The 69,657-nt window shown below is 43.5% G+C and overlaps 5 protein-coding genes across 14 annotated transcripts in view; 2 read left to right on the plus strand and 3 right to left on the minus strand.

The window, feature by feature from the left end:
* Positions 1–326: 326 nt before the first annotated feature.
* LOC148339411 (tubulin alpha chain-like) lies at positions 327–5,745 on the minus strand. The gene is made up of 4 exons (XM_088289295.1): positions 5,605–5,745; positions 3,655–3,877; positions 2,820–2,968; positions 327–1,488 (listed from the first exon to the last, which is right to left on the minus strand). The coding sequence occupies exons 1-4, from the start codon at positions 5,605–5,607 to the stop codon at positions 511–513; spliced, it is 1,353 nt and encodes a 450-aa protein (XP_088145421.1). The 5' UTR covers positions 5,608–5,745; the 3' UTR covers positions 327–510.
* A 5,137-nt stretch (positions 5,746–10,882) lies between these two features.
* Positions 10,883–15,412, minus strand: LOC148339412 (nuclear receptor subfamily 4 group A member 2-like). 2 transcript variants are annotated; one of them, XM_088289292.1, is made up of 7 exons: positions 15,217–15,412; positions 14,207–15,021; positions 12,729–12,858; positions 12,486–12,643; positions 12,216–12,406; positions 11,860–12,038; positions 10,883–11,398 (listed from the first exon to the last, which is right to left on the minus strand). In XM_088289292.1, exons 2-7 carry the CDS (start codon positions 15,014–15,016, stop codon positions 11,151–11,153), a joined length of 1,716 nt encoding a protein of 571 aa, XP_088145418.1. In that variant the 5' UTR covers positions 15,017–15,021; positions 15,217–15,412; the 3' UTR covers positions 10,883–11,150. The 2 variants fall into 2 exon arrangements, with proteins under 2 accessions (XP_088145418.1, XP_088145420.1); XM_088289294.1 differs by having other exon boundaries at positions 11,249–11,731.
* Positions 15,413–17,397: 1,985 nt separating this feature from the next.
* Positions 17,398–31,832, plus strand: gpd2 (glycerol-3-phosphate dehydrogenase 2 (mitochondrial)). 3 transcript variants are annotated; one of them, XM_088290994.1, is made up of 17 exons: positions 17,398–17,506; positions 19,072–19,178; positions 22,287–22,455; positions 22,527–22,651; positions 22,726–22,823; positions 23,824–23,987; positions 24,831–24,995; positions 25,065–25,209; positions 25,494–25,687; positions 25,762–25,896; positions 25,973–26,148; positions 26,758–26,889; positions 26,984–27,142; positions 27,360–27,472; positions 27,563–27,641; positions 27,710–27,808; positions 29,853–31,832. In XM_088290994.1, exons 2-17 carry the CDS (start codon positions 19,077–19,079, stop codon positions 29,976–29,978), a joined length of 2,181 nt encoding a protein of 726 aa, XP_088147120.1. In that variant the 5' UTR covers positions 17,398–17,506; positions 19,072–19,076; the 3' UTR covers positions 29,979–31,832. The 3 variants fall into 3 exon arrangements, with proteins under 3 accessions (XP_088147120.1, XP_088147119.1, XP_088147121.1); XM_088290993.1 differs by having other exon boundaries at positions 24,831–25,209; XM_088290995.1 differs by lacking the exons at positions 17,398–17,506; positions 19,072–19,178 and adding an exon at positions 19,202–21,364 and having other exon boundaries at positions 24,831–25,209.
* Positions 31,833–36,616: 4,784 nt separating this feature from the next.
* On the minus strand, positions 36,617–51,400 carry LOC148339414 (fibronectin type III domain-containing protein 4-like). 2 transcript variants are annotated; one of them, XR_015842517.1, is made up of 8 exons: positions 50,787–51,400; positions 43,523–43,638; positions 41,335–41,436; positions 40,165–40,267; positions 39,591–39,680; positions 39,343–39,509; positions 37,772–38,081; positions 36,617–37,619 (listed from the first exon to the last, which is right to left on the minus strand). XR_015842517.1 is itself a non-coding variant. In XM_088290379.1 (7 exons), exons 1-7 carry the CDS (start codon positions 50,863–50,865, stop codon positions 38,040–38,042), a joined length of 699 nt encoding a protein of 232 aa, XP_088146505.1. In that variant the 5' UTR covers positions 50,866–51,400; the 3' UTR covers positions 36,617–38,039. The 2 variants fall into 2 exon arrangements, 1 of the variants encoding a protein (XP_088146505.1); XM_088290379.1 differs by having other exon boundaries at positions 36,617–38,081.
* A 9,341-nt stretch (positions 51,401–60,741) lies between these two features.
* Positions 60,742–69,657, plus strand: part of LOC148339415 (poly(rC)-binding protein 3-like) — a 12,951-nt gene continuing 4,035 nt past the window's right edge. For 4 of the 6 annotated variants that reach the window (XM_088289914.1, XM_088289915.1, XM_088289916.1 and 1 more), the window contains exons 1-9: positions 60,742–60,971; positions 65,178–65,343; positions 65,418–65,441; positions 65,528–65,560; positions 65,804–65,920; positions 66,516–66,647; positions 66,716–66,844; positions 67,398–67,541; positions 68,723–68,764. In XM_088289914.1, the coding sequence (XP_088146040.1) occupies positions 65,269–65,343; positions 65,418–65,441; positions 65,528–65,560; positions 65,804–65,920; positions 66,516–66,647; positions 66,716–66,844; positions 67,398–67,541; positions 68,723–68,764 (696 nt within the window). In that variant the 5' untranslated portion in view covers positions 60,742–60,971; positions 65,178–65,268. The remainder of the gene's footprint in view (positions 60,972–65,177; positions 65,344–65,417; positions 65,442–65,527; positions 65,561–65,803; positions 65,921–66,515; positions 66,648–66,715; positions 66,845–67,397; positions 67,542–68,722; positions 68,765–69,657) is intronic. The other 2 variants (XM_088289918.1, XM_088289919.1) reach the window with 1 other exon arrangement.

The raw sequence follows: 69,657 nt of genomic DNA on the forward strand, positions 1-69,657 counted from the left end.
AGAAAAAGCGGCAACATTCCGAGCATCATGAACTGGAACGAGTTTCTCCTCTCTGCCTCTCCCAAAAGACAGACACCAAATTATTTATTTATTTATTTTTAATGTTGATGGTCACAGGTAAGCTGTAACCATTCCCGGTTGACTTTGGGAGAAATATGGAGAGAGTGTTGAAGTCACGAATAAGTACCTGTGCTGCTACATTTAGTTGCGATCATCGTTGAAAATGCATTCTCGTCCGAGGTTTTTATTCTCTATTCTGCGGTCCGTCCGTCTAAGCTCCGGTATCTATCAATCCATGAGAACAGACTTACGGAAAACCAACAGAAGCAAATGTAAGCGATTTTTATTCGGAAAAGAAGGCACAAACATGTTCTTTCCTTCAAAGGAGAGTCGCACTGAAGAAAAGCAAACATCTTTCATACATGAGACTTGCATCAACGTGTTTATTGCTTGACGACACCAGCCATCAAAATGCGAGAAACCACAAATGGAGCTCTTCTACTTCCTTTTCTAATACTCGTCCCCGTCTTCATCGTCTTGCTCCAACGAGTCGATTCCCACCTCCTCGTAGTCCTTCTCCAGGGCCGCCATGTCCTCTCTGGCCTCCGAGAACTCGCCCTCCTCCATCCCCTCGCCCACGTACCAGTGCACAAAGGCCCTCTTGGCGTACATCAGGTCAAACTTGTGGTCCAGTCGGGCCCAGGCTTCGGCGATGGCCGTGGTGTTGCTGAGCATGCATACGGCCCGTTGGACCTTGGCCAGGTCCCCTCCGGGAACCACGGTGGGCGGCTGGTAGTTGATGCCCACCTTGAAGCCGGTGGGACACCAGTCCACGAACTGGATGGAGCGCTTGGTTTTGATGTTGCCGATAGCCACGTTGACATCTTTGGGAACGACGTCGCCGCGGTAAAGCAGACAGCACGCCATGTACTTGCCGTGCCGCGGGTCGCATTTCACCATCTGATTGGCCGGATCGAAGCAGGAGTTGGTGATCTCGGCCACAGTCAGCTGCTCGTGGTACGCCTTCTCTGCGGAGATGACGGGGGCATAGGTCGCCAGAGGGAAGTGGATGCGCGGGTACGGCACCAGGTTGGTCTGAAACTCAGTCAGGTCTACGTTGAGGGCGCCGTCGAAGCGCAGCGAGGCGGTGATGGACGAGACGATTTGACTGATGAGTCGATTCAGGTTGGTGTACGACGGGCGCTCGATGTCCAGGTTCCTGCGGCAGATATCGTAGATGGCCTCGTTGTCCACCATGAAGGCGCAGTCCGAGTGCTCCAGGGTGGTGTGCGTTGTCAGAATGGAGTTATACGGCTCCACCACCGCAGTCGACACCTGCGGAGCCGGGTAGATGGCGAACTCCAGCTTGGACTTTTTGCCAAAGTCCACTGAGAGACGCTCCATCAGCAGAGAAGTGAAGCCGGAACCGGTTCCTCCTCCAAAGGAGTGGAAGACCAGGAAACCTTGGAGGCCAGTGCACTGATCGGACTGAAAGACAACGATACGTTTTTATAAGTGAGCTTTGTAATCTTGAAAGTGGATTTTTGAATAAATCATAAAACATCATTTGTGTCTCTGGAGTGTCTGTTCTCACATTAAGTGTGAAATAACATAAACAAGGTAATCCCTTGTGAGTTTCCGTTTTATGAATATGTGTTAAGTGTATTGCAATGACCGTATTTTCTGGACTGTATATAAGCCGCGGCAACTCGTTAAATAAACAAAAAAAAAACAATATACAAGCCACACCAAACTATAAGCCACAGTTTTCTATGTTGAAAAAAAATGAACGATTTTGTCCTGTGAATGCACATAAAGGTCCATAGACAGATTGTTAAAACAGGGTCTTTTAACAACTTTGCTCATTAAAACAGAACACACCAAATCAAGATTTATTTAGCGTATTTTATGAACCCTAGAGCGCCCCTAGTGGTGAAAGAAAAATCCACAGAAAATCTGCACCGTTGTATTAGCCGCATGGTTCAAAATCTAGGAAAAAAAGTAGCGGATTATAGTCCGGAAAATACGGTAATTTATAAAAAAAAAACACCCAGGCCCGGATTGGTAATTTGTTTTATGAAGCAAGTTCCCAGTGGGCCGACCTGTTTTAGGCTATGCACCGCTCGTTGCCGCTATTCCATCTTGGACATTAATTTCCTCCATCCATTCATTTTGAAATCACAAAATAGAGTCTGTTCCAGATATTGAAATCTATAACCTCCTTCTGGTACAACTATACAAATACACAGCTCAGCCGTCACAAGTGTAACTTGTAAAGACAAAAGTCTGCGGGGCGAGTCTGTTGCTGTGTGGCAATCGTCAACTTCGTCAACTGCGTCACAGTAAAATGCAGAGGAAGTGAGTTTCAAAAAAAGAGCGCTAACAAATGTCGCGCTAGCTACCTAAATGTTGCTGACTTTCGGTGACAGTGTTTGAGAAATGTTTGCGTTGTGTCGTTAAGTGAAAAGTGCTTCATCACGTTGTTGTGCATTTGCTGATTGGTCCCACTTTGGACATTTTAAGTCATTTTGGTCTCATACTTAAAAAAAATGAATACTGAACGCTGATCATGATCTTGTAAGCAAATTCAATTGTAATTTGGATTTTTGAATTCAACATAGGAAATGTTAGGAATGTTGAAAATGTATTCAGAATGTTGCTACAGGGGAAATGTGGCCCGAGGCTTTCACACTCCAAAAAAAATTAAAAAATTAAAAAAACGTCAACCCTCAAAACCAACGAGTTTGAAGAAAATTGGGTAGTGCTTGACCTTGAATTGAGAATGCTTTAAAACGCGTCAATGTTTTGCCTCATCTCACCAGCTTGCGGATCCGGGTCAGAACGGCGTCAATGTGCTCCTTTCCGACGGTGTAGTGACCACGAGCGTAGTTGTTGGCGGCGTCCTCCTTCCCCGAGATGAGCTGTTCAGGGTGGAAGAGCTGACGATATGTCCCTGTGCGTACCTCATCTGAAAGACGAGGCCCAAAAAAATCAAGTCAGACACGAGTAATTGCATTTTTAGGTTACAGTGTTGTAACAGTGTAATTACTCTGTTAGTGTATTCAACCAGAATTTTCACGATACTAAACTTTATTTTTATTTTTGGCGATGGTGGATGAGCTAAAGGCGGTGAATGTTACGCAGATCAGAGTCGAGATGCAGCTCCTCTGCATTGAAAGGAGTCAGATGAGGTGGCTTGGGAATCTAGTTCGGATGCCTCTCAGTGAGGTGTTACGGGCATGAAGGCCACGGGAGGAAGCCCCAGAACACTCTGGGGAGTCTACGTCTCCTGGCAGGCCCGGGAAAGTCTCGGGATTTCCCCCCCCAAAATAAATCGATGAAGTGGCTGGGGAGAGGGAAGTGTGGGCTTCCCTACTAAAGTGGATGGCCCCGCAACCCGACCCCGGATGAGCGGAAGAAAATCTATGTATGATAAAAGATACGCAAAATTCCAACGACTATTTTTTAATTCATTTACATTTTTTTAATACGTATGTGAGATCATTTAATATCCGAAAATGACTTTTGAGACCTAAATACAGAAAATGTCAGCGACTGCAAGACGTATTCCTCAACCTGGTCTGAACAACTCCTGAAGTTTTTTTCAGTTCAATACCTTCATGTACGTCATACACAACTGCCAGTCCGACTTACCAATGACGGTGGGCTCCAGGTCGACAAAGATGGCTCGGGGCACATACTTGCCCATGCCGGTCTCACTAAAAAAAGTGGTGAAGGAGTCATCGGCGCTTCCTGCGGGCCGATTTTCGCCCATGTGACCGTCGGGCTGGATGCCGTGCTCCAAACAATACAGCTCCCAGCAGGTGTTGCCCATCTGGACGCCAGCCTGACCAACATGGATGGAGATGCACTCGCGCTGCAGGAGGAGGAAGGACAGCGGACTGGTAAGTTTTTGTTTCTTCCGAACCACACAGAACAACTTCTTGGCAAGAAGGGGGCGCTATAGGGACTCGACCTACAAAAGCGAGCGGTGGTGCGATCGGGTAGTCCAACGTTTCCACACCCTGCTCAAGAATTTTGAAGTGCTTTTTGAAAGGGGAGGAGGAGCGAGGTGCACACACGGCGTGATAAAACAAGTCAAGTCTCATCATTTGGGAGTCGTTTGGCCTGAAGCAGTCAAATATAACAGCTCAGGATTCTTGATACGATCAAGAATGAAAAAATAAGTCAAATTTACCAACAACAAATTGTGAATGTTTTGCCTTGTGACTTCTAGGGGGGGGGCGGGCAAGACTCACGGGAATGTTTGTGCTCTTGTGAAATTCCTCTCTCTCTCTCTCTCTCTCTCTGTCTCTCTCTCTCTCTCTCTCTCTCTCCCTCTCTCTCTCCTCTGCAGATAGTCAAGCATAAAACATGTCCACAAAGAATCTCATTGTGTTTTTCCACTGACGCCACACGAGCAGCAACAGCGTCACTGGCTGCCTGGTGTGGATCCAAACTTTTCAAAACACAGCAGACGCCCTTTCAGACGATGTCGTTTTGTATTTCCTGAGCCTTGACCTTTAACCCTCTCCTGCCCTCCAAATAGGGCCTTGCTAAGTATGGCGGCAGCAGACAGCTCAGCTATTTTGAGGGACTCATGCTGCAGCTGCACGTCGTATGGATGCCATTATCAGCAACAACATTTACCCTTCGTCTAAAATGTCTCTCAAATGACCAAGTAGAATCATAACAAACGGAATCCTGAATGGAATGGAATAGCTTTATTGTCACTGTAACAACAACAAAATGAATAAGCCTTCAAATATGTTGAAGTCGCAGCGTCAGTCAGGCCGGACGTGTGTTTATCAAAGTTGGGTCAAAACTCAAAAAACCGCCAGTTGTCTCTTTGTTTCCACACCCGCCTGATGTTTACAATTCCAGCCCATGACGGGTGGCTATCTGCTTCCTGTATCTCAAACCGTCTGATGAAAAAAAAATAAAAATGTTTGAAGTCGTCGTCGTCACAACACGGAGGAGAAATGCTAACCTAAATCCGCAGTAATCGCCCGTCACGCCACAAACCGTTTCTCAACATGTTGAGTCCTGAACGGTTCAGCGGGAAGCAGAACCAAGTGGCGCCAATCATCCGTCTTTCTCAACAAGCAGTAAATGTTACAACACACACTGATCCCGCCTGAAGTTGAGGTCAGTGCCCCGCTCCACTTATAGCGAACAATCAGTTGAAGTCTCTTTCGGCCTTGAATGAATGCCGTTCCGCCACTTGACATTTACTCGCAAATTGAGTTTGTTTGTTTGCTGAAAATCATTTGCATGAATCCAGTAAACCGAGTTTATCAGGTTGGCGGCAACCAACACAAACCGAATTTCGGACGAGAAACCACATGAGCGTTCCCAGGCCCAATTTGAGCACGTAAGCCCTCCGGCCAGGCCTCAAGCCCGCATATGGAAAGTGTTAACCTTCACTGAAGCCGCAGTCACATGCCTGGCGGCGCCTTTCCACTGCTCGGCTTCCTGCGCTTTGTGCTTCACACACATACTTGCATTCTGCTGGTGAGCTGATGTGGCATTTTCGAGCCACTCGCAGGAAAACAAACTTGTGTCACGACGAGCAATGCTGACAGAAAGTCACAACAAACTCACCATTTTGTCGTTTTAGCGTCTCCTTTTTTTTTTTTGTTTCAAAAAAGTTCCAAGCGGATGATCCTCACAGTGTACCTATAATGAGATCTCTGTGAGTGAAGTCTCATCAGCGTGTGGCACACATATACTTTTATAACTGACACAGGGGGAGGAGGCAAAGGTGGAGCCAGCAGTTGCATTTCCACCCCGTTTGGCCTCCACTATGAGAGAACGCTTCCTGCATTTCCTTTTCAGACCAAAAGCAAACTGGCGACATGTGTTGATTCATTTGCTCACAGCTCCAATCGCTGAGACTACGTAAACTTGTTACGACACCTTAATTAAAAAGACAGATGTTTGCCGCACATGTTGTTTCAAGATTGGAGGGCAATATTTTCCAAAGACAGACCACCTCTTTTTTATTGTATTTGTTCCAATTTCCATAAAAGATGATCCAAAAAAAATTGCTGACACTTTCATTTTTCTCGATCGTTACAGGTGTCATCGAAACAGATGTGAGGCCATCGGCATTTGCCCGCTTAGGCTTTGACATTTTGTAGACATCCCTCCCCTCGCCCATGTCTCGTTGCAAAATGGCCGCCTGTCACCAAACGCACAATTTCTAGAGCAGATGTTCCCGCCAAAACAGGGACAGACGATCTGGAATGCTGCACTGGAACTGGAATATCAACAAAAAGCTTGAGTCACTTTGGAAAGTGAGACAGATTTGAGCTGACTCATTTCAGGCTATTCAAAGGCTTCAAGTGTAAGAATACGATACTCAGACCGAACACAAATATGAATGCAACATTTTTTCCCAAAAGGCCCATTTTTCTCTAATATTGTTCACAAATCTTCCTAAATCTGTTCACGTGCACTTGTACTTTGCCAGGATAGTCTAAGAACACTAAAATATACACTCTACGTAAATCCTTTCCAGTTAAATTATTGGCATACTTAGTGTTACTCTAAATTAGTGCTGTCAAGCGATTACATTTTCCAACTGATTAATTGCAAAAATATTTCCATAATTAATTGCGATTAATCACATTTTTTGTGAAGCTGGTGAATGTTATTTACTTGAATAAAAACTTGGAATTAATGTAAAATCCCTAAGTATGATGTATATTTTTATTCAAAGACTGTTCAAATAGCTTCCTTTAATCCTTGAATACGATCATTTCTCCAATTTCTCCAATTTCGCCCACAAGTACCGCACTCCAGCAGTGTTGGTTTGCAAGGCTTAGTTTTAATTTGGTGTTTTTTCGGAGATGATGGGCTAAAGATTTGCAGATAAAATTGTACAGGCTTTTCAAAGAAAGAAAATTATTTTTGAAGGATAAAAAACTGAGTTAACTGAATAAACAATTTTAAAATTAATCTCCAGAGTTAATGCTTTAATTTTGATAGCCCAACTTTGAATACACTTACAAATATTGAAAAAAACCCAAAACGTTTGCAAATCACTGCTAATGTTTGTCATTTTGCCCAAAACAGATGGGAGAAAAAAAGCAAATTCACCAACAAAGATTTCGGAACATTTCTGCTCAAGTCCACTTGAAGCTTCCTGTTCGTCACAAGTAACGTGAATCATCGTATCTCTTTTTGTTGCCGACTTCACACCTTCAACCCTTCGTGAGAAAGAATAAGCTGGACAAAGCTTGATGGATGGATGCTTTGTTTGCTCCACTTGTTGCAATATTATTTTGCGCCACTAGATGGCCTCCTTGTCACTTTTTGTTCCACTTTGAATTCCTCGCGCTCCATTTGGCAGAATTAGAAAAGCAATTTGCAACACTCAATTTTCACTCAGGATCCTCCAGAGATTTTTTTTTCCACACCATGAACTATTCTACATTAGAATAGGTAACGAACAACTAGATGGCGACTTGTACGCCCTTGTCCATCACTTGACGCAGAGTGAAACTTGTCTCGTGACCTTTGGCGGTCTGATGGAGCTGAAGCCATATCTCCAGTGGTGAATTGAAACACCCTCATAATCCTCAAACAAACTATTGTACACGCGCCAGACTCTATCCTCAGGATTCCACTTCAAACAACCCCCTGAGAAATTCTGGGAAGGAGGAGATGCTTTTTGTGATAAGCAATTTGTTTGTTCCTCCTCGTCTTTCAGATCCAGAGATTACCTTTGCTTTGTTAAGTATTTCTTTCTCATCTTGTACTTAGGCCACAAAGAAACAAATCCCTCCCACACTGGAATAATTATCACGCGTTGGTTTATTAGCTTCAGGTGTAATTGAGAGATTTCGGGAGTTTGAGTCACTCTGGACAGTCAGAGTATTCATGTGTGTGTGGGTGTGTGTGCGTGTGCGCGCAATAATCCCATCTATTGATTCAAGTGTTTGGACCCCTCCTGACACAATTTCATGTGCAATCGAGCGACTCATTGAAGGGTTATCCATTTAAAATTGAACTCTCCCCAATGTTTTTTTTTTTTTTTGCTCTCTGAAGTGGCCACTTCATTTTAAGCTACTTATCTATTCAACTGAAAATCCACTGAATATTTGGCCTAGACTAATGTCACTTCTTATGTTGCGGTACAAGAGTAGAAAGAAATGCAGCACAACATTTTTTTTAAACAATGTCTTTAAGAAAAGATGTTACATTAATCACAATTTAAAACAGTCCTTAAAGATTCAAGAAGCACATGCCAAATTTAACTTTGTCTGCAGTCTGGCTGTGAAATCATGCTTTACGTGGGTCAAGTGGAGTGAAGCCTCGGCTACCATGATCACCAAAAGTGATCATAGTTTTTGCATTGAAGCGAGTTGCTACTTTTTTACATGCCCATGAAGACATTGAAGTAAATGTGAAGTTTTGTCATGGAGGAAGACCAAATGCAGGGAAGCAAGGTGAACCGAAGAAAATAATTTCTTATCAAAAACACAAGCGGAGGTGCTGTCGAAAACTCAAAAATCAAAATAAAGTCAAAACTTGACGCACTTCTGAGACACAAACGCACCGACCACGACAACCAACTGAGTCAACGACCCAAAGGACACGGAACAAAAGCAGGGCAATATATACAAACAAACTGACGAGACAATGGCCAACACCTGGACGAGACACAAGTGGCTGAGGGAGCTGATTGGAAGACGCAAGGCGGATGACGAGCACAGATGGACTCGATGAACAAGTTCGGTACGCAAGGAAAACCTTCAACTAAATCCTAAACCAAAATCAACGAACAACAAACACGCCATGACAGTAAAGGCATCGATTGTACATTCACTTGCGGAGGCGCAACGTAGTCACCAAGTTAATTTGCCAAAATGTTTCTCCCTTAAAAGCAAAAAATTTTTATCATTCCCACAAAGCTTCAAGAAAATGCCTTGTATTTTTTGTGACAAAGTCCGAAATTATAAGCGCCCCGCTGTTTGCATGTCGAGCTAATCAGAGCAAGCCACCTGCTGCTGTGTAGATGCATCAATCTAATTTACCAAACCAAACTAAAAAATATGAACCTATTCGCTCATTTTCTCCTTCTGTAACTCACTCCCGTGCTGCCTCTTTCTTGCCTCCACCTCGGGTCAAATTCCAGCAGCGTCTTCGTCTAAGAGAGGGGTGGGCAAATGTTTTGATTGGCGGGCCACAACGGGTTCTAAAATTTGACAGAGGGGCCGGACCAGGAGCAGATGTGTTTTGGTCACCTCACCTCATCAGGGAAAAAAAAAACATTTATTTTTAAATGAAAGTGAACAAAAGCATTACAACAAAATATGTCTTTGGCACACCACACAGTATTTAAAAAATAAAACATTAACAAGGTTGATTCATTTATTTTTTTCAAGTTCGGCGGGCCGGATTAAAACGTTTAACGGGTTGCATGTGGCCCCCGGGCCGTAGTTTGCCCACGCCTGGTCTAAAAGATGACATCACATCACCCCAAATTTTGCATCAATTGCATGGCTTTACCGATTATTGATAAAGCAAGGTTGGGTGAGACTTTTCACCCCGCGTAAATCTGCGCACGCAATCCAATTTTTAGGTGATAACGTGCTTTATTTATTTATTTATTCATTTGCTTGTTTGTTTGTTTTTGTTGCTGGGTTCTTCAATAGATTGTACATGGTGACATTTAAGATTGTGTCTCATTTTGTTTCAAATTACCTTTGTCAAATCATTTTTTTTGGAAGCGTGTTTATCAAAGTTCTATGTCAGTAAAATGATCCTAATTATAATGTACAGCTTCCAAAATGGACTCGGATGACCTATCCTCCAGGCCGGACCCACCACATAAATTTGCCCGTCAACAAACAACCCTGGTGCAGCCCGCTCAACCATCTATGCACCTGATCAGTAATTGCTTCTAATCTGTGATGGATTACATGTTGACAGTCAGCGGGGGGGTCCGGGCCTTTTGACCCACCGGTGGTGGTCCGGTCCTCAGGGGGCCCTGTGCTGGCGCTGATAAGGCTTTAAGCTGTATTGATGCTGGATGGGTGCAGAGATGAAAGTGAGGACTGACAAACTGATGAAATATTATTTGATGTTGCCGCGTGGTCACACGCAGGCCTGAAGGCTGTGAGGTCTCCGGAATCCTCGAGGAAAAGGAAAACTTGTTTTTGACAGGTCAGCAAAGGTCACGAAGTGGTGAGCGCTTCAGTTGAATCGCAACTAGAAACAGTAGCCGTGCATTTGGTACCCGGGCTTTCGGTGGGGACTCACTCGACTTAATTCAACTCTTTAATCATTTTCTTTTAAGAAGTACGATCACACAGTACCTTTGTTGAGGATTTGACCTCTAAACTGGTTATTTGGATGTATTGGCCACTACAGGGGATCCGGTAAGAGAGCACAGAGTCTTCATATATATATATATATATATATATATATATATAAAAATATAAAATAAAGTATCTCGTCATTGACTACTGTACCGCGATGAGCTGAATGACGAACGAAAACGCGAAACAGGAAACGGAAATATGAAGCGACCCTTCAGAATAAGAGATACGCCTTTCAGAATAAGACAGTTAAACGTCACGCATCAAACGACTCGAAGAATTCTTAACAACCTTTGTGTGTATACTGTTAAATGATGCACCACATGCTTCTGCAATGAGTTAATTAATTAATTAATTATTAATTAATCCACCGATTGAGAAAAAAAAAGCAGCAAAGTTGTTTTATGAGATTGCAATATCGGACAATGCAACTGCTGAAGCAATAATACAAATTTTTGGGAGATTCCAACATGATATAAGACTAAATAAATGAGTCCAGCATCTCTCAAAGAGTTATTTATTCAATAAAACCTGACAAGACAATTACAAACACAAACAAATCCTCCTGAAGACACTTAAACAGGATGTGGACATTTTTGCTTTAGTCGTCAAATTTGAATTTGCAAATTCAGTTTTTGTATTAAAAAAAAAAGGGAAGACGTTGCATGAAGTCACAATCAAATCAAAATTCACATTTAACATTGACAGTAAGCAACATTCAAGAAGAATTGTTTCTTTTTGTGCTCAAATCTCAAATAAATCATCCATCTACACTGGATCAACTTCTGGCAATGTCCTTGAACGCATCATCTGGTGTCTTCAAAAGGGCAACGTGTCGAGGAATAACTTATCTATTATTGCGGGTGGCGGCACCAGATCCTCCAATTTTAAATAAAAAATCCTCTGCAGGCCTTGAATGCAAAGAGTGCGAAGTTCCGGAAGCTTTTCCACCAGTCTGTACAAATAGTTGGAATCTCTTTCTGCGTACATGCTGCCGTCCTTTAAACATTTGACAACGCTACTCTGCAACTCCTCCACCTTCCTCGCTTCCTTCAGTCCGTGTCGCTCTGGCCAAAAAAAAAAAAAGAAAATGACACGAGACATTAGATTTTATCAGAGCTTTGTTTATGTATCTGGCACAATAAAGCTTGTGGGACGGCATTTAATTCCAAAAAAAAGAGATAGACATACTAAAAAAAAAGAAAAAATGGTGTGTTGATTTTACTGTGTTTGATTTCACAACATTTGGTTGGCAGCACACAATAAAAGCATCTGGATGCAGAAATATTTATCAAGTAGATGTATCGTCAACTGTGATGCTTCTCATTCATTTTCTGTTATTCAAGTTTGAATCACTTCAACACACTTCCTTGATACCAATTGCCGCACTTTGGCAGCATCTGTGGGCAATACGGAAGAAATAGGGAAAATTGGAAATAGGCAGAGGCTCACGGAATTCTTGTCAAAAGCAAAAAATGAAAAAAATAAATAATAGTAAGTTGTATCACTTGAAAGTGTGGCGCCTCACCGGTGACAAGAGCAAGAGCACATATGCAGGAGAAGGTGGAGATGTCCAGATTCATCCTGTGTAGGTTGGCGGAGAACTCGACAATGCTGTCAATCCACTCGCCAAAGCCTCGCAGACATTGGAGGCGGTGCCACACGGAGCCGTCGCAGAATACCAACTTGCCTTCATCGGGGTGAGATCTGACACACGAAAAAAAATGAATACTTGCATTCTCATGATTGAGACATTCACGGTCACATTGGGCAAGTTCCAGCCGATGAAAAACGTTCTGCATCCATTCGGTGGTTTGAAGTGTCCGGAAAACTCTCGCTTGCCCCCTGAGACTCGCACTCACCTCCCACCTCCGCTGCGTTTACCTGTACGACAGCCGTAACACGAAGAGCTCCAAGAATGACGAGTAGAACAGGAGGTCTTGGTCGTGTTTGGTCAGAGAGACGAATCCCGGTATCTTCTGCGCCCACGTCCGGATCACTTCCATCGATCTGGTCAGGAGGTCGTAAAACTGACGCACGTGCTGAGCGTCGTCTCCCGGGGGGCTTTCTTTGAACTCCACAAAGCCGCAACAAGTGACAAAGTGAGCCTGGTGTGGAACGGAAGCTCCTTCCAAGGTTAAGAACGTTTCTTACTTTGCAGTAATCGAGCCGCGAGGGCGAAGGGTTGGACTCCACGTGCGCTCGGACGAGGGAGCTCAGCAGCGAGTTGACGGCGGCGGACGAGTCGGGAAGGACTTTCGCTTTGGAGGGTAGGCGACCCCTGCGACCTTTTAGACTGTCTGTCCGCACCACTGCAGCGCAGGAGGACAAACACCGAAAAGCGTCAAACGCAAAATCAGCTTACACGACGCTTGCCCGACGACATTCAAAGGTTACCTTCTTTGGCCATTCCGACCGCAAGGCATTTCTGGAAGCGACAGTATTGGCAGCGGTTCCTCCGCCGTTTGTCTACGGGGCAACTCTTGGCCGCCAAACACACATACTTGGCATTTTTCTGCACTGTGCGCTGGAGGAAGATTACAATATTTTGGCACAAAAGTTCATTTGACAAAGATGTGATGTGTGGTTGATGTTTTGAAGCAAAATATTTGGTGGTTCTTTTTGGTTTTGCAGTTGGATAAGCACTCAAACGAGAATCAGAAGCATCAATGACCCGCTGGGTATTGAGTGCTCAGATACTCGTTGGCGAAGAAGAAATTCCATCAAAAGGAACGCTAAAAGGCCTCTTTGAAAATGAGCTGCGGCCTTTTTTTTGGGGTTCCTGTGGGATCTGCGAGGCGTTGAACGGCATACGGTGTGGGGACTGGTCAGTCTGGGTAAATACAAGGTCATGGGCATTCATAATTGAGCCAATTGTCCGGGGAATCTTGATCAAAGAAGGCAGACGAGGGGTTCTTATTCACAGCACGTCAATGGTAAGTTGCAAATGGGACATTTGGCCCGCATTAACGTTTGGGGCAAGAGGTCAAAAAAAAAAAAAAAAAAAATCGGTCCATCTATTTTCTTTCGCTGATCTTGTTCGGGGGTCATGGACACATACGGGCCGACAACCAGTAACACTTATATTCAAACGGACAATATCATGTCTGCTGTTGAATTGGCGTGTTTTTGATGTGGTGCACGACGACAGAGTAACCGCAAAGAATGAAAGAAATGTTCAAACTTCACAAAGCAGAGATTCAAACCCAGAACTTTGAACATGGAGGCATTTGTGCTCTCCACATGTCCACCCAACCACCCAAACACTTCAGCGTGCAGAAAAAGTGATTGGTCCAATACACAGTAAATCAACATATATGACGATCAGTGAAGAAAGAAACAAAGAAAGAAAGAAGGAACAGATCAAAACATTATTGATATTAATATTGTGACATTCTAAATATACTTTCATTTTTGTATCCCAAAAAACTGTATGTCATCTTGGAACGTTGCATTTTCCATTTTTTTTTTAAGTTTGTTAACATTTTTGTCACTTAAGTAAAAATATGAGTAGAAATCTTTTGACATTCTTCTTTACAATTTTTGGGCCATTTTAAATTAAAAAAAATGTTTTAATGAGCTATATATTTTTTAAAGTTTCAAAACAATAATTAAATTAAAGTGCTAATTTTCTTCATGATACATACCTTTTTATTGATAAAAAAAAACTGCGTGATAACTTTCAACCAATTAACTCCTTCTCGTGTCTTTCTAATGTGAGGCATGTTCGGGGATTGAAATAAAAGCTCTTACGGTTTCTGTGGCTTGTGCGCATCTCGCCAGCTCTTTACGATCTCACCCATTATCCAATGCTCACAGCACCAAATGAGAAGCATATGACACGAGAATATGAATTATAATAGATCATCCCCCACCTTGAAGAATCCTTTGCATCCCTCGCAAGTTCGAACTCCGTAGTGCTGGCAGGCTGCGTTGTCCCCGCACACCGCGCAAAGTCCCTCCGCGCTCGGTCGTCCTCGGCTGCCGGTGGACGAGGGAGGACTGAGGTTGTCCCTCAAGTGCTGACTGTGGGCGAGCTGCAGAGGATGAAATCCCGCACACGGCTGCTTTCCCAGTCCAGCACAGCAAAGGAGACCGCAAGAGTCTAGTCCGTGGTCCGCGTTGGCGGACACGTGGAAAGATCGGTCAAATTTCATCGGACTGCCACTGGGAAAGTTCTGATTGCCTTCTTGGGTCTGTTTGATGGAAAACAAGGAGAATCTGGAGAAGGCGTTTTTCCTCTGCGCCGCCACCAAATAGTCTTGACGGATCAGAGAACCAGAGTCCTCCCACATCGCTGGAGGTTGGAAGTTGGGCATGATGGGTGCGCGTGAGGATGGAGACTGGTAATAATAAACGGAACTGGTGGGAGACATGAGATCGGCCGGCTGCAGGTGCTGATTGGGCTGAAATCGTGTTGGGCAACCGCGCGCATCCTCCGTCTTGACGCATGACAGCTCTCCGTGAAGCGGCATTTGGAACAGACACTGGGGCTTCACTTCGTAGCCACAATTGTAGGCTTCGGCGCCCGGCGGTGACGCTGATATTTCACTGTTTGCAAGGTCCATGCTGAACTTGACGAACTCCGCAGTGAGGAAGTCACAGCTCCGCTCTCCGACTGCGCTCTGACGCGCCGGGCTGGCTCCTGGAGGAGAGGAGCTGCACTGCGTCTGGACGCATGGCATGGTCACTGCAATCACATTGGAACAAGTGCAGGAGAGTTTAAGAAATGCATTTTTCCTACGTTGGAAAAGTGAGAGAGCGTTTGGAAATTAACACGGTGTTGTACATAGTTCTAAGTTAAAAATCGCCGATACAAATTCAACGCTTACATGATTACTTTGTACCAGACATTACTTGTCATTCTTGTGGTTACGATATGTACCTTAAACATGAACCTTGGCTGGAGGTATGAAATCCAAAGCGGCTGCAAGTCTTTTGCAGTGCAGCGCTCATCAAGTCCACTTGCTGGTCGCGAATGCAGGTGACGCGACAGCAGCAGTGCAACACGTCTCCCAAGCTTGCTTCAACACTTGATTCCATGCGGGGGACACCGACAATGTGCTTTTGTTTACGTGCGAGTGTGCATGACTGTGCCGCGACCATTACGCAGTGAAGCGTGGGGCGGTCACTCTCACTCTCTCTCTCTCTCACTCTCTCTCTCTCTTCTCTCTCTCTCTCTCTCGCTCTCTCTCTCTCTCTCGCTCTCTCTCTCTCTCGCCCTCTGTACGTGACCTGCATTTAATATATAAACAATATATTCGGCCTAATTATGTTTTTGTAGAAGGCAGTTTAAAACCCGGTGTATGCATAAATAAAACATGTCTGCCATCTGGCAGTAGTTGGTGATATTACAACTCAAAACAACAGTCCATCCCTGCATATTCACAATTCAGCGCCCGTGCAGTTTTTTTTCCAATATTATTACACATTTTGGATTGTCCCAGTTTTTTTCACCATTTCCTCCATTTTCATAGAAACATTCATTGAATGTGTGTCAGTGTTTTTTTTTAAATAATGTTCTGGGTTTGTAATTCACATTCCAAAAATAAGCAGGATGAAGACTCAAAATCAGCGATTCTCAACAAAAAAGTAATGCCTACAGTTTGCTTGTATTTAACTTTTAATTTTGAATTCACATTTAATTTTAAATAATTGTTTTTAAATATTTGGGTAGATATTTTGTTGTATTTGTTTCATCAGAATAAATGATTGAATCATTATTTAAATACACAATTAATTTTATTTCCTTAAATTTCAGTGGCTTACAAACCTTACCTTCAAGCCAGCTGCTCTGAATTTTGCAGGAAATATAGTAACTGCGTGGAAGATTGACATACTGTAATACCACCCCTGCAGCAAGTTTTTGCCCGTGCCTTGGCAGGTAGGCTCGGTGATGCTCTGTCATTTCCGAATGACGACATAGTGTCCGCATTATCACAGTTAGCTTCAACATTGCGGGCGTGGGTGCAGGTTGTGTAATTGGTTTTGCCAATGTATATTCGCTGGCATGCGCCACATGCACAGATCTGCTCCAGTAGTTGACATGTGGTGGCCTTATGATTCGCTGGTGACGAGAATGTATGCAGCTAAAAAAGGCTCCAGCATACGCGAGACCCTCATGGGGACACACGCTAAAAATGAATGCATGTGGATAATTCGGTGGCTTGGTGATGAAGTGCCACTTTCATGTGGGAAAATACACTAGAGACCTTCACCGCGCTTGTTTTCTTCTTCAAACTTTCTTTGTGGTTAAGAAAAAAAAAAAAAAATTAAAAACATTAAATACTGTTCATGATAACCCTCCATGGCCTAAAAGCAAAAATAAAAACTGTCTAGTTGCATGAGACTAAACCAAACCCCCAAAACAGGCTGACCTGAAGGCAACCATCTAAGGGCTGTTTTAAATTAACCTAATTCCAACAAGATCCTCTTCCTCTAACTCCTCAAATACCTGAATCCCCTCATATGTTTGATATTTCGCTTTCTGAGTCAATTTCTGACTGCCTTAATACACTTTCTATGTTCAGCTTCGCCATAGTTGCTTTGGTATTCCGTCACAGGTCCATGTTTGTCACTCGGCATAATCTCACTTCGGGAAAACTATGAATTAGTCAAATGTACAAAAAAAAAAAAAACACCCATGCTTTATTATTTGTATTATGTGTAATTACTTTACTTGTGACACAAAAATGATTTAATTTGCCATTTTCTGAACTTCACACAAGGTCTTTAATGTTGGTGCGGTGGTACAGAGGTGAAAAGTTTGAGAACCACTTCTTTCTAGGATGAAACTGCAATGCTGACATACAGTACGGCGTGGTACTTTTGAGATTTTGTGTGAAAGAGTCATGTGCCGAAAGACGACAGCTGGTGGCACTTGCGTCTTTATTATTATCCCGAACAAGGACGTTGAGAGACTTGTGCAAGGGAGCGCTCCATTTACGTCACGTGTATGCAAGGGTCATCATTCTTGAGATATGATTGGATAAGAACATCGCACGGGCAAACTCTGATTGGTGCAACCGCACGTCACTCGAGCGTCGCTCCATTTCCTGGTTGTAGCTGTCAAACTCCGCTACCGGAGCAGACAGGCTAGGACACCAACCGATGCGTCGGTCTCCGCCCTGCATCGCCCCGAGCGACTGTGTATCAACCACAAAACAAGGCACTCTGTAAGTGGAAACCGCTTCACCTTGTTGACATTTGTCAAATAAATTATTTTTCAACCTGTTTATTTGTCCGTACGTCGAAAGCCATGTATAGTTTGCGGCTCGTAAGCCAGTTCTGTAATAACCTTCCGCGTCTTCTTATTAACATGTGAGAACTAACAGCCTTACAACTAATACAACAATAACGACGACAAAAATCAGAAAGGGCTCTAGTAACGGTCCTGTTCCTGTCAGGATGTATGACGCCTGCTTTTCCCGACCCTTCGTTATAACATCACTTAATCGTCAGTGTTTGTCTCCCACAAAGATCAAACTGCTCGACATTTTAATCCACAGCAAGATGTCAGCTCGAGATGACCCCTCAGTGTCGGAGAGTACGCGACACAATCACATGTTTGACATTACAGCCAGAAAGCACCCATTCGGTTCTGACTCATAATGAATGTGTTGGCTGATGTAAGAAGATGTGGGCTGCCCCGGCATTGGCGCCATCCATCAGCTCAGTATCTGAGAACAAGTGTGGATGAGCGGGCTCATCCAACCTGCAATTGCTCCCTCCGGCCTAATTATTGTCAGTATTTGCCTGTACTGTATCGCCTTCTATAATGAGCTGCCTATCGAAGGTGTGAAAGTGGACGTGCTACTTTGAAAGTGCGGTTTGATAAGGTGTCTTCAAGTTCCAGAGGATGGCTGGAAATTGTATAAAATACACTATCAGAAATTTAAAAAAAAAGATCACGCAATGAGCAAAGCCAACATAAACACAGGGCATCCTGGGGATCCTAACCTGAACTCGAGTTTAAGGTAAGGGCCTAACCCAAAATTCCGTAAACCAGAAATACTTGCATACATTATCCTACTCTTCATTTATAGTCACGTACATGACTTACTGTGTTATGTCATGCGGAAACACATAACACAAATACAAAAAATATATTCATAAATTGTTTGACCTAACAAACAACACAAACAAAAAATAAACCTACATAGATCCAAGTAGTCCACCTTTTATCTAGTTAAACATACTGAAATTTAACGACTTGGTAATTTATAACACGTTGCATATCATGCGCAAAGATGAATTGGACAATGACTACGGAGTATCCAGAGGCTGCTAGAAATGAGGGACATCATTTATAGCCTGAGAGGATCAGTCATATTTTCGGAGAAAAAAAAAAACATGGTGAGAAGTAAATGCACGACTTTGAATAGGACCAAGAAACTTCATAATTATTTAATCTGAAAATATTTTATGAAAAAAAGGCTGCATCTTTTCAGATTTTTGTCTTTGTTGTATTATTTGAAATAATGATGAACCCCTAAAATTCAATATTATTATTCAGTTCAACTGCAGTGTATTTAAATCTATTTCCCTTAAATCAATTTTTTTTTTAAATGAATAAATATATGCTGTGGCCAAATTTAATGTTTAAGCAGACAGTAAAACAGCATTATTTGTCCTCCTAGCCACATCTTGTGATCGTCCTTATTTTATGTAAAGTTGGCACGCCTCCTCCAGGCACTGCTCTGCCGGGTCGACGCCTCATAGCACGTTTCTCTCTCCGCAGGTAAGATGGCGTTCAGGAAGGCCCTGAAACGGACGGCTATTATAGGCGGCGGGGCCGTCGCCACCGTTCTTGGAATGTCGCAGCTCATCGAGTATCGCAAAAAGCAGGTAAGTTGCAAACAAACGTTGTTAAGTTTGTGCTGTGAACAGTCTCCCACAGCATGTCCTATCAAGATTTTGGAATGTCTTTGATGCCTTTAGGATATACAGTACTTCATATGTTTACCAGATGCTGCAGAGGAAGCGGCGTTTACTTTTAATTGTGGCGGTTGCATTTACTCCATTTAAGGTTACTGAAATTCAAAGTAACTTTAGAACTCGTTTGTTGAGTTATTTGAGGTGTGGCTAAAAGGACGGCTCATTGCTTGCAGGCCACGTTCATGTGCGGCTAATGTAACCACTTAGCAATAAATCACCTTGCAGGTTTTTTATTACATTGCTGTAAAACACAAAAAAATTCAGTTGGAACTTGGTTACGAATGACCTGCTTGACAAACGAATTGGCTCATGCACAAAATTTGCAAAGAATAACAACCTGGATTTACGCACAATTTCCGTGTAGCGATGGACGCACGGAAGGAGATTGTCCTTGGCTTTGTGCATCCCGCATTATATGTAAGGTATCATCGTTTTTTTTTTTTAAATCTTAATGAGCCCTCAAAATGGCTACTAGGAAACTGCTTGTGATACTCTAAAGGCCTCGTCACATCAATTTGACGTCGCGGTTGTGGCCAACTGTCGCATCGGCGAAGAAGTCGACAAGTAAGTTCGCAAAATGACCAAAGAACACGCCGCAAAAGCCGACGGAGACGCCAATTATCCGAACCTTCAGTGCATGCGTGAGAAGTAGTACCCCTCCATGCCATTGGTGGCGCTAGTCACTGCGGTGATGTCCAATAGCGACACTCTTTCGTGAATGAGAGTGATTAATTCGACTTCGCGCTCTTCTGTCCAGTCTGCCGTTACGTCCACAGAGGAGAAAAAAAAGTTCATTTAGTTCTTGGGAAATAGCTTCAATTTTCACCGATTTTATTCCATCTTCATCTCTCCCAGTTCTTGCCCACTGATTCACTCGCTAACAGCCAATCACAGTCCTCATCTGTCCCGACAGCCCGACCCGATTGTATATGTAGAATCGGCCGAACACGCCCGCCAAATACCCCAACAACGTCTCAGACTTTACGACGCTCGACACCAAACAGACGGCCTGCACCGACTTTCCGACGGCCGACGTCGGATTGGTGCGTTGAGGCCTTTACGAAGCTCCTGGCGTGGATAAGCGGAAGAATCTGTTGCGCTATGTGTGACGTGCCTAGCTAGTACAGTGATTAATTTTTTTTTTTTGGAGGAGGTGGGGCTTTTAATTGGCAATCTGTGAATGAAATTTGTATCACGCTTTTCTCGACATCCAAAGACGCTCAGCACAAAGAAATGCCGCAGCTCTTCTAGCCTTAAGCTAGCGATGGCTACACTACCTCAAAACGGCAAACGAGCGATTCTCAAGAAGGCCGATGGGCGTTAACTGCTGCACAAAAGATGAACGTGTGCCCTTCAGTCCTTTTCCTTTTCTTGCATTTTATCGCGCCGTCCTGCTCTTGCTTCTCGACAACACGGCAATGTTGACATTCATCACACGAGCGCAATTCGGAGGCCGTTTTGGGCCAGAACAGAAACAACACTGCTGTCAGCTAAAGTCTTTTTTTTTATTATTCAAAATAGAGAGGGTGTCAGTTTAGTTCCTTCTATATTTTATAGAATTTATTTGAACCACATGGTGATCAAAATATGGTGAAAAACTCCTTTGTTTTGTGGCTAAAACAGAATAACTGATTTCAAACGAGCTTGGAAAAGTGAGTTTCCACAGTTCAGCCTTTATTTCCATTTGCCATTTTCACTTTTTTCCCATTAATTGCGTTTCGACGTCATGAGGTCATCTTGCATGTATTTCAAAGTTGCTGTCAAAGCAGCCTCGTGTTGTATAAATAAACATACGCTCGCTTCCCGAAGAGGGAACGAGTCGTCATGGGGGCGTCTCATGGGTCCTTCCGAATAGACCATAAACGCTTCAACTTTTAGTTTGAGTCTCCAGCCTTGACACTTTAGTCATTTTCATTTGAGAGGGACAGTTGTGTTTCCCCTTGACCTTTGACCTGGCACTGACCTATATTTAAACCCCCACAAAGCGACATACCATCTTTTATTTAAGTGTGCGTGCTAATGTGAACTTTGTTTGTGTCCCGTTGCAATAATGTCTTCTTTTGCCTGTTGCCGCCCACCCCACCAAGAATGGATCGGTAAGCAAGAAGCCCATGTTGATGAAATCTAATCATTTCCACAATAGTTTGTAATCATGCATGCCTCTAATCCCAGTAATTCTAATCCCCGGCATTTAGCTCTGCGCTGGTATTTTTTTTCCATCTATCATCACAGAGAGAGACAATGATTTCAGTAGCAAATTGCAAACGCCTGCTTGCATTTGCAAGTCAAATGCTGCATGAGCTCTCAAGCAGCTTGATGCAATCATTAAGTTGGAGCAAAGAAAAAAATATTTCATTGGAGGTGAAATGGCGCATCCTGGTGTCAGAGGGGGATTGTTGTTGTGATTAGGACTTCAAATCATTCGCTAATCAAATGCAGGACATGATTGACTGCAATGATTTGTTTTGTGGGTTTTGCGAAGAGAAGTAGCATGTTGCAACCCTCCAGCGCACGATTTCGCTTTGAAACAAATCGCGTACTGGAAATCAAGAGTAACGTCTGGATTTTTCGCAGCACTTCACTCGAAAAGCATGAGACATCACAATCGACACTTTGCCGCAAAACTAACATCCTAACAGCGGTTGTCAATGACAAACATTTTTACGAGGTCATTTTTTAAATGTGCATTATCACACTCGGCGCCGTTTACTCACATCCCATCAGGGGGTTGCGCCATGCAGTTTGAGTCCCAACTTAATCTCCTTCTCTTGGATAGAAAGTAAGCGCTTTGCTTTCGCCTCGCGTATATTTCTTAATAGCATGCAACAAATCACCAGAAAGCAGATGAATGCACTTCTAACATAGATGTTTGTCGTGTCTTTCGAAAGTTCATTGACCTCGAGCCGAATGTTGCTACGATAGCCAACTTCTCCAAACCGAATTGCCAATAACATCCCCTCAGACATGAAAAGCATCGAATCCAAACGAGCGAGTGTGAACTCATTTGCTCACATCCAGGCTCGATTAGCTCACGTGGCGGCAGAAGCGGTGCTGAGGGCTCCCTTCGCAGACGAGCTCCCCTCGAGGCAGGCCCAGCTTGCCACGATGAAAAGCAAAGAGTTTGACGTCCTGGTCATTGGAGGCGGAGCCACGGGTGTCGGATGTGCCTTAGACGCGGTCACACGCAGTAAGACCCCTCAGCGCTTCTCGAACTCTGTTGGAAAGGTGAGATTGAAGCTTCTTCTTTGTCCTTTGTAGACCTTAACACTGCTCTTGTCGAGAGGAACGACTTCTCTTCCGGGACGAGCAGCCGGAGCACCAAACTCATTCACGGTGGTGTTCGCTACCTGCAGAAGGCCATCATGAAAGTGGACTACGAGCAGGTTTCAAATGCACCTTGTCGCTTTTCCTCGTTTGGTTTTCCGTACTTTTCTTGATTGTTCTTCCGCTACGACAGTACATGATGGTGAAAGAGGCCCTCCACGAACGAGCCAACCTCCTGGAGATTGCTCCTCACCTGTCGGCGCCACTCCCCATCATGCTTCCTGTTTACAAGTAGGTCACCCAAGCCACGTTGCGCAAGACTCTCAACTGGCATTTTGGACATTATATGAACAATTTCCAATTTGATAAAATATGTCTACAGTATTTTATATTCTCTCTCTCTCGCTATACACACACATATATATACATATATATATATATATATACAGTGAACCCTCGGTTATCGCGGTTAATGGGGACCGAGACCACCCGCGAAAACTGAAAATCCGCGAAGTAGCGGCGCACCTTCAAAAATGCTTAAAAAAAAAATTATATATATATATATATATATATATATATATATATACGGGTAGAGAGAGAGAGAGTGAAATTCATGTTATAACAAAAAAAACCCAAATTATTATTAAAACATTATTTTTTTATTCCCCAGCCATTATATTCGTATTTATTCAATTACTTCTTTTTGTATTTATTTAATTACTTCGACTTTTACCTGCTGGTACGCCGTCCGGTGTGCCCTGTGAAATGAAAGGTGGCATTCTTCATTTATTTATTTATTCATTCATAACTGACAGCCTCACACTCCGCTCATGCCCGGGCGGAAGTTGTTCCTCTTCGGCTTAACTACCACGCACGCCGGCCGGTCTCCTCCGGAGCTCTCGCACGGTCCCGAACGGAGCGAAATGTCGCCCCGCTAGTGCCCGGGCGGAAGTTGTTCCTCTTCGGCTTAACTGCCACGCACGCCGGCCGGAGCTCTGGTACGGTCCGAACCGCGCGAAACGTCACCCCAAATCGTGCCCGGGGGAACGTGCTCTTCTTCGTCCACTCTGCTCTTCGCCCACGCTCTTCTTCGGCGCACGCCGGCCGTCGAACCGCTCCAGCGCCCCGTCGTGCCGCTCGGCGAAACTACAATGCCCCCGAATATTTTTTAGACCCGCGAAGCACTGAACCCGCGAAAGGTGAACCGCGAAGTAGCGAGGGTTCACTGTACTGCCAAAGTCAAACACAAAGAGTTTCGTCTTCATCGTAGTGTTTCCATCGGTTGTCCTAGATGGTGGCAGCTTCCGTATTATTGGGCGGGCATCAAGATGTACGACCTGGTGGCCGGCATCCAGTGTTTAAAGAGCAGTTACGTTCTCAGCAAGACCAAAGCCCTCGAGTTCTTTCCCATGCTGAAGAAAGACAAGCTGGTGGGAGCCATCGTCTATTATGATGGTAAGCGGCAGACATTTTCTTGTGGATGCTTCATATTTATTTCTGTTAACACGTCTAGAGCTGATTAATTCGACATTCATCTCTTCCACTGAGGCGTATTCAGAGAAATGCTTGACAGTGACAAATGCGATGACTGCTGAAACTAAAATCATTCAAAGGCTTTGCGTCACCCAAAACTGTCACATGACGACCAGTGACAGGGTGCACTGATGACGTTGCTCCCATAACATGAAAGTTGTTTTCCTTCTTGGGTTTGTGGGGTGGCGTGCGAGAATTTTGTGGCCGCAGCCGATCATCCCCTCCAACCAATAAAAACGACCTATTTGTAAGACGATGTGATTAATATCCAACGTGCCTTTCCGAGTATCTTATTATAAAGCAAACTGCGGATGAAATACGTGGTCTGCGCTTCTCACACGATATAAGATACTTCAAAATATAGTGCGTGCTAGTTTGCCACCCACAGAGAAACGCTGCAAAGCCATCTCCCTCCATTTCTGTTCTACATTCTGCAAGCATCTTCTGCTGCCAGACAGCAGAAGTGGAGGATGTTTTGCTAGTGATGCATCTTTTTTTTCTCTCAATTTATGCCATCTGGTACAATCACGCTTGTGACATTTCCAAGTATGACCTTCTCTCCGGTGGTGCGAAGCGGCAGAGGAGCACCGCAATTGGCCAGACTGTCGAAGCAACAAATGTCTTCTGCCTCTTGGCTGTCTTAGTCACCGTCCACAGCTAATGTGCTTTTGTCTTTTCATTTGAGTTAGCTGAGTAACGCACCTTTTGTGCTTTATCCTATGTTTGTTTTGGATGCTTCAACCGTTCCCTCCTTCCGTCCTTCAGGGCAACACAATGACGCCCGCATGAACTTGGCCATCGGCCTCACTGCAGCCCGCTACGGTGCCGCCATGGCCAACTACACGGAGGTGGTTCACCTGCTGAAGAAAAAAGACCCGCAGACCGGCAAGGACAAGGTGTGCGGGGCACACTGCCGAGACGTGCTCACAGGTAGGGTATGTAAAGAGAACCATTCTGCTCTTGATCACATGACGTTTAAGTCGCCCATTTCCGGTTCAGGAGAGGAATTCGATGTCAAAGCCAAATGCGTAATCAACGCCACCGGGCCCTTCACGGACTCGGTGAGGAAGATGGACAGCCAGGAAACGCAAAACATCTGCCAGCCCAGTGCCGGCGTGCACATCGTCATCCCTGGCTACTACAGGTGTGTTACATGATATACACCATGTGATACACGCAACACTTTGATTTTACGCTTCAGTACATTGTTCATTGTGCTATTCGCTCCCATCTAAAGCTAAAAGAAAAAAAATATCTTTCTTTCTTTCATCGCTTATCTTGTTATTCTGTCATCACCCGAAAATGTGGGTGGCAGCTCAGGACACGTTGGAATAATGAACCACAGAACATTGAAAAAAAAAAGAAATCACTTAAAAAAGATAATATTATTATTATTATTATAAAATGCTTCTGCTTTTTTTGTGACAGTCCTGATAACATGGGCCTGTTGGATCCAGCCACAAGTGATGGCCGGGTCATCTTCTTCTTGCCTTGGGAGAAGATGACCATTGCCGGAACCACCGACACTCCCACTAATGTGACAGCCCACCCCATCCCCGGAGAGGAAGACATCAACTTCATCCTGAGGGAGGTCCGCAACTATCTCAGCCCCGACGTGGAAGGTAGGGATGAGGGCTCGCTCGATTGGCCAGAGCGTGGCAGACACAACTGAAACGGTGAACTTTGTATCGCGCAGTGAGACGAGGTGACGTCCTGGCAGCGTGGAGTGGAATCCGCCCCCTGGTGACGGACCCCAACTCCAAAGACACTCAGTCCATCTGCCGTAACCACATCGTCAGCATCAGTGACAGCGGACTGGTCACCATTGCAGGTCAGCTTGTTTTTGGGAGTGAATTAATGAGCAGTTAACGTGCCCCGTGTCATTTCAGCATCCGTTGTGTGTGCAGGTGGCAAGTGGACCACGTATAGATCCATGGCTGAAGAGACTTTGGATGCCGCCATTAAAACACACGGCCTGCCGGCTGACAAATGCAAAACTGTCGGCTTGATGTTGGAGGGCTCCAAAGGCTGGACGCCAACACTTTACATCCGCCTGGTGCAAGACTACGGCTTGGAGCAGGAAGTAGGATGCCTACACAATAACTTTTTTTTTTGAACCGTTTCAATCGCTTGCATTTAGTCGCACGAACCCCCGAAGGACACCAGACGCATCGTCTCGGTGAGGAATTTGGAAGCAGCCGTGTGAAGACACATTGCCTGCTTCCACCTTGACGCGGAGATGTTGACATTAACGTCGTCGACATTTCCGCTCCACTAAAGACTTGACACGTGAAGCGCCTCTCTGCTGAACAATTCATGAGCATAAAGTCCATCAGATCCATCGATTGACATCAGCTACATGCAACAGTTCGCCGCGATCCTCCCATTAAATCCAATAGAACATTGTTTCAGTCCAGGAAAGCGCTCCTGCAGTCCACTTACTCCTCATTAAAGGCGCCTGCAGCCGCCTTCGAATATTTTTCAAAGGTCACTGCTGATATTTGGACAGTGTTTGCCCTTTTGCATGATGGGTAAGCCAACGATCTGAATAGCAAAAAGCCGTTGTGTATTCTGTAAACGTGACATCCCGACAACACGGTGCCCGAGAAAATCCATCATTCTTGTCTGCAAGTGGAAGAGCTCCAAGGAAGGGACGTTCAATGAGCAAACTGGACTTTCTGTGTGTGCTCAGGTGGCGCAGCATTTGGCCTCTACGTATGGCGGGAAGGCATACGACGTGGCCAAGATGGCGCTGGTCACGGGGCAAAGGTGGCCGATAGTCGGGAAGCGGCTGGTGTCGGAGTTCCCGTACATTGAAGCTGAGGTGAAGCGCGATGGCTTGCCAACGTTCACCCTTTTCATCCTCCCTCCGCCCCCCTCTCGGAATCCTGACGATGCGAACGCGCCGTCTCTCGCAGGTGCTGTACGCCATCAAGGAATATGCATGCACCGCCATTGACCTCATTGCCCGGCGAACGCGTTTGGGCTTCCTGAACGTGCAGGCGGCCGACGAGGCCCTCCCACGCATTGTGCAGATCATGGCCAAGGAGTTGGGCTGGAGCCAGGAGCGCAAGACGGTACAAAAATAGTTTCTTTTCAAGAAATGTTTACGTCCCCACTTGTTTTTTTTCTGTCCGTACACAAAAGGGAAGTCCACGCCCATTATCCTTTTTCAAGGCTGTCACCATGCTCGTGTAAACTGAGCCTTTTGTTAGCCAAGGGAGGAAACTTATTCAGCACGGGAAATATCTCGTGATTCTGTTCACGTTTTTAATTTTTTTTTTTCAAATCCAGGCCGAGCTGGAAGCAGCCAAGAAGTTCTTATACCAAGAGATGGGCTACCGATCCCGCTCTGAGCAGTTGACCAAGACCTCCGAAATGACTCTGGACAACCAGGAAGTAGCCAGGTAGAAGCACTTGGTGGCCAAAGGTCTGCCGTAAACTCTGACTCAGACTTCAAGAAGTAATACGACGTCAACTTGAATGTGGTTTGGCAGGTACAAGAAGCGCTTTCATAAGTTTGACAAAGAGCGCAAAGGTTTCATCACCACCGTTGATGTCCAGCAAGTCCTCGACGTGAGTTCCCATTTCCCTCGTCGTCACTGCGACTGCGCAAATATTCCAACCTGTGTTCTTCTCCGTAGAGTATCAATGTCCACATTGATGAGAATGCCCTCCATGAAATCCTCAACGAGGTGGACGTAAACAAGAATGGACAGATTGAAATTGATGAATTCCTCCAGGTAAGTAATGGCCGATGATTGTGCTTGCGGGGCTTAAGAGATTGTGTTCATTTCTGCTTAACTGCGACAATCTGTCAGTTTCTGTGAAAATGCTCGCACTTGCATTGCATGGGATCATAAAAAAAATAAAAAAGGTGGTCGTCCGCCTGAGACCTGCTGCACCCAGCAGGTGCGAACTCGCCTCAACTTTGAAGCTAATTAGGATGGAGAATGTGCGACAGATATAATGAGGGCTGAGCTCCTGCCTATTATCTGTCGCTAAATTACTTTCTCACTTTGCTTCCAGTTGAGAAAAGAGAGTCATTATGAAGGAGCATGTTGACAGTTGGTGCTTTTGTCTTCATTAGTGAGAGCTGCTCTGGAGCACATTTCCGGTCAGACTCGCCAGGGCGCTGCAGTCGTTTTCGCTTTTTTGGAAAAAAAAAAATGGTGTAAATCATGTTCCTTAATGCCAATGTTTGTTTTTGCTCATGTGTCCATCCTGCTCTTGGCCGATTTAGAGACTGCAAAAACGGGTAGTGCATGCAAAGTACGGGTCGACATGAAGGTATTGTCGAATGCAAACTTATTAACTCTGGTGGAGGATGGATGGAGGGAAAGGAAGTCACCAGAAATGGTTCCATGGTGTTTTAAAGCTGCACTGGGCATGGCGTCAACCACAATAGAGCTGTTGCAAAAACGGACAGAACCAAAAAATGTTGGCAAAAGTGCGACTACAGAGACACAGGCAACAGACACACCTGTGCGCCTTCGTTTGCATCAGCGGTTATCCGGTGCATTTGCAACGTGTAATAAGCTGGCGAGCTTTGCATTCATCCCGAAAATGCAGATTCCGTTCAGCTGGCGAAACTGCTTTATAGCGTCTTGTTGTCGGGCGTACGTCACAGAAAAATGGTGAAAAAGCGGAGGCGGGCGATTGCCATGTGGACGGGAGTTTCGCACTGCCATGGTCACTTTAGAGCGCCTCGTTGTCACCTTTTGGTAAAACCCCATGATGAGCCGGTAGTTAATTTTGCAGACACGGAAAGTTTGATGAGTGATCTAGTTTCAAATCTAATCTTATGTGGGGCAAAAGAAAGATGCGAGATGATTTATTTTTTTTTTTGGCAGAGTTGTGTCAAATTTACAAATTGCTTATTTTCACTTTAGAGCAGTGCATCTCAAATAGTGGGATGCTGAGGGCGGGCACGTGTGAACCTGGGGAACATCCTTTTGTTTCCGCTGTACTACAATGACGTGTAATTGCACCTCCACTCCAGTAGTTGGCAGTGGCGCTCTCCTTGCTCACGGTGCGCAGCGAGTATTAACGCGTAATAAAGTGTAGGTTTGTTTTGCAATGAAAATGCTGTCATTTATAGTTGCGGCAGAGAGTGCGTGGTGGTGGGGGGGCGCAAATTGTTTTCTTCTTGCTGGGGGGGAATAACAGAAAATAATTGAGAAGCACTGCTTTAGAGGACCTTTAAATGTCGGTTTTAATTCACAGGATCATGTTTGAAAACAGTTCTTAACCAAATCAACGTAACTGAGACCATCGAGAAGAGATTCCAGCCGAAAGGAGTGCGATCTTCAGGCACATCCACAACTTATCTGTTCGTCCCAGAAACTCAATGCAGCTCTGCTTACCCGTTGGCTTTTGACAGCATTTCAGACACTTTCAGCATGAGTGGACAAAAGTGTTATATAGGTGCTATTATGCAAGTCAGCCTAATTTTGGAAACATTCAGAATGACTCGCTCGCTGGGAATCAGCCAGTCACTCCAGACACAAAACTATTTATAGCCATCCGTCGATTAAGACAAAGGAACAAGGCGGACCAAAGCAGACACGGGTGGCATGTTTGTGGTGGTTAGAAAGAGTTCTCGTCCTCCCCAGTTCAACTTTAACACATGAGAAAAAACAACCAAGTCAGCAGGTGTTGGGTTCGTCGGAGCATGCGAAGGTGGTCGGACTGCTCTCGCCCGCAGCGTGCATCGGCCGGATGCTTGCCCGTCCGGCGTCACCTGTGTACGCTCACGCTCTTCCTCATGTTTCATCTGCCACTCAGTTGATGAGCGCCGTCAAGAAGGGCCAAGTGTCCGACAGTCGCCTGGCCATCTTGATGAAGTCAGCCGAGGAAACGCTTGACAAGCGAGGCCCCGTGACGGTGGACCGGAGCGGCGGCGGAGTCTGAAAGGTCTCCTGTCGACAACCTCATTTGAATGACAATGCAATCAGGGAGGCGACGGCGGGAATTTGGCCAAATCAAGAGCAAATGGGCGCCGCTCCTCACTGTGTTTTGGGTGAAATACAATCCAATGATTGAGGTTTGTTTTCCTGAGCCGTGTTGATTGGTTCTCAGCATCAGGTGCCTCCGATGTTCTGCAGCGCACAATGTGACGATTTATAGCATTTCCTTTGATTTTTTTTATCAAATATTTGATATTTCTACCTTTTTAGCTTTTAAACACTCCATTTTTTTAAACCCAACATGGATTGTTGTGCAAATTCTTCTCATCTTATTGAAATGGAATCTCGTGCTTTATCGTCCTGATCCACAATGTCTTCTTATTAGGCTGCAACATTTGATTTGATGCAAATCGCAAGAGAAAAAGGCAAAGACGCTGATTACGAGAAAGAATTAGCATACACTCTGAAAACTGCTGGGTTAAAATGAACCCAAATTGGGGGAAATGGCTAACCCAGCGCCCGATCCCAACGCAACAGATCCAAATGCTGGGTTATTAATACCCAATGCATTGGGTTGGGGATTTGACCCAGCATGTTAGTTTTGTTTTTTGAAGCGTGGAGAGTTTTAGAGGATTTATCTCCTACTTCCCCCAGAAAGTGCAGTTTCATGTATACATACACCCCCCCTCGAACGCTCGTGCTACTAAACGACAAACTGTAGACTTACAACTCACGTCATTGCAAATCAAGAGTCTGTTCCAATCCAAAAAGGAAATTGTAAACCTGCAAAGTAAGACGTTTATGAACTCAGCGTTACTGTCAAGGCACAGACTTCAACGCCTACTGTAGTTTTTTTTTTCTTTTTAAATGCAAGAGAGACTTTTAAAGCAAAAGATTCTCCAGGAAGCTGAAGGTGAACGACTTGGTCAACATTTTCCACAGCACTTGCAAACTCCCACTGATACTGATGTTTACAGGTTTTGAGCTTTAGCTTGATACTGTTTCTGCACTTATTTAAATTTATTCATATATATATATTTTTTTTTTACATTCATTTTTTTGTATACAGAGGTTTAAATTTATAGACATATTTACTGGGCAACTTATATTTGTTGCAAAACAGGGTTAAAAAGGGATTTCATATTTTTATTATTTAGTTAATTTGCATGCTCACATATTTCAAGTATTGCACCTTTTTTCTTCACATTTTTTTTTTGAAGTGGCGTTTGTATTTTTGCATGAAATAAGAACTCTGCATTAATGCCGTGAATGAGGTGCAACATTTCAACAAGTCTGAGCACACTCGTTGTTTCATGAATGTTGGACGTGTGCCTTCTCAGGTTGAGACAAAGCCTCTGAAAGATACTGCCATGTCATTTGACTACTTTTACGAATTACAAGGGCTAAACTGAGCTTTAAGGTGTTCTTGTTATGTCAACGTTCAAGAAGTCAACTGCAGAAGCTCCCAAGTGACTTTAATACACGTTTGTATTTGTCTTATTTATCCAATCGGACCCAACACGTGCCTCTGTATTGATTGTGGCCCCTCCCATCAAGCAGCTGTGCGTTTTTGAATGTGTCGTCACTTTGGTTTTGTCTTCCATATTTTGACAGTGAAGACCGTCAAACTGCCAATGTTGCCTGTCAACTATAGCTCATAGCAAGTTCGTCTTCAATGTGCATCCCGATGTTTGATTGTCTCCGTTGGGATGAAATTACAGCTTTATCTAAGCTCAAAAGAGAATCATGTTCAGTTCTTAGTTTTTTTTTCCCACCCACACTGTAAGAAAACTTTTTGAGCCAGTGTTCCGAAGAGACAACGCAATTATCTAATTAAATGTATCTTGTTGCTCGAAAAGCTTTGTGCCTTTTTGTGCCACGCGTTATCTGACAACATTCCCACTGGGCACCGCGTGACACGGCGTCATGTGAACATGCCAGCATACACTGCTAACATTAGAAGCAGCTTTTTTTTTATTCAATTCATTCAGACCTTTGGTGACATGGATGGTCGTCAAAATGTGCACCTTTCACCATGCAGTTATGCAAATTCATCAAGTCATCTTTTTACCATAAAAGATACGATTCAGATTTTAGTTGTTGTTGAATTTACCAATTTTATCTTATCAAGGGGTTGCACGAAATAATATCTGGATGCAGTTACATTTCTTTAAGTACCAGTATACTCCAATTAAATTGAAAAATTTGAATGAATTGGAAAAAATAAATTCAATTCATTTCCTTTTTTTGTCAGTGTGTTGTGCGCCATGATGCACATATAAAGCATTTTATGAGCAAACATTGCAAAATATAAGTTGACTTTACTTTACTTTAAAGAAAAAAATTTAAATCTCTCTCCCCCCATCAGAGTACAGTATTGCGATCTCGTACTTAAATCCATGGGGTCCTAATAAGTAAATTCAATTTAATATTCAGAAGCTAAGAAGACTTCATTTTGTGGTTTTAACATTAAAATTTTAAATATTATTATTATTATTATTATTATATTATAAACTAGCAAAGGGGCATTGGTTAATCTTGATAATAGTAATTATATCTAATAATCCATGGCGATTTTGTTTCCTTTGGGTGTTAGAAAGCATTGGAAGATACCCGATCCGGTTCCAGCCGAACAAAATGTTCTTGTCATTAATTCTGCTGAGGATACAAGCACAGGAACATGCATGCGAAACAGCGGGCCTTTTCTTGTGAAAGGTCACGCCGAGATTTTGAGTGACAGCTTTAAGTCCTCCGATTACAATTTGCTGCAAAGGCGTCCACGGTCGGTGCTCTTTTCCTGGGAACGGCCGGAAGAGTGCGGTCGCGATTCATTGAAATGAATCACGGGGCAAATGGTGCCTGTCACGTGCCCGCTTAGGCAGCTTCTTTTCACACTCGAAGATTTCTGGGCCCACTTCATGAAAAGATTGCGCCACAATACAACTGCAGTTGTATTGTGCTAAATAGTATGTCGAACAACCCGTGGTTAAAGGTTCTCTGTCAAGTATGGAATGACCTTACGTGCCAATCAGATGACACAACAAATAAAAAAAATACTTTGCAGTTAAAGAGTTCCCAAAAAGCAAGACAGAGGTCTCATTTCTACATGTTTAGAATTATTGAAAGCCACTTCAACAACCATTCAAATAGAAATTCAGTTCAAATATATTGCACATAGAAGTCAAGTAAAAACGGTGCCTAAAATGTTAAAAGATTAAAGATTGAATGCAAATGTACTGGACTAAAAAGGTTCATTGTGTGTTCACCGTATTTGGGCAGTACGGGATTCTTTCGGATGCGTACAACACAGAGAACATTTGAAGTTTTTATAGTTACACATATGGAACAAAGCTCCATATTTTGTATTTTTTTTTTAATTACTGTAGGTGTAGCCAAGTCCTTGCACCTTTTACCTAAAAAAAAAAAATACATATTTAAGATAAGATAAGACATACTTAAGAGGATGTGTCAGTGTGGAAGTGGTTTGAACCTTTCCAGATAACTTGTGGACGGTCTTCCGGTGGAACAAAGCGCTTTTCTGCAAGGTGTCATGACATTTACCTGCAACACACATACTGGCTTGTGCACTCTCGTTGCCTAGCGGGCATGCATGCCCGTCATCAAAACTGCTAACCAAGCTGAAACATCAATTGGTGTCTTCATCCCGACTTAAAGGGCCTTCTTGTGTTAAATAATGACCGACACCAAACCGCAGATGTGGACATTTTGCTGAAGCATTTCAAATCAAGCCCATTTTTTTCCCCTCATCACATTCTTCCTCACATTGTACAACGTGTTGTGACTGCCAGGCAACAATGGTCCTTTTCACACTGGAATGTGGACGATGTCGCTGGCTTCAAGTGAGTTATGATTGGGATTTCCTGCATTTGGATGTGCTTGAATTAAATCATTTTATAACATCCATCCTTTCATTTCTTAGAGCACTGAGCCCCGTAAAGGATAAGGACAAATTGGCGTGTCTCCCTGTGTTGTCTGCTGACAAACAACCAGTGTAACTCACGTTTACACCTACGGGACTACCGGTATAGTCTTCTATGAATTTACCAAGGGGGAGGAAGACAGCATACCCTATTGAAAAATAAATAAATAAAACCCACAATCAAGAAGGAGAACTTGCAAACTCCACACAGGAAAGCTGGAGCTGAGATTCAAACCCAGAACCTCCCGAGTATGCTTCCCTTTTTGAAACCCATTTTAAAAACCCAGCCCAAAGGGATGCCTTTCGTTGCCAATTATAAATTAAAGGAAAAATCTTACTACATGTGTTAAAGTCTTGAGGCACCATTATTAACTTTGCAGTTCCAAGATGCCAACAGAAGTGTTAATGCTTTTAAATCCATGATAATAACTAACGCCCCAATGCCTTTGAATAAGGTCTTTTAAGCTTTTGAAATCAATTTCACTTGCAGTAATTTCAAACATGAAATGGCTTTCTACTGGAAGTGACAGGCGGCATGGAGTTGTTGTTTGTCCTACCTGTTTTCCATCGTTCCCTGCTGCAACACACCTGATTCAAATGATCAGAATCATTATCGGGCTTCTTCGGAGCTTGCTGATGAGCTGATCATTTGAATCAGGTGTGTCAGCGGCTGGGAGCGATTGATAACGTTAGCCTGGCAAACCACACCCACAATGAAAGTAGTTCTGGAGAGCAAACCCTTTCGTAGCAGCTCTGCCGCGGTTCAAAACAAACCGTCCAATCAAATTCGTCTACCTGCTCGGGCGTGAGCAACGTCACTCTCCGGAGGCGGAAGTCCATCCACATGACGTTTAAATACCGCGTGGGATAGTTTATAGTTTGTTTTATTCAGCATTAACTTAAAATCAAATGACTAGAACCGCAGAAAGTCATTAAAGCCCCTGCAGCTGACGGCACTGGAAGCGTTTATTTCAAAAGAAGACATGGGGGTGTGACGTCACATTTGCTTCTTGCTGATTGGTTCATTTCGCTGCCTGTTAGCTCAGCTTCGTCCCTCCTCTATTCCGTGTCGTTTGTCTTTTTTTTTAAATAAATGGCTCCATTTGTGTTGTTGTCCCAATTTGGAGGGGTAATATATCAGAATATCAAATGTTTATTTCTTTACTTTGCCGTTGAATGCCTTTAAATATTTTGTTTGTCAATGTACAATTTTATTATTCTTGTTAAGATACTTTTGTAGTCTTTGCTTTGCCTTTCAATGTTTTTTAGCTGTTAGTTTGTAAATTCGTTCAGATGTTCTTTTGGTGGTGTGTGTATGAAATATGCTACATAAATAAAACTGCCTTGCCTGGCTTTGCTGAATTGATGTTCTTTTGGAGCGGTGAGGATCCCACTGCAGGACTGCATGAAGGCGTGGCAGAGAAAGCTGTCAAAGTGCGTTAGACTCCAGGGAGAGTACTCCGAAAACTAAATGTTGTCGTTTGGATTTGAACGAGCCCTCACACTTTTCTGATTTGTGATTAAGGGCTATAAATACTTTTGTCGTGGCAAGTTTGTATTCGGACTCGTCGAGGTGCCCTTGAGCAAGGCAGCAAGCCCCGCCCCAAATCTCAGTTTAGGGGTCCAAAGACCGTTCACATGCTGCTTTACCTTGTCGTGTTGTCAACATGCAATCTTTAACATTATAGTCATACTTTTCATACAGCGGAACTCTCTCATTGGTGTCGTATTTCAAAGCCACTCCCTCCGTCTGACACCGTGCCAACCAGCACCACTTAATGACTTCTGTGAGAAAGGAGGATGTCGTCATATACTGGATGTCACATTCAGTTCTCATTAATGAGCTGCTGAGATTTGATTCAGTCACCTGATCCATCTTTTGTCTCTGCCTCATATTCCCACTGACATATTCCTTCTCAGCGTCATTGAAGATGACAGGCCCCGGGGCAGGCTGTGGTATTTGGGCGTGTGGACCAGGTTTGACCTGCCCTTTGCCACAAACACCCTCATCCAAGCCCCCTTTTCCGCTTCTTTGTGTACCATCTTATGTGAGGAGTGAAGACAGAACGACACAAGGCAAAATAGAGCAGGAACATATTTTGTGTTTAAGAAAGAAGGTCACTGAATGCCCGCGGTGCCTGATCTTCTCCTGAACTCTGACCTGCTGCTGGCATTTGCCGCTATTCAAATGAAGCAGAAATATGCATTCCTTTGAAAATATGCCTACATCTGTCTCAGTGGTGGATTATGAAAGGATTGTTCTGCTTTGTTTTTTCGGTGGAGAAAATACTGGTAACACCCCACCTCACAACTTCTCAGTATTCTAATCAGTTTATTGGGTGCCAATTAGGAGCCATTATTGAATACATTTCCATCATTAAAACATATCATTTTACAGCGCGCTTTCATTTTGTGTTGCTAATGGAGAAACAGTATAGTACGTTATCTGGTAGGCAAAAAGTCGCACTAAAAGTGGAAAACAATTACTAGTAAGACTATGACAGTCATTTTACTAGTGCTCCCTTGTTGTTCTACCAGTGCACTGAATTGACTTACTAGTGAGGAAAAATGGCTTACTAGTACATGGCTTTCCTGTCCTTCTGAGGAATATTTTTTTCGGAGGCTGGTAAGCGTCACGATAGAGCTCTAGCGACATCTGCTGTTCATATTCGTCATTGCACAAACGCTCCAAATTGACCAAGTTCATGTTCAAACTTAAATTTGCTTTTAATCAGATTAAGAATCGTACAATGCGTCATCTGTGTTTTTCCATCTCACGGCAGACGTCACCGGCGGTTCTGGTTTTTCAATAGACGTAATTATAAGGTTACAAACGTGCCGCAGTGGAAGAATGACGTCACATGCAGAGAGTTGGGGTCAGTTGGGGGTCAAATTAGTCATTTAGGAGCCCCCAAATGCAAACCAAATAGTGTACTGAGAAATCTTTGAAGATTCTTAATGATTAACGAAAGTGGGATCGTGAGAATTTTTTTTCACATTCAGTGTCACCATGAAAATGGTTCACACTTTTTGTTTTGCTCTTGCCTTCTTTCACTGGAATAACTATTTAAAATAATTTTCCTCACAATGGCTAATTTTTTATTTGATTTATTTATTTTTTGCCAATTGCAGCCATCTTTCCGAATCGAATCCACATTTAACCGATTAGATGGAATAGCCACTATTTTGTGTAGTAAACAATTTTTCCGTTTGTTTTTGTATTTATTGCATAAAAGTGTTTTCCATTCAAATATTTGCTGCAATTATGTCATCACTGCTGCATTAGTAAAGCACAAAATTGTCATAGAAAAGGGACCTCTTGTATATTAGTTGACTTAAGAAAGAGAAGAAAAACTCTCAGAGCAGCCCTATGAAGTTTTTTTTTTTTTTTTTTAATACGCCGTCACCCATATTCAAACCATTACTCAAAACGCGCCTCAACTAGCATATTTATTAGAATTCCCTCAGTTGTAACTAACATTATCTCGCCTTGTCCTGGTTTTTGTTTTAGACGACTTGGCAGTATTTCATTCCCTGTTTTCTATTTCTAAATGTTCTTCTAACCCTGTAAGGTGGTCTTGCGTGACATGACAGTCACCCAAAATAAAATGCATTATGACTAGTATAGCGGTGTTAGTAATCTAATTATCTAGTTTCTGACTTACTTCAACGCCATTGGTGTGCAGAAGTTGACTGTTCTGCACTCTGTAACAAAACACACACACACACACACACATACATGCCAAAAAAACAAGAACAACAAACACATCTCGGATGAGCAGATTTGCCTGTCATGCTTGCCAACATTCACTTTTGTCTTGAAAGGAGCACAACTGGAAACATGAAATCAACCTGACCTCCATGAGTCCGTTCGGGCAGGCCAGAAAGCAAAAGCGCTGCTCCCTCCGCAAAACACGGACCGAGTCTTTTTGTCACAAGTTGACCTCATCCAGGGTGGCCAGTCCGGAGTTGGACTTTTTCATTTGCATCGAGTGCTGCTTGCGTTTCCCATGTCATGCCATACGTTAAAACGGGCTCTCGTTCAAGACCGTTTAGTGTCTTAGTTTGCGGTGATCAAGTCATGGCAAGCCTTGACAACGTAATTCTGCGGACCGCCGACAGTCGTCAGACTCGGATGATGCTGATGGAGGACGAGGCTCTGTGAAGCTACAAAGGGAGACAAACACAACGATGGGCCATCAGTAATACATTTTAATACAACCTCTCACACAAATGGCTGACATGCCCGTATACACACTATCTTAGTGCGCATGCATTTGGAGCTAAGGGAATTGCATTCTATTTGTTCACCACTAGATGGCAAAAAATTCTACACACTGTCCCTTTAAGAGTCATAGGAAGAATAAGTGTGGTATTGACTCCTCTTATCCGGCAGAGGCCAGTATTAGACTGCATAGGATAATTGCCACAAAGTTGGGGGGGGGGAAACTTGTCTCATTTTTTTATCAACAAACAGCATATTTTAATCAGCGATGGTTTTATGTGTCCTCCCCAAACATATTTTTCACTTTACTAAATTATATTATTTGTATAGCCTATATTATTGTCATTATATAATTATTAATAAAACCTGATGAGCTAGAGAAAAACCAAGGGTTGATTTGGAATCAGTGAAATAAAAAAAATTATAAGAAAATAAGTCATATTTCTGATTAAAAACTGTGGTCACAATTTGTTGACGTGTGTGATCATTGTTCATCTGCGTATCTTTTTATCTGACAAATGACCTTTTTCACATTATGAACCCAGCTATCCTATTTCAATCATGCATTATTAAAACGTAATCTTTAAATGACAATAAACGCGCACTTGACGTAAAGCATTCACAAGCAGTGCAGCTTTATTGCCTCTTGTTGTACGTTGTGCAAAAACTAAAATAATAAAAAGATAATGTAGGCAAGCCCTGGCAGATTTGTGTGTACGCAGACCTTTTGTCCAGTATTTTTTCAAAATGTTTTAATATACTGATTTTTTTTTTTCTTCAACCCCACCCCATTTTCTTCCAAGTTGTGAAGCTTCATCATGAATGTTGTAAATTTTTCGTTTTCCGTGAGCTTGGTGGTCTGCCAATTGAGAAGAAGAAATAATGGAAGAATTCTAAAAAAAAATAAAATAATAAAAAAAAAAGCATCGCATCCGAAGGCTACTGGAGTTTTTTGTTGGTTTTACAGGTAAACATAAAAATGGAAATCCCGTCTTGCAATACTGCATTGCAACGAGTTGATGCGCCGTTTCCAGCCTACTTGTTTTATATTTAGCCACGATGACACGAGCTGTGGTTGCTAGGAGATCTGCCTAGCACTCACAGAGGCTGTTCTGGATTGCAATATTTTCAGCTGCCACTAATGCATTGCGGAGGTACTGCAAAAAAGAAAAGCTGTGAGGCCAGCAACAGTAAAAGAGTCACCCTGCCGCTGTGGACGGCGCCGTTGTGGTAGATGGGAGAGCTGGTGGCCGAGGTGTTGTAGTAGGACGAAGCAACCGGAACCAGCGGCCTCTTGGTCTTTTCTCGGGTCCCATTTGAGTCGTTGTCCTTGATGATGTCGTACTGCCGGCAGAACAGGGCGATAACAGCTATGGAAAAAAAAAAAAGATGGCTAGACGTGAGCACTGAACACGTTGAGGTGGAGTTGCGAGAGACAAAAAGAAGCTGACCTGCCCACAGCAGCAGCACTGTGGTGATGATGAGCAGCTCTCCAGTCTGCAGGTGAGGCGACATTCCCAAACCCTCCATTGCTGGTTCATCTGAGGACACACACACACACACACACACAATTAGTGTCGTTGTTATTATACAGCAGTAAGACTCCAAATTCTGTGACAGGGATGGGCAACTAAACTGCTGCAGAAGGGCAGAATTTTTTTTATCAGTGCTACTTGGTTGGGACACAAAAGAACACGCAACCCCGAAAACAGATGTATGAAAAAAACGCACTGTTAAATCTGCACTACCTTTGTTGTGTAGAGTTTATTTGTCGATAACTTTTGAGTGCACTCCATTTGGACTCTGCATTTTAATTGAATTATTTACCGTATTTTTCTACATTTTAAGCGCAGTGGAAACTGCGCATGAAGTTACAGTGGCTCAAAATAATAACAAATGATCTTATTTATAAATGTGCCTCATTTTTGATGGGCACTTGTTGCTCGTTAAGGCGGTACTTGGAGAGCAGCGTAGTGTCACAGATGGCACGTATTGGACTGCGCTTGACAAAGGAACGTTATCTACGGTGGTCGAGCACTCCGGCAGGGTAGTGGTCGCTTCTTTCCAAGGTCCTGAAGTGGATGGCGCGACTGGGTTGGCTGTCACCGTGGAGTCCAACAGACTGCACCTGAACACAAACACAATTTCAAGCTTGCGTGTCTTCACAGGTTGGCGGAAACAATGTGTTGAAGGATGAAACCCTTGTCACGGGCAGAGATTTTATTTTATTCTTTATTTTTTTTAAGGCTCATTATCTGGCTAACTTCCAATTCAAGTCCACTTACCGTTATTTCCAAACTGCTATGACGTTTTTTTTTTTCCTTAACCCAATGCAAGCAGACTATGTCATACAGTGAAAACAAAAATGTAAAATTTCATAGCTTGGCCAAAATTGTTTTTGGGTGCATCAAAAATGCAACATTTATGAAAGGCCAAATTATATCAATTGAGATGCACGATTTTCATTTCATCTTCAAAATCGGGTGAAGGTAAAACGCGATGATTCGCGTTGTCCCGTCCTTGTGCTTATCTGTCAACTGGTCGTTGATAATGACAATCCTCCAGTCCCGTAATCCTTTTCAGGGATTCCCGCAGGGCGACTGCGCTTTATCCTCCAATGTGGTCAAAGATCAACCCGCCTGCGGTTGCTGAGCTTTCAACGGCACTTGTGCAGGACACGTGCGTCCTGACCATGACTATCACCCAAGTCGTCCAACTCGAGTCAAGCATATTGTCAGCTCTAGTTCGGGGGTGTCCAAAAATCAATCACCGAAAAATGCAAGCCTCCACGGGAGACTTTGACATTCTTCACCATGACGCACTAAAAACGAATCACATGAGTAGCCTGCGGGTCTGTTCAAATGATAACTCATCAGTGAATTGATTTCAGACGTGTCTATCAAATTGGCGGCAGTAATTGGCAGACATGAAGTACTGCTTTCAATTTCAGAAAGGTTGGTGACCCTTTAATTAGAGTTATTATCGTGCATGAAAAAGTGCTGCATCACAACTTTGTGTGAAAAGTCATCACGCAAATCGTTGAGAAGCAGCGTCTTGGGCACCAACGACAAAACTCTGCTCAAATAAAGTTTGCTCAAGTCACAGCAGATGAGTCACATCAAATGCAACGATAAGGGAATCAAGATCTTGCCGTCACAATGGTGAAGAATAGATAAGAGTGTGTGTGTGTGCTACCTGCACACTGTAGTGTGTGTCCTCATCCAGGTCCCACAGCACACACCAGCGACTTGATGTGTTCACCTCACGAATGGAGCGTTGCATCAGGCCATCTTGCCTCTGCGGATGACACGCACGCACACACGCACACCCACACGCACACCCGCACACGCACACACATCAATATAATCCAGCACAAAATGCCTTTTGTACAAAAGTCAATGGGGGGGGGGGGGGGGAGTTTTATCTGTTGGCAAGCGAGCGTCACAATAATTGTTTCCAAAGAGCAAAAAGCAATTCCGAGCATCCAGGCCTGACCGTCAAACTGTAGATTTACTGTCCTGCAAAAAAAAAAAAAAGTGTTGAATGTGTTCATCACCCTCCCGTGTGCTCAGTGCAGTTTGCAGCAGACGCATAAAGAGCTCAAAACTTCAAGCACATAAAAAAGTAAGAAAGTGATACAAAAAGGTTTTGCATCTCGGAAACGGACTTTTGTGTGTGCGTGCAAATCACGGCAGGAAGACAGAAGAGTGTTACGTAAGAGCCGGCGGGCGCTTTGGGAGTTGAAATGAACGCGGAAGTCCTTGTTTGCAGATTTCCGTGTCCTGTTTCTCCTTCTCACTCAGCGTGTGAAAGCAAAAATGGATTCCAAAAGTCGATTCTTGGAAAGGCAACTGAGCAGCTGAGGACAACAAAGAGCGGTTTCGGCTTAATGCGCAGAATCTTCTGACGACCGAGTTGAGCAGCACTCTGAGGCGATGAGGTGCTCCTGACGTTCCTCAGAGTGCGTTACGTAAACGAGCCATGAAAACAACAACAAAAAAACAGAATGTCGACGGCGGCTGCTGGCAAATTGAGGCTGCCCAAAAGCAAAAGTGGATATGCTGGACAAAATGTGAAATGTTCGAATGATGCTGACGTCAACTGCACTGAAAGGAGGGTTAGGGTTTCAAAGAATGTTTTCAAAATGGGGTTAAGAGTACAAATTAGGGTTTCAAATTATGAATTTAAAGTAGTGAAAAAGATTTCAAATTAGGGATTTTAGGCTTAGGGTTTCAAATTAGGGTTGCAAAGTAGGGTTTTAAGATAGAGTTAGGATTTCAAAATTGGGTTTTAAACAAGTGTTAAAGTTTCAAGAGTTTGAAACAACAAAGTTTCAGATTTGGGTTTCTAATTGTGGTTTGAAACAATGGCATAATAAGGTTTTAAACTAGGATTCGGGTTTTAAATTAGTTTTTTAAATGGGGTTAGGGTTTCAAATTAAGCTTTTAAAACCCTAATTTGAAATGTAACTCTATTCTGAAAACCTAACCTTCATTTAAAACTCTAATTTAAAACCCTAACACCAAAACTACCTTAATTTGAAACCCTATTTGGAAACCTAACCCTAGTTTAAAAGTCTAATTTGAAATGCTGACCCTCGTTTAAATCCCGAATTTGAAATCTTTACAACAGTTTAAATCCCCAATTTGAAACTCTGACCATAATTTAAAACCCTAATTTGAAGTCTTAACCCCATTTTAAAAACATACTTTGAAACCCAAAGCCTACTTTAAAACCCTCATTGGAAATTTAACACGACTTTAAAACTCTACTCTGAAAACCTAACCTTCATTTAAAACCCTAATTTGAAACCCAAACCCTACCTTAAACCCCTAGTGTGAAATTAGGCGACCCAAACCCTATTGGCCATGGCGACCAGAGTATACTGTGTGCATTCAGCATTATTCAATATGCATATATGCATATTAGTACAAGCCACACGTTGGCAGCTAAAAAAAAATAGACAGCAGGTCGTTTTTTTGGACACCCCTGCTTTACTCGCGAGTGTATTTGACCTCCCTATGACATAATCAAGGTGAAACTAGCAGTCTGCTCCTGTTTTTGTTTTTCTCATTTCCCCGACGAGGATGTTTGGTTTGTAAACTAAAAAGCCAAACTGACCTTCAGCCAATCAGGAACGAGAACGGACAAAGGTGACTTGAATTAAGGACAGACTGACTTTAATGAGACGTGTGACAACAATTATCTTCCATCTTGTTGAGCTCGCGGCAGGCGGCGGACATCCCGGACTGCCTTCCAATCAGTCACAGGACACTTCACGCTACAGCTGTGCTGACCGCCTCACCCCCTCCATCTCCCCTCCCCTCCCCTCCCCACCCCTCACCCAAACCTGAATGTCATTTCTTTTCAGGACACAACATACCTGCTGCGAGACGGCGTAGCCGATCACGGTGTCTCCGAGCGGCACGTTCCAGGTCACCCTGGCCGAATTGGCTCGAAGCTGGGTCACCGACACGTTCGCCGGCGCAGCTGGCGCAGCTGTTGCCGTGATAACAAACACACACAATTTTATACGAGTGTGTATATTTTCAGGTTTATAGAGACCGTTTACGGCATTGGACAGAAACAAATGCATCCTCGCCAAAAAAGTTTCGAACCAAAGATGATTTGCAACCCCTGTCTTTGGTTTGGCTTCACTTTTGTGAATTGAAACGCATTTAGCGAGAATTATTGCAGAACGTAATTTTTCTTTTCACGATAATTGGATGAGTCACTTTGAATGAAGATGAATTTTTGCTTCCACTGACAATTTTGTTCTTAAAGTCTTTGAGTGCATTGTTAAAACTCTCTCTGACTAAAACAACAACCCTCAAAAAGCACAAGCCAACATTAGCCACGGTTGCTATGTTGGTAACAGGATTCATTCTGACTCGTGTATTTCTAGAACTCTCTTCTGAATCCTCAAGTCCCAGAGGGCCCCTCGCTCTGTTTCTCTTTGCTCATCTTATGGCAAGTTGTTGAATGAAAGTTTATGTTTTTCTGTTTTCTTTTTCCAGGCAGATTTTCCACCCTGGTTTCAGCCAAGCACCTGAATCCCAAGCTAACACGGGTAACAAACATGACCAAAAAGTGATTCTTTGAAAAATGGCCCGCAACTCCCCCTTGAAATCAAAAAAGACAACTGGAATATTTCCTTCATGGGCTTCTGGCGAGTTTGATTTAAGCGTCCCCACTGAAATGAGAAAAGCGAAGACAAAGTGACACGGGCAAGCGTGCATTCCATCACTCTCCTCCTTTTGATGACGAAGCCTCGACGACAATCAACAAGTGAATTTTCATAGTCAGCCGGACAACATACGAGCTGGTCTTCCTTCAAATGCTGCTTCTTTGTCCCAACGCATTCCCTGGCGAGTTGTGGCTTCTTCTTGCTGTTGCCCAGCAACTATCATTCATTTCGTGTGACCCTGTGAGTTAGCGGGTTTGCCCCACCTGCAGCTTGGACAAGATCTTCACCACGGCAGACATTGTACATGTGGTTTTTTTGTTTTATGTATCTTTAGTAACGGCGTAGCAGCGTCTTCCTAAAATGTATTTCTTACCAAACCTATTGTACGACTGCAGCGCATTCTGGCTCGGTGGACAAACTTATCATACTGCAATTTCTGGCTTGCAAAACATTCTCCAAACGTTACATCACATCAGGGCAGCAAAATTCTGCCACTCACGTAAACCGAAACTGGAATACACACACACACTCAATCAACTTTTGTAATGATGTCCAAAAGCAATCAGAGGGTCTCCAATGGGGTCTTTATGAGCAGGAGTCAGACAGAAAGATGAGGAGGATGAACAGTAGCAGAACATGACAGGGACAAATTGAGTGAGAAGACAGAAAGATGGCAAAGTAATTCCATATTTTGGTTTTAGAAGGAGAGAAGCGTGAGGCAAAGTGAGATGGATGACGGGGATGAGATCAATAAAAGGGAGAGTCATGAAAAAGCGAAAGATGGAAAGGATCGTAGCGGGAAAACCACATGTATTGATCGATGAAACCGTGAATAAGCAGCGGGGGACGTAAGCAGACACACAAGCTGCCCGTGGCCAGCCGGCAGCTTGCGTGCAAATGATTGATTTATGCTCATTCATTCGTTTCTAAAAGTCTTCATGACAAATGTAACCGGATGTCAGATCTTAAAGAGACAAATCCTATTCACTTTCAGTTTGCTTTACCAAAACACAGTGGGCGGGCCTTCAAGGCCTTCTCTGCTGGCCTAACATGATGAAGAAATCATGATCATATTCTTCACATTGATGTCATATGATATCCTAGTGTTGATTTTTTAAGTTTGAGGTTTTATCCAATCAGAATTCAGCTAGCTCATGTTGCCAGGCAGATTTCATGATACATGACAGTGGCACGAGGCCTTCATATACAATCGTGCGGGCGTCTGTTCAGTGTCTCAAGGGGGCTTTTACGATAGCCAATCAGATCGCGAGTTGATGACAATAAGGCCTTCTCACTGGACTTACGTAGAAGGTGACGAACGTGCTTTGTGATTGGATACTCACTCGTGGGGGGGCGGCACTATGCGGAATCAACACACCCAAAAGTCGTAACTGGCGACCGTTTGAAAATCTGAAATATATTCTTGATTTTTTTAGACCACACAGTGTGGATTTAATTGCAGATACACTTGAGACGGCATTTTCAAGTCTGACTTATCCAGAGAAGCCAGGTCATCCAACACTCGCTGCGTGTCTTTCTGTTTATTATTTCTCCAGCTGTGGTGTCAAGTCGGACAAAGTAGGACTTCACCGAAGGCCTTCGCGTGAAATGCACGGCCCGCCACTGCCAAAACAAGATGACACGACAGCATGTTGAGCCCTCCAAATTCCGCCTCCTTTCAACTTCTTTTCTCCTGATGCCGAAAAACAAATATGAGCCTTGTGGCATTTGTTGACTTGCTGGAGTTTTTTTTTTTTTTCTCTGCGTGTGGTCTTTTCAAGCGCCGAGGCTAAATCAAGGGAACAAACAGTTTGCTGATGGACTGGGACAGCCAGCCTCATCGGGCTAATGGCTCTCAGTGAAGGATGGATGTGCGTGCGCCGCTTGCCGTAAAGACAACGAAAGCGGCGCATGCTGATGTAGATACAGTATATCAAGAAATGAGATTGGATTTTTATGAACATCTTGACAGCTGACGGAAACTTGGTGATCATTTCCAAATGTTTTCCTGCGTCACAGCAAGTGCTGACGAGACACGTTACATTTCCCCCACCGTTAAACGGGCGCTGCAAATCTTCGCTCAAAACATCTCTCAGCGTGCTGCAGTGCACCTGTTCACCACTTCAAACTACTGCCGCAATCATAAACCTATTGTTCATTTACGGCTTCGCTGACATTCAGTCAATGAAACTGAGCATCTTGAACCGTGTAAAGAACAGGTCGGTGTCCAGGTTTTATTTATTTATTTTTTGCATCTTGAATGCACAACAGATGACAACATGTCAAGTTCATTTTCTTCCTATGTCACGACGCTGTAAAAGTGACTTCGGATGACTGCTACCGTAATATTGACAACAGAATTGTAAATAATATCGACAAGATCGATATCAGACATTCTGGCTGTCGTTTATGAGGCTCCAAATCTCCAATTAAATGCAATATAGCAAACACTCGCCTGCTAGCCTAAAGTCATGGTGTCCTCCTCCATCACCACAAGATTGTCAAAATCTACTAAAGACTTCTAGCCGTGTAAAATAATCTCAAAATTCACACAACGTACCGGCGTGTGAAACGAAAATGAAGCAGCCAACCGCGACAGTCGGGATTGTGGGAACTGTTACTATTTTTAGCACAATGGGCCAACCCCTTTATGGAGCATTTTTTTAGATATGCAAAGACACAAAAAGACTATTTACAACTAAAATAAATTTTTAAAAAAAATTCTGTTCTGTAATGTTGAATAAAACTAATTCAGTTTCACAAGCAAAAAATAGTTTGCTCGACATTTTGTAAGTAAGTAATCCAATTCGTCGACACATCTCATGAACAAAAGATATTTGTTGTAGCTTTCAACAGATTGTTCTTGATTCGGTTCCGAATCTGGAGATCTGCGTGATCTTCTGTATGGGCCCACGGACAACAAAGTAAAGAAGAATTTTTCTTGACAGATCTTGGATTGGGTGGCACGCAAAATCGTCTTGTCAGAGTGGACGTACTGGTTCACTTTTTGTGGGCAGCGAAGGTTCAGTTGGACGGTCGCAACATGTGATTGACCGGCGACCGGTTGTGGGTAAAGACTCCCTTTCTCGCAAATTCAGCTGGTATAGGCTCGAGCTCCACAAACACTCAACAAGATACTGTAAATGGGACAAAAATGGCTAAAGATCTTGAGCAAGTGTATCCCGCGTAACATTTTCTCCAAAGGGTTCCGATGCTGTTTATGTCAAGAAAAGGTGAAGTCTAAAAACGTGAAAGCACTTCCCCTGCCGAATCAATATTAGCAGCAGCGAATGCAGATTAGCCTCCTCCTGTTTTTCATTGATGGACTCATCTGACAGGGATGCTTTACTCAATCGAGTGTCAAGGAAGCGGGAAGGCTGACCGGATGAATTCAACACCTGTAGCTTTGCACTGAAGCTAATTAAAAGGGCCCAAGAGACGGTCAGCAAGAGATACGGCTTTGGAATCCGCCTGCTTGACAATCGATTAGGCTTTTGGACAGCTTTACAACAGCTCTTTTTCTGAGTTGAAATATGAAAGCGTAAACCGCCCATTTGGACCAAAACAAGTGGCCACTGCTACCGCCTTTACAGAAAACAGCTGATCTACACAAAGTCCCCTCTTACATGATTATGAGGACAATAAATTATTATTATGATTATTATTATTATTATTATTATTATGTGTTCAACTTGTTGTCAATGATTTGGATGAGCTCATTTCTAAATGTTTCTGCCAAATGCGCTCCTGGTTTTTTCACATACAGTGGATAAAAAAAGTCTACACACCCCTGCAGAGATGCCAGGTTTTTTGTAATTCTAAAAAAAATGATGATGATAAATATATTTTAGAAAAAACGAGATCAAGATGAATAATTTCATTTTTTTTTTTACACAACACTGGAAAAAAAAGTTTTTGCTGAATTTAGTAAATTTTATACCAAGCAGTCAAAGCGGCTGCATGAAATAAAATCATCTTGATCCAGGAAAAAAAAAAAATTTCCAAGTAGGCTTCAGCTACGTAAAAAAATGATCTGGATCCAGGCGAGTTTATTTTGTGCAGACATTTGATGAAATAAATTTGATTAAATTCAACACACCATTTTTACCCCTGTAACATGAATGGACTTAAAACTTCTACCAATTGATTAAAACACAAAATCTTTTCAAGAAGGGAAGTTCAAATCACTTCAATAACACACAAACTGCACACCCTCGTGTAAACCTTCACATTCAAAAGTAGTTGAAAGGGAGTCTGCACACACCAACACGCGACTTTTATTAACCCAATTCCATTTCAGATGTTCCAGTGGGCTTTTCCTGGCATTTAATTTGGCTTTTTAGCAGAAGCTCGAAGATTCTCTGCTAACACTGACTGCTCCCCACCAAAGCCACTATGATAACCGAATCTGATACTGCGGTACGAATTCTGCGCCAACTGACTGGGGGCACGATTTAAGGTGGGCCACCTTCCCGGAGGCGTTGCTATGGAAAATTCTGCATTGACTGACCGGGACAGATTTTGAGGAGGACCCAGTTGAGTTACTGCAGTGCTTCATTGTTTTTTTTTTTAATGGACTAGTTAACAATGTATAGCACCACATTATGTGTTAAATGTTGTCCGCTCTCGTCCTTTGCAGCCTGGTCATCCTGGGGGAGGGCTTTGTCACTGGATTTATGCCCCCTGCCTCAAAGGCTGAATTATTATACTATATATATATATATATATATATATATATATATATATATATATATATATGCGTATGCCATATACAGTATATTGCACCAACAGCAAACCACCCTCTGACTGATACTGTACTACCCACAATGTAAATGGTATTCATGGAAACGATCAGGCGCCACTAAATGAAGCTACACGGAGCGAGAAGATGCTGCAAATATTATGCTGCAGCATCTGGTGCTTGTTGCATCACTGAGTTCTTGTCAGGCAAGCCACAGATGACGCATCTAGGGAGCACCCTGCCTGATGTCTTGTTGTCTTTGCCGGTCCACGAGACTTCCAATACAAGCGTGGGTGAATTTTAATCAGGAAATAGATTTTTTTTGTTTTTTTGATGTATTTTTCAAAAACACTGTTTTACAAAAAAAATCTGAAAACACATAAGATGTTCAGTTATATTAACTGTATTTATTTGTATTCATGAACAGAACAAAAAATGCTTGACGTAATATTTTGCTTGATTCATTTCTGACGTGATACACATCAAGCCGACTGGCTAAAACACTCTGATGGTTGTTTTAAAGACAGGTGGTCTCTGTCAGTGAGTGGAGAGGATCGACAGTATTGCACACGAACACCTGTCTAGGCTTCTTCTGCATGCTGCTCCATTCCAGTTTGGAACATATTATCGGTTCACATTAGCATCGCAACAATATTTTAGGTGCGCAGTGACATTTTTATAGTTTTGTTTCAGGTGTGCGATTATGTTTTTTAAGTCAGAGCCAGTGGCGTGCACAGTTGCCGATGGGGCGACAAGGCAACCAATCACTTGATGGTGTGCATCCACATAAACAAAGCCCCCCCCCTTCCTCCTCCTCATCAATCCCCTTGGTGACGAAAAAATGTCAGCGAGCAGCAAAATGTATTTTGCAGGGCAATACACGAGTCGCATGTCAATCGTCTGCACCCCATAGAGAACACCCTCCCCACCCCCCAACAAAACCCCCCACACACAAACACACAACGTCAACAAAAAATTCCATGGCCGTCAGTAAGTGACAGTAAGTAAAAAAATCTTTGGCCCGAACTATAACAATAATGTTTAAAAATGTTCACAATTTATGGAGTAAAAATAAATATCCATGTGCTCGCACGACCCGGAGGTCAACGTTGTGCATCGCGCACCACTGGCCAAAGCACATATGTCACTGTTTTTGTTTCTTTTCTTTCTTTTTTTTGTTTAAATCACAGCAGACTGCCAAACAAAATCGTCACAAAAATTTTTGCACCTCTCAGTATAAGTTGTTGACCATGATAGATAGGCAAATAAACTCACTAAGGCTTGAACAACCAATATGAAAATATCCATCCCATTGTAAGATTTCTCTTGACAGGAAAAAAAAAGCAAACTGTCTTAAGCAGCAAGAAAAGTTAACAAGTCAGGAGAGAGTTAAAATGTTGATATTTGGATACTTTTTAATTTTGGATCGCCTTGTTTTATTTCTTAGCGTTTTTTTCCACTCATGGAGATATCACCGAAAATGTGATATTTTAGCAGTGACAATTTTAATTGACTTCTCGTCCATGTAGCTGACATCTACCGACTACATGATGATGCTTTAAGCGAATTGTTTGCTTTTACAGTATTGTTAAAGGCTTCCGTGGAATTGGATCATTTTCCACGACACACCGTCATGATTAAGGCACAGTATTCGATCAATGTGCTTGTCTATTTGAGTATCACTACAAAACCAAACAGAGAGTCGGAGACGCCACTTACTTCCGTCAACCATCAAGCATCCCATCATCATCATCATGAGCGGCAGCAGCCTGATGTTCAGGTGAGGGAAGGCGATCATAACCTCCCGTGAGTGCTCCACACGTCTAAATCCTTCCACCTCCACCTTTTGGCAACACTGACGAGATGTTTCTTCTCAAGGTCACCACAGGACACACGGCATCCCCTTAGAAAGAAAGAGACATTATAAGAAAAAAAAAAAAAGAAGAAAAAAAATAGAGCGCCGAGTCTTTCTCCTTGTATGTTTTTTTTCTCTGGTCCACTCTTCCAATGTCGAGCAGCGAATGTGCGGCCACAAGTCGGACTGTTTTCTTTTTTTCTCTCTTTTTTTTTAGACGCTAACAGGTTGTTGGAGCTTTGCGCCAAAGAGCAGCGCGGCAAACGCGGGGAGCGCTGTTTTGTTCGCGAGAGGAGCGGATTGTGGATTGGTCAAAAAAAAAAAAAAAAAAAAAAGAGAGCGAGACCGGTTTGGGGAAAAGACGGGGATGCCTTCCAGCCCTTTAGCTGCTCTGCATCCGACGCTTATGGGAAATGAGTGGCAATGAAGGAGGATGCATGCTGGATGAATGGACGGGAGGGTGCCTGCGCATGTACGTGCGCGCGCGCGTGTGTGCGCGTGGGCACTAAGCTGCAGATGATGCCATCGGAGATCTTTCATACGGGATCGAGACACACATAGCCGTGTTCTGCATTTGTGTCAAAAATAAAACTAAGATTTAATAACGTCGTTTTTGTGAAGCGTGGCAGATGGGCAGCAAAATGTACTAATGATATGATATAAATTGTTTTATGAGCCTCAAGAATTGAAGTGCCTTGTGAGATTTTCTTTATTATTTTCTGTGAATTGTAAGATGTGTTTTGAACACAGCTTGTGACAAATGAATAATTCATCATGACACGGGTGCTTTGCTGCCCTCCCTCTCCTCCCCTCCAGGCCATCTCTCTTGCTGCTTTCCATCTTGTTTGCAAATACCTGCAGGTCTGCTGCAAATTGTCTTCCGCTGGATTTATTCGCTCAATGCGCGACAAGATGGATAATTGAGGTACTTTAATAGATGGTTGAGTCTGAATTAACAAAAAAAAAAGACCTTGACAGGTATGTTTCTTGTTGTAATTTGAATTTGCTGCACCTCTGAGGAAAAGCACCTTCTCCCCACTCCCGAGAGAACATTTTGGCAACTTTTACAGCGTTGTTTGCTCCAATATGCTAATGAGTATCTTTTGTAAAAGGCGGCACGGAGGGAGAACAACCTCAAAGTGCGTGGGAGTAATGAAAGTTTTATGACAATAAACAATGTAAAAGAAATGCTTGCTTTTAATTATTTTCTCATTAATGCTTTCCAGAGGCCACTGAACTGCAGCAAAACTTTGCTTGCAGCTTTTGCCAAATTACTTTATTGGTTATTTGAAAATAGAATTAACTCGATACTAAAACTTTGCTTTCAATGCATCAGTCATCCATTGGTCCAATTTGCCGTTGTCAGTCCGAAATGGCTGTTCGTCCAACTTGACGCCTGAATCGTCAAATTGAAGCGCAACTGCAGTTGTCCAACATTTTCCAGCAGGGGGCGCTGGTAGCCCGTAGAAGCTCATCTGACCTTTGGCGATGCAAAGGCCTCCGCGTGAGTCAAGCAACTTCACAACGCGTCTTCCTCCACTTTCAGCACAACACACGCATGCAGTGCAGGAGAGGCTACTTAATTCAGGTTGTGCCAGATTTACATTCATATTCTGTTTGTGGAAGTATTCATAGCCTTTTATGACAAAAAAGATGAACATCAGACAATACAAAAAAGTAGTACAAGGGTTCCGCTGGAGTCGAGCTGCAAAAAAATAAGAAACGCTCAGTCACTGCATGTACTCTTTTTAATTTGTTTTGTAGTTATGGTTTTCTTACAAATATTTACTGCAATCATGAGCATAATGAGGATGGATGCATGGGAAATGTGTTCAAAGCAAATACATCAAGGCATTCAGTGTCTTTACACCCAAAATAGTGACTAATTTTCTCATACACGTATATTGTATTTTCTCCCAAGGCCCAAGTCAAATCTATATTCCGGCATTTAAAAGAGATTAGGGTTCATATGACTAATAGCCCTCCACGGAATGTTAAAATAGTGAATTTTAAGATACAAGCTCATGAAAAGCAAATATATCCCTGATTTAAAAAAAAAAAGGTACATGCAGCGCTGCAGGGCTCGTTTTAATTCCTCACAGCTGAGCGGCTCATAGTGTTTTATAACCCGAAATGCATGCAGATTAAAACCTTGTTAAGAATTATGAGTAAAAATAGCCTGGTACCATTTTTTCTGCATGCATCTCAAATGACATGCTAAGATGTTATATTTAATATCTTCCATCTGATCAGAGTCTATTCACATGCAAGAAAATGTAATTTTCCTCAAGGGAGGGCGGCGGGGGGGGGGGCTATCTTGAAATTACAAGGGCTAATTTGATTTGTTTTATTCTCTGCTAATTAGGGGAGGCAGCCATGCATAGACTAAGTGAGTAGCTCCACATATGGTGTTGTGCTGCTGTGTGCTGTGGCCGTGAGGAAAGTCACTTTTAGTCAGCGGCCATCCAACGTGAGCCCGCACCCATCCAGCAGGATGACTAAACGGAAATGTGTGATGAGCTCTTTTTATATTAGGCAGGTGCTACATTTGATGACAGTGTGGCAGTGTTTTTTGATGGCTATTTTTTATAGAACCACCTGTGCGGTGTCAAAACATCTAACACAATTTATCTTAGTGAGACATTTTGCCAGTGTGGAGTCGCTCACCACAGATTTGCAGGTTGGAAATCGCAAATGCGCCAACACAAATATCTTTTTTAGGGGTGAACTTCATGATTTTTTTTATGGTTAAAAACTTTTTTAAAATGTGACCAAAAAAGGCCGATGATAATTTTCCTAGTTTTGGCGTGAAATACTGTTGACAGTGGCCCCCAACTACTGGGCTCTCGCGGGCCGCACAGTTGGTAAAGAAAAAGTCCTTTTATTCAAGGCCGAAAAATCGAATATTTTGAAAAGTGTCCTCTTGTCATTGTGCCGGTCACATTACGCAAATATTAAACTCACAAGCTAACAAAATAAAAAACAGATTAGAAGCCCGCTCTGCACAATATGCAGCGAGTACGCACCCTCACACACCCATTTGGTGGTCTACAAAATTTGTACGCAGTGGAAAAAAGGTTGGAGACCACTGACGTTTTTTTTTATTTAGACAACGGATGGTTGCTGTTGGCATAAAGCCAAAAAAATAAACGAGTCCGCTCAACCAACTTCGTCACAACCAAACATCCAAAAAGCTGCTGTAGAACTTCCGCCTTCCCACACTTGCTCATCTGATCAAAAATCAAATGGCAGCTGTGTTTAACTCGGTCACTGCCATTGACGGCTAAAGACGTCAAAGATCCTTTTTTTTTTTTTTTTTACTCGGCTGTTAGTAAATGAGTTAATTGTGATTGACAGTCAGCAGGAGAGTGATACCGGCTCATTCTAGTTTTGCCAAACTAGGACTAAACACTTCATGAAACCCAACGTAATCAATAACAACATCCCAAAACGTATCTACGACCGCCAGTTGGTGACGTCACCATGTGGATCCTCCACTTTTGAATCAGCAAAGACAGACGCGTTAACTGCTACATTGGCCCAGCGGCCTTTGAAGCAGAGGATTTTTCCTGCAGCGACACAAGCTGCTCCACGGCGCATCGGCACTCACCTTCATCCATGTAACTGCTCCACCTTGCTTGGCAGTGAAACGATCTTTATGTGATTCATTATCATAATCAGAGCAATTGTTGACATACAGTACACATTCTAAAGAATGGATGCTTAGATATCAAGTGTTTGTTGTATTTTACTTTAAAAGGTACAACTATATTTGTAAGCATGGTATTAAAGTGTTTTCTGATCAACGACTGTAGTAGGTTTGTGGTTTACATTTTTAATACACACAATTCTGATCACTTTAGGGGAGGGTAAATTATTCATGGTTATTCACAGCCGGGCTCGGTCTTCATCGCCCGCCTCTGAAAGAGCCTCAAGTCTAAAAAAAAAATGCGTCACCTTTCCTCCAGCTCAGCCATGTTCTTTCTGAAGTTTATTCCATTGGAGTGACAAATTTGCTTTAGTGCAAACACACCTGTCGGTTCATTTGCATATACACAATGCAAACATCAGTGTGACGGGGAAAAAAATAAATAATTGCTGGCTACTGCCATGAGTTCTGTATATCAAACTGGGTTCCACATAGCACGTGCAGAACAAGAATGTAGTATATTGCCAGAACCAATGGAGAATTCTGTCACATAAAAGTAGCCACTAAATAATGTGTAAGAGAACATCATACACACACACAAATACACACTTTGAGTGAATTGAAAGCACGGTGACACCCAGGGTAACTTGTGTCCTTTGTCAAAGCAACTGGTCGTGCCACAATGGCAGCTTGAGCTAGAAGGCATAGGGGGGGGGGTCGAAGGGGTGCAGCGGATGTGATCTGAATGATGATCGTGCGGACTGGTCAGCCAAGTGCGGGGGAGCTGGCAGCACTCCTGCCCATCATTTTATGGATGTTTGGAGAATTCTGGCGTGTTTAGCCTAAATGTGAATAGACGATCATGCAATCCAGACGGGGCTGCTGATTTTGGTCATATTTTGCCATTGCAGTCTGGTTTGAGCTGCCTGGCCTCACTAGTGGGAGATTGCCATGGTTGCAGTTTACATTTTATCCACTGGAGGCCGCTAAATCCTGTGAGTCAACATATCAATATGAGAACAATTCAATCAAATAAACCATAAAATAGAGCCACTGGATTTTTCTTCTCCCTTTCATTGAATCAATCCCCCCAAATAAATCTTCACGTATGCACCACTTTTCCTTGTATTCCAACTCTTAAACGATGACTACGCGAACATGCAGTTATGTGCAGCATCTCCAGCTCGTTCTGCCGACTCTGCAGCCACTTTGAGCGCCCGAGGTTGTCTCTTGGGTTTCTGCACTGCAGGCCCGCTAAGTTTGCTAACGTCAAAGGCTGTCCTTCTGAGGTTTATGATGTTCCTCTGAGTGTGTGTGTGCGCGCGCGTGTGTGTGTGTGTGTGCCAGAGTGTCTCATCTCCAGCCTCTGGCATGGTCAGGTCCAATTTCTATCACTGCACTCGTTGGATGAGCTAAAGAAATGGTTTGCTCCACCACTGCAATGCACCAGTCGTCTGTTTGTCTACCCACTTGTACCTTCTTCTATTAGCTCCGCTACGCATTGCTCTACTTCTGACCCTGCAATGGTCAAACGCCATAATCGCCCGGTTCATATGGCTGGAGCTCAGCATATGGATTCTCATCTTCTGATTTCACAGCTGTATGTGTCCTCCATCTTAGCGTGTCAGACCTCATCCCACGGCTGGAGACTAAATCCTATTGGGATTGTTCCAGGAGTGCCCATGTGCTGTGTTGATTAAAATAGATTTTGCTCATGACGCATTTATTATGACTCAACAGCAGAGTTCGGTCGCGTAGTACAACAAAGAGAATTATGCAATGGAGCCAACATATATCGTCTCTCGTATATGTGGATTGCCTTCAGAGTCACGTAGGTTGAGAAGGTTACTTGCCAGGCCGTGCCTAGTTTAGTCCAATAGTTCTTTTTAAAACAGTGACCACTGATCAAAGCCCTGAGCAGGGTGAAAAAAAAAAAAGAATAGGCTTGAGGGCTGAGCGATTTATCATTTCGGGACCAAAATCGCAATCTCAGACAACGCCGTTTCGAGATCGTCAAAGCTATGTTTTGTTTTGTTTTGTTTTTGTTTTTTTAAAGGGCTTAATATAAAAGCGTTGCGTTGCCCGTAGTCTCGGACTCAGTTTATTTTGCCACTGCTTAGATGCTAGGCACCAAGGGAACTTGCGTAGCAGCATGACAGGCTTTATTTACATTATATGCAAGTTAGGTGCGTAATACGGATCATCTCCTCCGTGGTGAAAATAAACAGATCATCTCCTCCGTGGTGAAAATAAACTACCCCACTAACAAATAGCTTTTTAACCGAATAGGTGAGCGTAGAGGCTCTAAGCGTGCTAATCGCTAAAATTAAATACAGAGTCGGGATGACCCAAAATAAGTGCTTAGGTGTACAGTCGACTTTTAACAGAAGTTTTTAATGGTATAATGGAATTTTCTGTCATGTTTGAAGAAAATCGGAAATCATATCCAAATCGCAACACATATCAGAAAAATCGCAATACAATTTTTTCCTAAAAATGTTCAGCCCTGGTAGGCCTTCAAAATAGATTGTTAGGTGAGGTTGTTCCACTACCTAAAAAATACATCCATCCCTCCATTTTCTGTCACGCTTGTCCTCATTTGGCTCGCGGGTGAACTGGAGAAAATCCCAGCTGACGCTGAGCAATAGTGCTCATGAAGACAAACAACCATTCACACTCTCAATCACACTGAAGGACATTTTAGAGGCTAAGGTATCATTTTGAAATGTAGGAGCGAGTTGGCGCAAGCACAGGGGAGAGCATGCAAAGTCCACACCGGAAGGCCTGAGCCCGGATTTCAACCCCCAACATGCGCTTTTGTCACTGTGCAACAAAAACATTCCATGGAAAATGTATTTGTCTTTTATTGCCGTTGTTCAATGACTTGTGTTGCGTGCTGTTCAATAAAGTGTTCCCGTGATAGCTCACACAAAAAAAATAAATAAAAATGCAGATGTCGCTCGCTCAGTGATGTGTCGTGTTTCCAACAAAGCACGAGCAGGAGTTTTTGAAGCCAGAAAAAAAAAAACTGAGAGAAAAGAGAGGAGTTTGAATACATCATGGGTTTTGGCCAGCGGGCAAAGTGGAGCCTTTACGTGCTCCAGCAAAAAAGGGTCATGCGCTATTTTCCATTAGGAAGCTGTGGTTTGTATTGGCTCGCATCAGAGGTACAAGGGATGCTTTTAGAGGACGAGTTGATTATGCGGCGGAGTGCTCCGATCGTGGCCAGCGGGAATAAAGTCGACACAAAAGAGGAGGCCAGATTACATTTATTTAGACTTGAATGCAATGCTTTCATGACTTTAGAAGTTAACTGCACTGAGAAAAAAAATGTTGAATTTCCACAATTGTATTTCATCAAGTGGAAGCAGTAAATAAAATCATCTGAATCCAGAGGACGAAAGTAAAATTGAGTAAATTAAACATGTTTTTTTCAGTGTGCTACACCCGGAGCCACTTGATTGTATACTTGGAAAAAATACAGAAGCATTCTATTTTGTTATTAACGATGACTGACACAACAAATTCCAATCTGTGGAGAACGACGCTTACTGTAGATTACTTTTTGATTCGATCAGTGATGTTTGTGTCTTTGTTGCCCAACGGCTGGCTCCCGTCCAAGCCTCTGACATCAATTAGTTACATGGTTGTGCTACTAGTGGCAAATCAATATTGCAGAGCAAAGTGTGTCACAAAAAGCCTTTATGATTAAAGATGAAAACATGTGAATGTTTCACATCACGATTTTAGGGACCAAAATGTAACGGTGGTTTAAGAAATGTTAATGCACACGACACCACAAATTTTACAGTCACAGTCAACAGTTTGGTAACACTAATTCAGTGTGTTTTTCTACCGTATTTAATAAGTTCCTGAACGGCAGATTCATATTTAAGTCAATGACATTACGAAGAAATTTCAATGGAATAAGTTAGTAAACAAAAAAATTGTATTCAAAAATGTTTTATAGTTCAGATTCTTTAAAACAGTGGTCTCCAACCATCGGTCCGTGGGCCACTTTGGACGGGGCCGCTTCGGGCTGTACAGAAAAAACTTGCAGTACTTCAGGTTTATTTATTATTTGAGGCTAAAAAATATCGTTACATCCATCCATGAAGGACTCGTGACTAGTGATGCAACGTATCATTTTTGACCCGTACGAATCAAGCACTACGGTTTGGGCTGGGCACGATCCGCAGAATGGCTGGCAAAGAAAAAAAATGTGCACGAGCCCATTAAGACAACATGATTAGTCCGCAATCACTAAAATAGCAGGCGAAGAAGACACATGGCTCACGTAAGTCGCATGTATGTGAGCTTTTCGGTAACTTGAGGTGAAACAAGTCCCCAAATTAATGATAAGGGATTTTTTTTTTTCTGTCACTTGTCCTGACAGTCATTTCAGACCGGCAGGCTGCAAACTGATTCAAAGAACATGCCGCCTCCGCAATGGTTAACATCAAAATAACGTTAGTGGCTACCAGTTGTTCGCATTAGCAAATGCCAGCTCAACCCGCGCCCCCCCCAACATCGGTTGCCGGTCCGCAAACATTTTTGACTTGAATGAACCGGTCCACAGCTTTAAAGTAAAGGCACCTCTAACCCAGATAATATTTTTTGGATGGGGATGATGTTGCTTTACGACTTTTACTTCACAACTGGGCAATATCAGGAGTTAATAGATTGGATTTCTTGACCTCATTTCAAGTTGAAGGTATTTCCTAACATTGACACAATGATGAAAATGACTCCAAAGGATTTCCTGATATGGGGTAATTAATTTGACTCTCTCTGCTGTCTTGGCAGCACCCCAACCTCGACGGTTCTTCATGTCAAGCACTTTTCATACCTGGACGCTACCCCCTCACTTTTCCACAACTTTTCGAAATAGTGACTGCGCACGCAGTTGGGTCATCTCAGCCCAATGTTTGTGCCGCCTCTCTTGCATGGACAGCAATCGGTGCCATTGACTACGAGTGCCATCTCTCACTCCGTCCTTCACGCCCTTCTGCCTCCATTAGGACACGAACATCCTGATAGGAAATGCGGCTGTCTGTGGGGACAAGTTCTGGTCGGGGTGGGGTGGTTGGTCGCGAGGCCGCTCGTCACCTTGCTCGAGGCCATCGGCAGGCAGGGAGCGCAGGGTGGGGTCGATCGACTTACAGAGCTCTCGTCACTCCGACATCCTGCCGTGCCCTTCATCTACCGATTTGTCCTAAAATCCCAGGCTGGACCTGGAAGGAGCTTCGTCACTATTTCACTGTTAAGCATCACTCGCTGATGTGGCTGGCGATTGTGGTCGTGAAGGTGGGCCAACCCATCATACGCCCCCATAATTCCTGTTATTCATTTGCAGAGCTAATTTAATGCTCTATTTGTAGTCGGTCCCACGGGCCGTTTTACAGTTGGCTTGCTGCATCAAGGCACAATTTACAATTTGTGTGGTACAGGTATGAAACAGAGAATCCGATGTGTACCAGGATTGTTTGTCATGAGACATGCGGGAACTACTGTAGATGAGGTAAAACCTGTTCTCCATTGTCTGCAATTTGCCCCTAATCCAACAACATTTGCTTTCTCCTAGCATCCCCCGTCCAAACCTAATAATGACAGATTAAGCTCTGCACAAATGTCCATCTGACATGAGGGCTGGATTTGTGCTGGATTGGAAAATCTGGATGGGCTGCTTCCCAAGCCCTATAATTCTACACGCACACACACGGCCGACCGGATTAAAAAGCAGAGGAGTCACAGAGGATCTGCATGACATGTCAGCAGAGGCGGTGTTTACGCAAGCTTTAGAGGTGTTCGACTGATCGAGACCAAAAAGTTCCTCAACTATCCCAAAAGACATATTTGAAACAAGCCCACTCATTTTGCTGACAAGGACTCAGTAGACTTTGGGCTTCTTGACTCTCCGATGGGCACGCCAACGTCCCCCGAGGCCACAGTTCCGATTTAAAGCACCTCAACCCTAGATATGTCCCTACGATGCCCTTGTGCCTCACTGGGCATGCATGCCCTCCTTTTGTTACAGCGAAAAAAGAGAAGGGGGGCGCAGGGGGGGGGGTCGAAGGGTCTTGATAGGGCGGTGGGTGATGCTCGCCCAGATTACGTGTCATCAAACGGCCTATTTACACCAAACACCAAACCGTATGGCAAACAAATCGCACGGCAGCATCTAAACTCGTATGGCCGAGTTTCTCAACGATCATCGAATTTCCAGGCCGGTCACGTGTTCCGCCGGTCACTCACGTGACCCCTTGGCACCGACCAATCGGGTGGCGTTTCGTCCTGGCGAGAGCGAAAGGAAGAGAGGGTGGGGATCATTTTCCTTTTTGCGATTTTTAATCTTGCTACATCAACGGCGGTCGTTGACATCATCCTGCCCTACGGAAAGGTAAAACAGTTTTTTTCTTGCCTAGTTATCTGGCTATAGAAGGCCAACGTTTGGTGCTAGCTGTTTTTACCTAATAAATTCATTTTTGCCCCCTGAAAACATTGTACACTATTTATATCTTTACATGCACGGTGACTATATTTAGCAATGGCTGCCGGAATTCTGAAGTATCGAACTGCTTGAGACACCATCAGTATTTCTGAAATGCTTTTTTCTTTAAATTTACCCGTATAACCATGACCTCTTGGATGAGCTGCCACTCTCGGGATCCATTATCTTATTTCATCATCCGGAAAAGATCTTGTTAATGCTATCTTAACTTCTCGCCGCTGCCACGAGGATCTCATGCAGAGTGGAAATATTTTAGTTTTCACAAGACAATTTCTTAGAATGGTGCCGTTGACCGAGAATAGCTTTTGTCCTGCTCAAGCGTGACGGCTTTTATTTGGTATGAATTTCTCTGCAGCCGGCTTGACTCACGCTGCGGCATGCTGAAACGCACACATGGGTCGCTTGTGATTGTTAGTCCAATTATCGTCACATTGATGTTAGCGCTGCCATGTTTGCTAAGCTTGAAATGTGGTCTGATGCTGCACGGCATGATGAATGACTGCTTTGTTGTTGTACAAAAATTCACTTTACACAACATGGCCAACGTGAGGAAGCCTGTACATATCTTTTGTAAGACGCAAAAAGCAAGCCATAAGTCAACGAGCATCATAGCGACCGGGAGCCGCGACTTACTTGACTTTTCGCAAATTATGGCAAATCTAAAATGGCCGACTTGACGCGCAGCTTTTTCACAGCACAACATGGTGCGCCTGTATCGTTAAGCCTTTGACAGTGCGCCACGGACGCTCGTAACCCCCCCGCCACTGCCACAATTGCAAGCAAACACACTCGGGGACACTTGGAAGGCGACTTTGCTGCAAGTTGACTCTGCTGGGAGTGTCTTTGAGGAAGCTTTTGATCATGATCGAGGCTGAGCTATCGGGATTCTGGGTCGCTGATGTGGACTGACAGCTTTTGAAAGGACTGTCATAGTGGTGTAGCATTGGGTGGATGACCCCCCCCCCCCCACCCTCCACCCCACCCACTCTCATCCTATCGTACCACTTGCAACAAAAGCACACACTAGACGAGAGCTGCTCATATACCAGTGAAGAGAATTTTGAATTTCTCAAGGAGGCTTCCCATCTTGAAGATCTCCTTTGAAGCAAATCTTGTTATCCTACTGTGTAAAAAGAAAAAAAACAATAATAACATCAATGAGGACAGCCAGAGGGCTACCCTTCCCCCTTTTGTTCACCCGTAATTGGAGCACAAACATCCGGAGACCTTATATGAGGAAAACACATTGGCCGCAGTCAAAGTTTGCCCAAGGCCAAATGAGCCGTCTCATCCATAGATGAAAACATCAGCGGTAGATAACAGCAGGAAGATTGATTTTTGAAAAGTGCTCATTCATTTTCATCAATGGCTCTTTCCGTGAAGGCACTCTGAAAGTTCCAACGGATTATATACATTATTCAGTCAGTGTCTTTACCGACATATTGCATCAAACCATCATGGCGGGATCCATCCCATAATTTGTGGATGAGACAGATGACGACGGGCTTTTGATGGGATCACATGGAAGCGCTATACAGGATATTTTCCACTTGTTTTGCAACATAGTCACAACAAGGCTTATTGGTGATGGCCGTCAACATAACATTCATTCGCCCGTCAACACCAACGTAACTAAGAGAGGTGGTCTTTGGGAACGAAATGACCCCAGCCGTGCCTAGCCAGAGGTGCTTTTGCATCATTTACACATCAGCAACCCCTTATAAAAAAAAAAAAAGCAGCATCTTGCCATTGTTACAAGAGCACAAATGGAAGCCAAGACATAAAGAGACAAGGCCTCGGGTTCATCTTTCTTCAACAGCAACGCACAAGTCTTTTCTGTGCACGGCAATCAAACACGGGTGAAATTCGGGAGGAAGGCGAGGGGTGTGTGTAGGGGCGATGGTGCATTTTGTGCACTGTGTTGCCCAGCCGAGCGTAAAGCGTGATTAATTCAATAGCCGCCATAGAGGAGGAGGCTAGCAGCGCTGCAACACCGAGCATGACCCACTTTCCACGTCAGATGTCATGAAAAATTCCCTGTCGTCCCTCATTGTGTCGTCCCCCCCAACTTCCTGACGGACTGTCGGACATGGGGGGGCGTTTGCGAATATACATGGAAACTTGTAAAATAGTGTGCAGTGGAATTGTCAAAGAAAGGGCAAGCACGTCCAAGTCTGACCTCAAAATAAAAAAAACGCCATTTGCTGCAAGCTTTTCGCCCAATGGGCCAAATGATTCATGAGGCCTTGACCTAATTCTATGCTGGGATGTATGCTCAAATCACTATTCATTTTATTTTTGGGGGGGTTGACCTCAATTTACAGCTTTCAGTGTTTTCATCACAAAGGAGGAAGTGCTTTGAAGGTCTGAATTCTCGGGTACCAATAAATGGATCTCTGTATGAAGAGGACACTGACCCACGGGCTAAACTGTAACCTTAAACATAAAGCAACTTACAAAGTGCGCTTTGCAGCACTTAGATGCGCGCTGACTCACCCCCACCCCCCCTCCCTTGGTGAGGACCTGCACCACTGGATGGAGTCTTAAACCCGGATTAAGGTTTTTTATGTAATCTGGTCTCCTCTGGGAGATTGGAGAGACAGCTGGCGGCAGAATCCCTGTCCTTATCTCTTGGTCCTCCCCTGGCCTCTAACCAAGCCGTGCATGCAGCATAGCTTAGCAGAGGTATGATTTCAGGATCCAGTGCAACATGCTGAATGTTGGCTGACACTGAGATTGCAGCAACTGCAGAAGAGGAATTGCTCACGAGATAGTAATGGTACCCTCTTCTAAGATTTGAATGTAATGATTTGTCATTAAGTGATTTCTTAATCATTCAACATCAAGCCCTGTAATTCTTCTCCGAGCCAAGTGCAATCATCATCAGTAGCTTTTTCTTTTCTTTTTTTTTTTCTTCCTGGCACACAGCTGGCTACTCCGTGCTTTTAATCAAGGAACATCTTGATTTCTTGCAATTAAAAGACTGCTAATTAGCAGATGGCACGGAGACAGATGCAGCAGCAAAATGCATCTGGGGCAGGTGAGATGCAAACTGTAAATGTGTTTTCATCTCCGCCTCTGATTGGCAGATTAAGACGTTGTCAAGGTCAGCTGCTTCAAGAACGAGCATGCACGCACATACTTTTTAAACGAGGATAATTTTTAAGATAGCTACATCATATTCCATTGAGAAAAAAAAATCCTTTGAATGCTCACAAACAAAGTAATTGGTTGTGACACCCGAAGATCAAAATCATGTTAAATTCAGTTTTATAGTTCATCCATAGAACTGAAAGGACTTCAGTTCCAGTCCTCCTACGTAAAGTGCTCTTGAGCAACATTACAACGATTGAATGAGCAACTCACCATCACTCTGACTGAGCCGATCTCACTTTGCATGCCGGTATGAGTGGTCTGGTCACCTGTGTGCTGCGTAACAAAATATACAGCAGAGTATGGATTTAATTTTATAACTGATGTAATAAACGTAAACATGTAAACGTTTCCATTACAAATTAAAATGTAATAAGCCGCCTTTAATCTCTGACCGTTAAAAGAACAAACACAAATTTTCTACAAGGTAAATGGTGCCATTTGATCATGTAGTTATTTAATTGTAATTGTTTTGTCCCATACTGGCTGAGTGCTTGACATGATGGACAGGAGCGCCCCCTTGTGTTCGCCCTTGTAACTGGCCCCACTCGGCAGTCAGTGACGAGTGGGAGCAGCAGCTGAAAAGGGCTTGAGGGGAAAAAATACAAATGCTTTGGATGGCTCCTGGCGGAACTATAGCCACACTTCCAGATGGTACAAAGCAATTTGGATGGTTGCGGAGAAAAAGACAATTCTTTACCCGGGCAAATCAGTTAACTTTTTATCCTGTTCAAATATGTTCAACGTGAGTCTGTACAGAATGGAATAGAATGGCAAGATCCATTTAAAAAAAACATTGTCATCTCATAAAAAGACATGAGGGGTGTGAGTTTTTTCCCCCAAGATAAGCATTGTGCATGGTCCAGAAAGACATACTGTGAACAGGGAAGTGTCCCAACTCAAAAGAACCTCCGTGTGACGTAATCCCTCTTTGCCGTGTAGGTGACCCATTGGTCGAAGGCACCCTCACACCCTCACTAGCCCTCAAACTCCTCTTTGACTCGACCACGTCCCTTTCCTCCGACAATCCGACATGGAGCCCATCAAGGTCCAATCAGAAGGTGGACTGAATGTGACCCTCACAATTCGGCTGCTGATGCACGGCAAGGTGGGGCGCATGACACTTATCACATATTAAAAAGAAAAAAAAGCTCACATTTATGCGCATTTGTGTCTCGGCAGGAGGTTGGAAGCATCATCGGGAAGGTAAATGTCATCAGTTGATATTTGTAAAAATATTTGTTGATTGAGAAATAATACTGCAGCATCTGAACGGACTTTATCACTTCCAGAAAGGGGAGACGGTGAAGAAAATGCGGGAAGATGTAAGTAGAGGTTTTCTGTAGCCATCTTCTTGTGAAATTGAACGGAGTGGTTCCTCGATTTACGACTTAATTAGTTTCCTGACCAAGCAACTTAGCGCAACTCAAATTTTGGCTCACGACACAAAGCAAAAATAAATTGGCAAACTCAATAAACAATTCAAAGTCGTAAGTTGGGCCGGCCACTTGTATGTCAAGGCGCCACTGCAGTTTCTTGCTGATAGACGACTCTGTGCCGCTACACAGAGTGGAGCTCGCATCAACATCTCAGAAGGAAACTGCCCCGAACGGATAGTCACCATCACTGGGCCAACGGACGCCATCTTCAAGGCCTTCGCGATGATAGCCTACAAGTTTGAGGAGGTAACGGCTTCTAGCGCAATTTATTGACATTATTTGTTGCGCAGCACAATGGATGGCTGTTTGGAACATCTTTTTAATTCCAGCAGTTTTTCCCTGTACAAAAAGAATATTTCAAAACTATGTATAAAAAGGTCTGCACACCAATGTCAAACCCGTCTGTCGTTTGCACGTAGTAGAGCAAACAAGAAAGGACAATAAATGGCTTGAATTTATTTTAGCCTCCTTCTCTGATGCTTTCGTTTCAATTTGTGATTAGTCAGGAAAAAGGATGCCAATCAATTTCAAAATGTAAACAGATTCCAAAATAGGCATTGGAAATGTAGACATAATTAACATGATCACAGCGGCTAATAAATTCCCTTTTCTGAATGGCACAGACTTTTTTTACGCTGAAATGGCTAATGTGCGTTAGCGCAGATGTTAGCTAGCAAGGCTGCTATTACGTTGTGTTTGATTACTCAAAAGAGAACCCAACCAAAAGAACAACAACATGACGGAGGTTTGATTTCCAGTCTGCCACCCGAAACTATCCTGACGCCCGTTGTTTACAAACATTCTGCAATAGTCTGTAAAACGAGATAAAATGTCATTCCAGGATATCATCAACTCGATGAGCAACAGTCCTGCCACCAGCAAACCCCCTGTGACCCTCCGGCTTGTGGTCCCAGCCAGCCAGTGTGGCTCGCTCATTGGCAAAGGGGGCTCCAAAATCAAAGAGATGAGAGAGGTAGCTGAAAGCTAAGCCCACGTGTCGGGAAGCCAACAAACGTCTGTCGTCTTCCCTCTTTCCTGCAGTCCACGGGCGCTCAGGTCCAGGTGGCGGGCGACATGCTCCCCAACTCAACAGAGAGGGCGGTGACCATTTCCGGGGCGCCGGAGGCCATCATACAGTGTGTCAAACAGATATGTGTGGTGATGCTGGAGGTACGCGAGCCTCGTCTTTTTGGCGCTCTCGTCATACGGATGTTTTGCAACGGCAGCCGCTTTTGTCCACTTTTATCGGCACATGGTCACATTTCTACACAGGGGATTTGCCGGTGTTGATTGCTAATAAATGAGCATGGCAGATGAATAATATTCAAAATATTGGTGACCCCCTGCAGGGACCAATCACATTTCTGTCTTTTGCATCGTTGATTTGAACATTTGAACCGTCTGCACTGCCAGTTGTCCGGCGCGCCGTCATGATGGCACCCACCATGGATGCCAGGACCGTTGCGACACGGCTGTAAGTCTCTAGCGTGCACAAGGGGGGTTCTTTTCAGTGTGTCGCGTCATCATTATCCAGTTGAAAGTGATGTTCCAGGTGAATCGCAAACTGGGCGCATGTGCACAGTGAAGAGCACTTTTGTGTCACAGGTCTCCCCCCAGGCACCGTCCCTCTCGGTCTCACTTGATGCTCTCTTTCGTCCTCTTTTTCTTCTTCTCTAACACTCTCTCCACATCTCACTCCTTCTCCCACCCTTGCTCTCCTCAGTCCCCACCGAAAGGTGCCACAATCCCCTACCGCCCCAAGCCTGCCTCCACCCCTGTCATTTTTTCAGGTGGCCAGGTAAGAGCAGACCCACTGGGGGCGTCCACAGCCAACCTCAGCCTCTTACTGCAGCACCAGCCACTGCCTGTTAGTGTCGCACCAGGTTTTATTCAACCAACCCCCACCCCTAACCTTGTCACCACGCACACACAATCCCCACCCACCCTCACGCCCCCCACCTGCCCCTTCGACGAGCATGAAACACTCACCGCTGTCCGCTGTTCCCTCACTGCCATCCATCAGCCTGGAATTGGGATAAAAGGCATCACTGGAGTCATTAAGGGATGATTTGGCTGTGCCCGCAGTGTATTATTCTGGGGGTGAAAAAAGAAAAATCCATCAATTTAGCAGGGAGATGGCCTAGCGCACAAAATTATTTATGAGAGCCAAAAACAGATGAGGAAAAATGTCCTGGCTGTCCTAAAACTGAATGGGCGGAACAAAAAAAGCAAATGTCAAAATGTCTCGACTTCAAATAATTCCAAACAAATAGGACTTTCATTGGGTGATTCTAAAAGAGGGAAATCGGGCAACTCCATTCCAGCTCACGTCTGTTTGGCCAGGTGCCAACTGCGAGGTACAATTACAGGCCACAGAATCTCAGCAAAAAGACTCCGCCAATGAACTGCATTCCAGACACCACGAGTGATTCAAAAGCTGCAGGAACCCAAAATGATTTAGCACATTAAACATTGATGACTCAACTGAGCCAAGTGTTGTTGCGACAGGAGGCAACACACAAATATGACAATACCGCAATATATCAGGTTAAAAAATAGAGAAAAAAAATCCTTGTTAAACGCTGCTTCGTTAATTCTGATTGCACTCGGCCTTTTATTGGTTTGTTACTCGGTTGGTTCTGTGCAGAACGACTCACTGATGCCCACGAGATCAAATGGTAATTGCTGATATCACTCCAGCTGCTGTCTTTCACAGTGAAATGAAATTTAGCTGAGTTCTGGCCACTTGCGCATCTCCGCCAACCCATTCATAGACCAATCACAGAACTCCTCCCTCCACCCCACCCCGTCCTCCCTCCATCACAGTGATCCCATATTGATATAATTCAACTGGATTTGATTGATGATAGACCAACATGACAGCATTCAACAGTTTAGTGCATGTCTTTCTCATAGCCTGGCAATAAAAATAAAGAAATAAAATTAAAGCTCCAGACAGATAGAACATGGACGTTTTGTGAGTGTTGCGGCAACTTAACGATGCAGTCTGAAAAAAGAAAAAACAAGGTCTCCGTTTCATGTTTGCAGGCTTACACCATCCAAGGACAGTATGCCATCCCACATCCAGATGTGAGTGCTCGCCACACCCGGCGCTCCACATTGCATCCAAATATCACTCTTGGGATCGCAGGCTCCGACCAGCACCTCCTCTTCCTCCTTTATTAATATTAAATGCTAATATTAATATGGCTATTACGGCTTTCTGACATGTGATTCCTACTGTATATCTTCTGACTCGGAAGACTTCCTCCTTGTTCTCTGTTAAACCTCCGGGGGCTTGGCCTGCAGCTCACACCACCAGCTGATAGTATCATCATCTAATATTTACAGTCGCTCCCGTTTTGGTTCACTCCAGCATGTAACGTCTCCTTCGTCTGCTCAAAGGAGTTCAACAAGGAAGTCGGCGCCGCATAACATGTTGACTGCGTCTTGGCACTTAGCCACTCATCCGTAAAACAACCTAGGCCACTGAGAGGCTATTGATTTTAGGAATGCAAAAATCAATGTAAGCAGCACAACAACAAAGCCGAACAATCGTTTGACTTGACTGATACGGTCTTATTTGAGACTCAGCATCATAATAGAAACAAAATTGACCAGAAATTAAAGTCAACTTGTAGAATATGATGTGAATAAAAGTCTCAAAGTATCAGAAATGAATATAGAAAAGTATTTTTTGATATTAGTTCATACTCAAGTACTGAAAGTAAGAGCAGGAAGATGGTTAAGGAAAATGTATTTGTCTACAAGTAAAAACTGACAGAAATGTCAATGAAGTACAGAAAAATTGCCGTGCAAGCGCAGTAACCAATTCATTGTAGTTGTACTTGCAGCGCCATCTGCTGGATGAGGTTGGTTGCTGTGTAACGCAATTGTACTGCCACTTTGAAAAGTGAGAGTAAATTCTTGTATCTCCGCCATGATTTGGATCCTTAACAAAACGTTCTGGGTTTTACTAGCTC

This window comes from Idiotropiscis lumnitzeri, chromosome 3 (assembly GCF_059441095.1).
Source record: "Idiotropiscis lumnitzeri isolate Australia: NSW breed Sydney's pygmy pipehorse chromosome 3, RoL_Ilum_1.0, whole genome shotgun sequence".
NCBI lineage: Eukaryota > Metazoa > Chordata > Actinopteri > Syngnathiformes > Syngnathidae > Idiotropiscis > Idiotropiscis lumnitzeri.

Excerpts from the sequence above, each read along its gene's own strand:
- LOC148339414 (XM_088290379.1), bottom strand. The coding sequence starts at position 50,865 with ATGATCGCCTTCCCTCACCTGAACATCAGGCTGCTGCCGCTCATGATG. Across the intron at positions 39,681-40,164 it reads TGCCGGAGTGCTCGACCACC|ATGAACCAGCAATGGAGGGT; the intron begins GTAGATAACGTT and ends GTGTGTCCTCAG. Across the intron at positions 39,510-39,590 it reads AGTGCTGCTGCTGTGGGCAG|CTGTTATCGCCCTGTTCTGC; the intron begins GTCAGCTTCTTT and ends TTTTTTCCATAG.
- LOC148339412 (XM_088289292.1), bottom strand. The coding sequence starts at position 15,016 with ATGCCATGCGTCCAGACGCAGTGCAGCTCCTCTCCTCCAGGAGCCAGC. Across the intron at positions 12,859-14,206 it reads GATGCAAAGGATTCTTCAAG|CGCACAGTGCAGAAAAATGC; the intron begins GTGGGGGATGAT and ends ATCTTCCTCCAG. Across the intron at positions 12,407-12,485 it reads CGCGGCTCGATTACTGCAAA|TTCAAAGAAAGCCCCCCGGG; the intron begins GTAAGAAACGTT and ends GGCTTTGTGGAG.
- gpd2 (XM_088290993.1), top strand. The coding sequence starts at position 19,077 with ATGGCGTTCAGGAAGGCCCTGAAACGGACGGCTATTATAGGCGGCGGG. Across the intron at positions 23,988-24,830 it reads AGCCATCGTCTATTATGATG|GGCAACACAATGACGCCCGC; the intron begins GTAAGCGGCAGA and ends TCCGTCCTTCAG. Across the intron at positions 27,809-29,852 it reads AAATTGATGAATTCCTCCAG|TTGATGAGCGCCGTCAAGAA; the intron begins GTAAGTAATGGC and ends TCTGCCACTCAG.
- LOC148339411 (XM_088289295.1), bottom strand. Across the intron at positions 2,969-3,654 it reads CCTGGAGCCCACCGTCATTG|ATGAGGTACGCACAGGGACA; the intron begins GTAAGTCGGACT and ends CTCGTCTTTCAG. Across the intron at positions 1,489-2,819 it reads TGACCCGGATCCGCAAGCTG|TCCGATCAGTGCACTGGCCT; the intron begins GTGAGATGAGGC and ends GTTGTCTTTCAG.